Source organism: Mustela nivalis (assembly GCF_964662115.1).
Source record: "Mustela nivalis genome assembly, chromosome: 4".
Classification (NCBI taxonomy): domain Eukaryota; kingdom Metazoa; phylum Chordata; class Mammalia; order Carnivora; family Mustelidae; genus Mustela; species Mustela nivalis.
Genome location: NC_139023.1, coordinates 11,593,078 through 11,665,166, shown reverse-complemented (window position 1 = coordinate 11,665,166; position 72,089 = coordinate 11,593,078). Strand labels below are relative to the sequence as shown.

Below are 72,089 nucleotides of genomic sequence, written 5' to 3'. Positions count from 1 at the left end.
CTGAGATGCAAAAACAGGGAGAATTAAGCCTACTTCTTATAGCAACCTATGTGCTTGGTCCAATTACTTATTTAAATAGATCAATGATAGATTGAGAGAGAGAGAGAGAGAGATTGATAACCAAGCCACCAAGGCATTGAAATTCACTGTTGGCTTTCACTAATTCACTAGTCCACTTTGCTGGACAAATAAAATGTAAGCTCTGTGAAAGCTAGGACCATGTCTGTCTTGTTCCTTGGTATTTCAACATCACGTACAATATGTGCAATAAATGAATGGATCAAATAAATATAAGCTAAATTTAAAAAATAGTATCATAAGGCGGGTGCCTGGCTGGTTCAGTTGGAGGAGCATGTGATTTTTGATCTCAGGGTTATGAGTTCAAGTCCCACATTGGGTGTGAAGATTACTTTAAATAAATATGATTTTAAAAAAGAACAGTATCATAAAGGATACAGTTTTACTAACCCGGCTGATTAATATAATACATGATTTTCTTCCTTAAATTTCCATTTATTTAACATGCTATATTATGCTTTATTAAGATGTAATTCCTCTTATTTCAAGTGAATAATTTAATGTTTAAGAGGATAGGTTCCAGAATATTTCAAACTCCCGTATATTTTACCTATTTAATTTTTTTAATCACAGTCACCTGAGAATTCAGGGGAGTGTGAGGATGCTACTCATTTCTAAGAAGAAGACTCAAGAGATATTAACAAACCAGATGAGAAAAGTATGTGTCCTTGAGTTGTTGAGCTATGATGTTCTTGTATTTGAATGCTTTCTCTTTTCCACTGATAAAAAGAAGTTATTATTGCAAATACAGTCATTATATATCATGGTAGTGTTACCTCTAAGACTGCATATCTATGTCAAATCCTGGCTTTACCACTTTCTATCTTGCCATGGACAAGTTGTTTAACCTCCCTTAGGCTCAGACTCCACATCTATAAACCAGACGTAATTTCATTGGCTGTTATAAAGATTAAAAATTATAATTTATATAAAATACTTGGTACTTTATTCAACAAACATGTATTATTATTCTAATAAACAATCTAATGGGGTTTCTTTAGGCTCATGAAAAAGAGTACAATATAATCATTAAAAACCTTGGAGATTTTCCAAAAAAATTTCCAGTACACACATACACAGACCCAGACACATGACTGATTAATACCAATATAATCTCTGTATTTATAGACCATACAAATATGTCATAATGTGTGTGAATTTATGTCACACATAAATTATATACAGATGATATACTAATATACATATCATATAAATTAACCTAAATTACTTTCATCTAATGCCTAATACTGATATTCTTATGGAGACTTAACAGGGTGTAGTGGTTAGTGTGTAAAATGAAAATCATACCCTCTATAAAGCACACACTCACAACCCAATATCTGTCAGTTTAACCCTGTAGGAACGTAGACCCAGTTTTTTCAAGTTATCTTCTATATCAAGAGAGTCTACAATTACTGAATTACGTATGAATGTTTTTAATGTTGCAAACATTTGAACGTTTCAAGTGAAAGAAAATTCAGCCTTTGGGATACTAGATAGCCATGTCAGATACTGTAAGTGTGCTGAGTAAGCCAGAGGCTCAAAAATTTATCTTCCCCATGTCCTCTCCTTCCGCCTTCCCCCCGTGATTCCCACTCCATATGTTCTGTTCTTCTAAATTCCACATCCTCTCACATATTAAATTCCCTTCTATTTCCATCTCTGATATTTTCCAGTTTGAGCCCAAAGGGATAATAAGCTTATTTAGGGTCATTATGACCATTTAGCCACACACAAAATTGAATACCTGATCTGCAAAGAGGTGGTTCCAAAAGGGTATTTTGAAGATGAAGTCTCAAGGGAACAAGGAAGACTTGGGATCATCAGCTGAGTTGAGGGGATGAAACATAGCACAGATTTCATGTAGTTAGTAAGGGGAAAGAGTAGGTTAGAACCCTGGGGACCAAACAATGAGATCAGAACAAAATAGATTTTTTTTTAAAGATTTTATGTATTTATTTATTTATTTATTTATTTGAGAGAGAGAAAGAGAGTGCATGAGAAGGGGGAGGTCCAGAGGGAGAAGCAGTCTTTTGAAAAAAAGGAAAGGAAGGAATGAGGCTGGTGGAGATCAGTATGGTAAGATGGTCAGGGAAGAAGAAAGCTGTGAAGGTGTCTTGTGAGAATGAGGTGTCAGCCACACAGAAGGCATCTGTTAAATGGCAAATGTAATTCCCTTTGTTACCAATTTATTTATGACTTCAGGTAACACAGTCTTTCTGTAAAATTAGGTCTGTCTGACACCAGGGTAAATAACATTTTATAAAAGAATAGATTTGATCACAGGGACTCATACTTCAAAGGTTATTACTTTTTTATTTTATTTCCAAGTTCTGGGATTAAGTATATGCATGTGAAATAGTATCTCTTTGGTTTTAAATAAATACTAGAGGGTTATTCCTGTTTTTCTACCCCCCTAACAAAGTCTAGAATCTAATTCTGAGTGGCCAATTTTTTGGCCAATTGCACAACTCAAATTTTAATTATGGTATCATCAATTGGGTTCGTCTTTGCAGTTCGATTTTATAACAAAATAGTTAAATTGTCTTCATAGAATGCTGACTAGAACTTGCTAAGATTACAGTGAATTACTTCTCTTATCTAATTATTTTTTGTATCTCCTCTCCCCTTACTTTCCTGCTCTGTCTCTTCATTGGCTAACACATCTACCAAGTTTCAGGTTGTTCATCGTTAAATGACTGAATCATTGAATAATTCTGGTTGAGAAAAGTGACATGCACTAAAAGTGGAAAATATGTGAATAGCTATGTCTGCATAGTATTATCACATTCGCTTTACACCTACAAGCTCAAATCCGTAATTATGGATTGGTAGTTGCTGTCTCTGAGACACAAAAATCATGGTATATCTCATTCCAGGAAATGTAATACTTCCAAGTTTTTACTATATTTATTTCCATACCTGTTTAGAAATATTGCATCTCTATTAGAAGCAACATACTAAGAGGGTGACAAGAATAACTAATAATGTTTAACCCTTCTGGGAAAGAGAGAGAGAGAAGGACCAGGAGTAGGAAGAAGAGGGAGAGGAAGGGAGAAAAGGAGGTAGTCAAGGAGAAAAGGCAAAGTCTGAAGGCAGGTTTCCCAAAACTGATCATTACGAATGTTACAGTTCTTTAACTACCTTAAGAGAAGTTCAATGTGCTCTAACAGTTGAAAGTGAGCATAAATTCCTTCCTACTGAAGCAATCAGGGAGATGAGAACACAGCAGTCTTCAACAGGAAAGGAGTGAGGAATGATGAAATTAAAGTTATTGAGCACCTCCACATTCATGAAAGGTTTCCAGAACTTACATTTTATTTTATTTCCCTTCCTCTGTATAACACTCAGAGTCATCATTACCTCCAATTTTCAGTGGAGATTCATCACCTCTAACTTCCCAAGCTCACACACACAGTGAGTTTTTTCTTTTTCAAAGACTATTATTTTCTCAAAATATCTTAATGAGACACCACAAAATCACATCCCGTATCACTATAGGAAATTGAGACCCCTCCAGAATATTGCTGGTGGCTTTTCTAAGCATTTTAAAATCCTTACTGTGAACTGTTGTTGCTGGCGTCAACCCCTGGTGATTGCATCAAACCTTCTTCATGCTGGATTCTTCTTATCTTACTATTTTCATCCAAGCATGAACACATGCTTCCTCGGCTCCCAGAAATGTAAATTACACAAGGTTGTTGGCTTTGTCAGAATTCCCTTACAACTTAATAATGTCAAAGGGGACTACAGTGCAGAGGAAAGGAAAAAAAGAAAAAGAAAAAACCTCTGACACTAGGTTATCATAAATGACCCTGACATATATTAGGTAAACTCCAACAAAGTCTTTCACAAGACTTCTTTTGTCTTGGCACCAATCAGCTGTCATATGCTGTTGTTTGTCTCTTTTGAAACCAGAGTTACTCACCACCTGTCATACGTCGCTGGACTCAAGGCCCCCGTATCCTTGTCCTAAGGTGCCTCATGGAAACCATAAAATGAACTAGCATCTTTCTATGTTTTCCCCCCTAACAGATACTCTTTTACATCATTTTACAAAACAGTTCAACACCTCTTTAACCTAAACCTGACCAGTCAAGATTTTCCTAAGATTTTACAGAAGTAAACGAAATTAAATACGTTTTGGGGAATGACAAAGGAAAGAAGAAATGTCTGCACTTAATTTTATATGAAAAACAACTATGGCCTCTATGGAGCTTGATGCTGAACTGAGGTCTGTGTTATTTCGGATCTCATTCTTTTTTCATTAAGTTACTTCCTTCACATGAAGGTAAGTATATTTCAATAGTTTGGGAAAGAATCACAAGTGAGGCGGGGACCCAAAGGTACGTTTGAGAAACAAGAGCTGACCAGTTGAATGACGCACAGGTTACATTAAAAACAGTATTGTGAGAATTGGTTGGAAAGATAATTTCAGTTTTACTCCATATGTGAATAATTAAAACTGAAACATTTTGACATAAATTTACCAGGTGCCATGTAATACAGTGGCACCTTAAAAAAAAAAATTAACTCAGTGGTGTAAAACCCAGCAACCTGGTAATCTAGGAACATTAGGTAGATTACAAAATTTTTCCTAAGAAAATAAAAAATCTATAACTATTGATTGTTTGTTTGCTTATTTCTAACAAAACAGCAATGGCAGAGGTTTCTCTGAAGTTTTGGACGGTATTAAGATGAAGACCATGTTGTTGACCTACTCTGGGAAGGGAAAAGTAGAAAAGTTCATCCTGACCTTTTATGTTATTGGGTATATTACGCTGAATTAAAAGAATATAGTTTCATCTCCAAATTTTGATGTTGTATTAAGAGGTCTGAAAGAACTAGAAGATTATTAGCTAAATGCCACATGTAATACCTTTTGTAGCCAACAAAATAGAAACTCGGGAGGATACAAGAAGCTGGATGTGAAAGTTCCACTGCCTAAGTAGAATCCTTATTCTGTATATCGGTTGTTTCCAAACCGCCAACTTGGCACAGTATCCGTTCATCCATGGACTCCTCTGTATCCGTTCATCCATGGACTCCTCTGTATCCGTTCATCCATGGACTCCTATGTATCCGTTCATCCATGGACTCCTCTGTAACTGCACACTTATCCCATTGCCTTTGTTCCCAAGTTTTGAACCAATAGTCTATACACTGTGTAGGCACTAGTGAAATATTCTCTTTTTGGATTTAGTACCTACTCTATCTTTGCCATAGTAGACTAGAGGATTCAGATTGGTCTTCGCGTCCCAAGATTACCCTGGACTACCTAACCGGTAGCCTTGGACAGAAAATTGAATAATGAATGAAACAGTGTGCTTCATTTCAGAAACGTTGTGTTAAATCAGTATGCTTACATGTTCAGTTACATTTTTTTAAAAAAATGACCTCTTCAATTTTTAATCTTTTTTAAACTCTAATTTTTTTCAACTATGGTTTCTAGTTTTCCTCAGAATAGTTCTGTATGTCCTATTGTTTCATTATATTCCTTAACCAGTTTCTTTACCTACTTTAACTATAGAATGAACTGGGCTCAAGCACAAATATCTATAATTTTAAGTCTTAACCTTCTTAGTTCTTTCAGACCTCTTACTATAATATCAAAATTTGGAGATGAAACTGTATTCTTTTAATTCAGCGTAATATACCCAATAACATAAAAGGTCAGGATGAACTTTTCTACTTTTCCCTTCCCAGAGTAGGTCAACAACATGGTCTTCATCTTAATACCATCCAAAACTTCAGTGAAACCTCTGCCATTGCTGCTTTGTTAGAAATAAGCAAACAATCAATAGAATAAAACCTCTGGATTAGATTAGAAACATTTATTCAGGTATTGCTAAATTACCTTTGTAAAAGAGAATGTGTGTGTGTGTGTGTGTGTGTGTGTATGTTTTCTTAGTTTTCTTTGTGAAGAGGGGAGTATTAAGGTCCTACTAGTAAGTCTAGACATTATGCTCTTTGTAAGATTTGTAAGATTTCCCATTTCAAAAGATTGGAAAATTATTAACTAAATGCCACATTTTAAAAAAATTAACTAACTCAATGGTGTAATGGCAATCTAGGAACATTTGGTAGATTACAAAATTTTTTCTAAGAAAAATGATCATTGTCCAATGTTTTTGTATTGTGTGAGTTTATGGGTATTACTTTTACAAAAAAGATCAGCATTATGTCTGCAATATTTGTCAGAAAACTTTGTGGGTTTTTTTTTTTTTAAAGATTTTACTTATTTATTTGAGAGGGAGAGAGAGTGCATGCATGGGCAGGAGGAGGGACAGAGGGAGAAGCAGACACCTCACCCAATAGCGATCCCGAGGCAGGGCTCAATTCCAGGACCCCAAGATCGTGACCCTAGCTGAAGGCAGTTTCTTAACCAAATGAGCCACCCAAACACCCCAGGAAACTTTGTTTTAAAAGTTAAAAGAAGGGCGCCTGGGTGGCTCAGTGGGTTAAGCCGCTGCCTTCGGCTCAGGTCATGATCTCAGAGTCCTGGGATCGAGTCCCGCATCGGGCTCTCTGCTCAGCAGAGAGCATGCTTTCCTCTCTCTCTCTCTGCCTGCCTCTCCATCTACTTGTGATTTCTCTCTGTCAAATAAATAAATAAAATCTTTAAAAAAAAAAAATAAAAAAAAAAATAAAAGTTAAAAGAATATTATATAGAGTGGATTAATAAGTTCTACTCTTTTTGCCTATGCAACATAATTTTATTGTTATATTATGTGAATATAATATAGGATAATTCTATTACTATGATAATATCACATAAAATTCTGTTATTGTTGGAATATTACAGCTGGAATCTTCTTCTGAGTACTAAATTAAGGACCAAATATGAGTACTAGACATTAAATCTTTATAAGCAATTTTATCATATACATTCTTTTGACTTTCTGTTCTCAGGGACTATGATCTCAGTATTTTATAACTTCAATTCATGCATTTATTCATTCATTCAACAGTAACATATTACTTGAATCTACCTGTATAGTAATTGACATCTATTAAACCATTACTGATTTATTACCATCAGAATTGTAATTTCTCTCAGCTATGAGCTAATACAGCCTATAGACCACAACACATCCTGGAAAAGTAAAGTTCTATATCATGTCAAGCAAATTCTCAAAGCTCTTATGCAGTCTGTGGTCTATTCTACATTTGGATTACATGGCCAAAGAATACTCTATATCTTGGAAACCCTCAAATTGCTAACTAAAACTTTTTTTTATCCCACTGGGGGATTCATCATTTTATTTCAGAATAACCAGTGAAAATGATTTGGCAACTTGAGAACGGACAACATAAACCACCGAGGAGCTGGAAAATCACTATCAAAAGAGAAGCCTGTGCCAAATTTGTGGCAGTGGGTGAGAGTGTGTAATAATCAAAGCAAATAATTAATTTTAAAAAACTAAGATGCATCATCAAGGCCTCTTTTTCATTATCTGTACTGGTATTTCCACAAATTTTCAAGGACTTGTAATTGGTAGGTCAAAAAAGAAAAAGTTCCTTTATCAAACATGTTTTAGAAATATTGCACTGTATAACCTTTCTCTTGTAAATTTGTAAGTCAGATTAGTGAATTAAAGGATCTGAGAACTTTTGCAATTAAAAAAAAAGACTATCAAAGTTTCTTGACTTTTTTTTAGATTTTTTTAAGATTGTTTTTTAAGATTGTTTTTAAGATTTTTTTCAAAGATTTTTAAGATTTTATTTTTTTAAGATTTTATTTACGTATTTTGGGGCACCTGGGTGGCTCAGTGGTTAAGCCTCTGCCTTCAGCTCAGGTCATGATCTCAGGGTCCTGGGATCGAGCCCCACATCGGGCTCTCTGCTCAGTAGGGGAGCCTGCTTCCTCCTCTCTCTCTGCCTGCTTCTCTGCCTGCTTGTGATCTGTCAAATAAATAAATAAAATCTTAAAAAAGAAAAGATTTTATTAACGTATTTGAAAGAGGGAGACAGATACTGACAGAGAACTAGTAAGAAAGCACAAGGGGGAGGAGAGAGAGAAGCAGGCTCCCACTGAGCAGAGACCCTAATGAGGGGCTTGATCCTAGGACCCCAAGATCATGATCAGAGCCAAAGGCAGATGCTTAACCAACTGAATCACCCAGGAGCCCCGACTTTGATAGTCTTCAACTAACATTTACCAAGTATATTTGATCACAGATCTTTTTTTTTTCTTTTTCTTTCTTTTTTTTTTTTTTTCTTTTCTTCCCTGGTAACATTTTGCAAAGTGCCACTTAGTTTACAAAATGCAAATTCAGCGTTATCAGCTGAATTCGGCAGAAAAAAATGTGTTAACTTCCCCAAGATTGCTAGAAAACCACTGATTGTTCCACAACTTTATTTATTTTATGCATGATTCTTAAAGTGAGATAACCTGACAATCAAGAAAGATGGTCCTTCTTGTGTCAAACCTTAGGTTTCTCTGGGGCTTTTGATCTTCTTGGAATTTGGAGAAGACCCCATCTTATGGTAATTACTGTCACAGTTATAAGGATAAGAAAAAATTTCTATAATAAATGCAAGCTATAAATACTGTTTTAGTGATTGCTTTTTATAGATTTGAAAAGAAACCACATTTATTCAAATCAAAGAACTTCCTGAGCACTGTTTCTTGTGGGAATAAAAGCCAGAAAGCCAGAAAAGCGTATGTGATTGGGGGAAACTTCCAGTTTCTTTCAAGTTAATTAAAGTAATTAGAGTGAGAGTATTATTGAATAATATCAGAAGAACTCAGCAAATGAAATTCACAGAACTCATTATTTAGTTCTTATCTATTCAGGAGACGAATTACCTCTGAATCTGGCACATACACTTCCAAGCAAGTTGCTAGGTACTAAGATTAAGATGAAAAAAGGTTCCTGGCTACATTCCAACAAAGAATCCAGGAAATAAAAACTGAATAAACATATATCAGGATTAACAGATTATAAATAACATGCAGATGTATGTTATCTATATTAAAATTTCTTTATGTGCTAGTTACTCCCTTTACCGATAAATGCAATTCTAGCTAAAATGGATGCTTCCTGATTTGCTACAAGCATCAAATATAGATGATTATGGAAATATAAAGCTACTGGGGCACCTGGGTGGCTCAGTGGGTTAAAGCCTCTGCCTTTGGCTCAGGTCATGATCCCAGAGTCCTGGGATCCAGCACCACATTGGGCTCTCTGCTCAGCAGGGAGCCTGCTTCCCCCCTCTCTCTCTGCCTGCCTCTCTGCCTACTTGTGATCTCTCTCTGTCAAATGAATAAATAAAATCTTAAAAAAAAAAAGAAATATAAAGCTACTGATTATTTGATTTAGCAGTACAACTGAGATCATTTCCATCCATGTTTGAGTAGGATTTATATTATATAAATCTTCAAATGTCCACTGTTAAATAGCTCTCTGAATTTCATTTGGAAATGTTTCTTTCCTCAATTGTGTGTAGTCTTAGTGTGAGGACATGTGCACATACCCGATTCTCACTACGGAAGCTCAAAGAACGAGATCTTAATTCTTTATGTTTTGTTATAACCACCATGACCCAAGTGGGATAATCAGAACTTCTCACTTGGAATCGTGACTCTTGATTAAATAACCCCAAAGCAGAGACAAGTTTATATGTTTCATCCCAGCTGCTGTGTGGGGCTCAGACTAGCTAGAAGGTCTTGCTGTTCTACTTTCCGCTGTTGATATTAGATTTACTTAATATTAAATTATCCTTCAAATCTAAGTCCTCCCCTTCACTAACACTTTTTCTCAAAGTAGCCTGAGTTGGTTTCAGGGCTTTGCAACCAAGAACCAAATCCTCCTGGTGTTTGAAAAATTCCTGACTCCCTAGTTCTATAACAAATACAGGGAAATTTAGATGCAAAGAGAGAAATGATGAGTAAGGTCCCAGAATTAGACAAAATGATGAAATTTCAAGTTAGACACATTTCCAGTCTTTCTCTGATCACACAGGTGACATTATTTTACCAGTCGCACCAAACACTGAATAACTTCATTATCCTGTACTCCCAGAGCAACACCCTCGACAAACCCACACGATCCAGCCCCTTCCTTCTGCTACTAACCTTTCGAAATCGTTCCTGTCCACCACATTCTAGGTGTCCTAAGGCTCTCATTGGCATAACTCTTAATTTCTTCTAAATTATCTAGTCTAAAAAAATGAAACAAAACAAAGTTTACTGCATATAGAAAATTAATCTATAACTTAATAGGAGTGATTAGCTGAAAGATACTACCTTTACCAAAATTCAGAATTTAAAATAGGTAAAGTTATAAAGAGGGGAGTCCATTCTTACGCCACATTATTATAGCTGTATAGGGCTTAATTATTAATTATATGTCTTTTATTTGTTTAATGAATTTGGTATTTTTCTATGTTTTCAGTACTAATCCTAACATTTCTGTATTTATAGGTCCCTTCATGAAGAATTTTGGATGAAAGAGAGTAAAGTTACAAAATGAAACAAAGTAATTGAAAGTAATACAAAAAAAACAAAGACTGTAGGTTAACCAATGGAATAGGAGGAAAAAAAGAGACACACAACCAAAGAAGGTAAATAGAAGGAAAGCCTTCTCACAACTATAAGTTCATAGCCCATTTAATCCTTTTAAAAATGCTCCTTTGTGTATTTCTATGCCTGTTTTCTTTTATTGCTTCTTTCTAGCCTTCATTTTAAGACTTTTTCCATTCTCATTTCTGTTCATATTAATATAAAAAACAATTAAGTTCATGGGGACCCTAAAACTTAACTCTAACTGACCTAATGTGATATAATTATGAATAAAACTGAAAGTCTTGATTCACAACTCTTTGAAGAGTTCTGATAACTTTTTTGAGTGTTTCCTATTTAAAAACTTTATTAAATTGTCGGGACACCTGGGTGGCTCAGTGGGTTAAAGTCTCTGCCTTCGGCTCAGGTCATGATCCCAGGGTCCTAGGATCAAGCCCCTCATTGGGCTCTCTGCTCAGCAGGGAGCCTGCTTTCTCCTCTCTCTGCCTGCTTCTCTGCATACTTGTGATCTCTGTCTGTCCAATGAATAAATAAAATTTTTTTAAAAAATAAAAATAAAAACTGTATTAAATTGTCACACTTATATTAGTTTCTAGATGTCAAGAGATTGACAATTTCTTGAGTCCTATTGAAAAACCCCTTTACTGGTTTATTGATTTGGTACTGTCATACCAATAATATTCCAAAACACTCAGGGAGCTTATTTACATGACAATTATCATTTTGCAAGGTAATTGCCTTTAGTCAATGACATTCTGGACAGGTAGCACCTTCTCTCTTGGGCTCTCTCTCTCATTATTTTCCTTTTGTTTATTTTTTTTTCCAGAGTCTCCATCAGAGAAAAGCTTGACCTCATTTTTTATGGTCTTTCTGGTATTCGTCTCCTTTCTTAGTTTCTTCTTTCCCAAAATCAAGGGCCCAAAACAAGATGTGCAAACTTAGCTTGCTTAAAAAAATTCCCATGGAGTGGACTCTTAAGTACTTCAAAATGTCTCCGAACTTCAGTTTCAGAAACTTCAAGGGTCTGTGACTTTATCCTTCCTGTAAGATAAAGAGACAGCCTGCCACAGAGGTGCCACAGACCCCTGAACACAAGACAACAAACTTTATTATACACAGCAATCACCGTAGAGTCTCAGTATCTGCACTGGTCCCGCCTCCCCATTTCTAGCATGAGCAGGCCGGTGATCCCTGCATACACAGCAGGTTGTGTGTTGACGGGGAGGAATGCCACACACTTCGCCACACACTTCAGAAACTCAGTTTTTTCAGAAAGAGCATGTAAGCTTACCTGATATTTACTCTGGAGAGAGTCATTGTCTTTATTATAACAGCAAACAAACCTGCCCTTTATTCTGAAGGAAGACTATCTTCCTAGGATGTTTGTTATAAAAACATTCTTGAAAGGATAGCTCACAACAAAAGCAGCCAGTGTCTCCACTTGTAAGACATTCAGAAAAATAAGAGATCCCTGGGGCACTGTCCTCAATCTTCTAGGAAAATAGACTCATTTCTCATTTTTTCCCTCCTTTTTTTTTTAGAGCAGGGGAGGGGCAGAGAGATGCGGGGCTCAATCTGACACTGCCCTGAGATCCGGACCTCAGCTGAAATCAAGAGTCAGACCCTTCCCTAACTGAGCCGCGCAGGCGCTCCATGACTTTTCCTCATTTTTTTCCTTAAATTAATTTTTATTTATTTATTTATTTATTTATTTATTTATTATTTGAGCAAGAGTACGGGAGTGGGCCAAGGGAAGAAGAGCAGAGGGAGAGGGACATAATACAGAAAAAAAGAAACAGCGAACAAGAAAATTTTAATTTTTTTATCTAAATATTGAAAACCCCTCAACATCAGACCCATTATAGCATGGAAGGCAAACTGCATTTGTGAAAACATGTCCACAAAATTAATGACGAAAGAAAAATATATTTATGATTAAATAAAAATATACAAAAATATAAAAGCCTTCCCCAAAAGAAGGACAAAGGATATGAAATAATTCAAATGTGAAGACATGATATAAATGTTACAACCATACTTATGTATAATAGCAGAAAACAAAAACTAAACTCTGAAAATATAAATGCCCCTTTAAGGGTAGCTAAATAAATTGTAACGTGTCGATAAGATGAAATATTGTGGAGCCATTCTAGAAGATTACATAGAACTATTGTTTTTCTACCTGTGGTCCATAGAGTCTTTTTTTTTTTTTTTTTTTTTTTTTGGTCCATAGAGTCTTAAAAGTTCCAGGGAAGGAAAAGGAGAACATTCCAGCAGGTGGGGAACTATTCCAAACAGGTAAAGTCACATTTATCTAATGGAGGTTTTGAACTTTGAAGAACAGGATCAATGTGTTAAGTATTACAATGTAATCTATAAATCTAAGGCAGTGTGAGAAAATGATGCTATAAGAAAAGGTGGAAAAAACAGTTTATAAAATCAATGGAATTTACTATACACGACACTCCTATATATAGCCAAAACATACTTCACATTTTTTTTAACCAATGATTGGTTATTTTGGGGTTGCGGGTTAACAGATTTTCATTTCTTCTTATTGATTTTTTAAAAATTCTGTAAATATTTAAGTAGCCACTAAACTCGAATCTGCAACTGTCCTACAAAAATGAAAGCTGTCACTTAATATATCTCAACTTACAAGTTGAATGTCAAAAACCTTTTGTAAAACTGAACTCAGTGTTTCATTAATCTAGTTGATTGTGAAAATTTAAATAATAAAACACAGAGTACAATAAAGTCATTTGTTGGATTCTTATCTAGAGCACAGAAAGTCTTTTGGGGCAAATTTTTAACAATAAAGCACAGTACTTAAAAGGGGGCACTTTGGAATAAAATAGCCTGGTTCAAGCCAGATTAGCCATTTTGGTCTTAGCGCAAGAAAGTTGTCTAACTATTCTGCACCTTAATTTCTCCATCTCTAAAATTGAAATAAAAATAACATCCATTTCCTTGGATTCTCATGTGAAAAATCTTCATAATGAGCAAACCTTTAAAAATTGCTAACACACTCTGTGTATTAACTAATTGGAGTTTTTAAACCTTTAAAAAAAAAGGGGGGGCTAACACGGTGCCTGAGTGCCCGGCTTATTAACAGTGCTTAACTTTTAACAGGTTTTATTACTGTTGGAAGCATCTGCTTGCATTAGTAGACGGGCTCTATGACCCACAGTACAGGATAGTCAATGTCCTTCTGTGTCATCTTAGCAAAGTGCTTAGAAAAGAGAGAGCCTGAAAGCCAGAAACCTGGCATGTGAATTGTTGGACCAGGGCAGGACTGAACTCTTCTACCCTTCTCAGAGGAAGAGGAAGGCCCTGGAGGTACTCAGGCTGGGACAATCCATGACCATCATGATCTGAAGCAACAAGAGGAAGTTAATGACATCCTGGAAAGAGCTGGTGTGGGAAGGATTGGGCAAAAGTAAAGAACATGGCAGAGCTTCACTGCCAGGCCAGTGAAGACAGGGCCAGCCTTTCAGGCTTCTGCCTTCCTCCTAAGGAGGAGAGATTTCGCTTCTCAATGTCAAGTCCAAAGTCCTGTTGGTACCGCCGTAGTCTTTCGTGTCCTCCTTGTGACGCGCACTATCACCTCCAACCATGGCCATTAACACACTTTTCTGCCTCCCCTTTTCCCTCACCTCCTCAGCTCACAGGCTTCTACCCATCTTCCAAGACTCCTTTCCTGATCTTTTCATGTCAAAAAGAACATATCCTCTTTTGTGCCTTCAAAGATCTTGTATTCTTCAACAACCATAACACTTTTCAATAGATAAAATTTAGTAATTTATAAGTTTGTTTCCCCAGCAGAGTTATTTTAGAGTTTTAACTCCTCCATCCTCATGTCACTGCCCTTATCTGTCAGCCTCATCTGTCAGCCTCTCTCACTTCTCAATTTTCCAAATCTTACCCTGATATTAGTAGTTGTTTTAAATTTTTGACCATCTCATCCCATCATATGCTGTCTGTCTTCTGGATTTCTGTTGTATTTCCCTTATTGTATCAGCTGTCTAGAAATTGAATCTTAAAATAACTTCTACTTGTTAAGTTTTTATGACTTCCCACATGCTTCTGTGAAATCTTTTCCACATTGGTACACCCTTCATGGCTGTAACTTAATCCCCAGCCATGTTCAAAATCTCCCGCCTGCTCTCTGCTCCTCCTTACTTACTCAGAGCTATCCCTCTTCTGAAATAATCCAGCTCTGCAGCCTCCCCATGGTCCTTTGCACTGTGTCTGAAAAAATTCAGTTCTATTCCTAGAAACTCCTTCATCTCCTTGACTTCCAAGACAGAAGTTTGAACCTGAACCTTCCCAGATAAAAATACCCTATAACTCTCTCAGGTCGGAGAAGGTGTCTCCTCCCCGGTGCCACCTCTATCTGGAGGTTGGAAAGAGAAGGAATTGTCATTCTACCACCACTTCCACTTCCTGAGGACCTCCTGCACGGACTGGGTAGGCTTCCTGACCTTGAAGTCTCTGACTCCGCAGGTGGACCTCTTCCTTGTCTCACTGCTGCCATCTACTGTCCATTGGGCTCTCTAGTGCTATCCGTGTTCCGAGTTTCATATTCATTCCATCTTGAAACCTGTTGTGATCCTGGGCTATATGAGGGCCCACACAAATAGTCCAATCCAACTCCTGACTTTAACTTAAAAGACTTTCACCTGGAAATAAGTCAGACAGAGAAAGACAAGACCTTATGAATTCACTTATATGTGGAATCTAAAAAACAAAACAAAAGAACAAGCAAACAAAAACCAAACAGACACTTAGGTACAGAGAACAAACTGGTGGTTGCCAGAGGTGAGGAGAGCGGAGGGGTGGGTGAAAGAGATGAAGGGGGTTAGGAGGTCTCAATTATAAAGTCGAGTGGTGGAGACGAAAAGTACAGCATAGGAGATGTAGTCAAAAATATTGTAATGATGTTGTATACGGTGACAGATGGTGACTATAGTGACCTTGGTGAGCTTGAGAAGGGTATAGACTCGCCAAAACACTATGTTGTCCACCTGAAACTAATATATCAACATATGTCAACTATATTTCAATTATAAAAAAAGACCTTCACCTCACGTGACCAGGTAGCCTCTTATTGCCATTAGCAAGTACTTTACCTTTAAATTTTTTCAATTCTAGTATTTTCTTCTCTGCCGTAATTTTTACTTTGGGGGCACTTCTGTACTTCCACATAAGTGACAAACATTCTTTACTAGCTATTAAATTCTAGCTAATCAATGGGGAAACATTGATACTGATAAAGTCACAGTTACTAAAAGGAAAAAGAATCAGAAGAATGTGATTGGATAATGCTGGAGTTAGGACATTGCATATCTTGGCAGTGGCCACACTTCTCCAGAAGTAGTGTGAAGCTTGTGTTTAGCAACACTGTGACATGTTTTATTCTGCTAGTTCTTCTCACTCTCACACTATCCTCTGATGGCTTTAATCAGTTCATCTTACATGCATGTTAGGCTTTCTTCTCTTGCTAGGATTTTACTTTCTCTATCGCTTATCTACAGATACAATACCTCGTATATATTAAGTGTTCCTGTTGAGTGGTTTATTAGTCAGAACACAGGCTCACTTGTTGGAAGATCTGAGCCACCATTCACTCATTAGTTGATGCATGGCATTGTATGGAAATCACTTAACTTAGGGAAGGTTTGGTATTCTTATCCTGCTATCCCTATATTGCATGGTTCTTGTGAGGGGCAAATAGAATAATAATAGAATAAAATAGAATAATAATAAGACTTCAAACATTGTTAAAAACCATATAAATTAATAAATGAATGTATTCCATTCTATTGGTGGATGGCTTATTATTCTGTCTGGGAAACTACATTTGGTTCTGATAAGTAATACAGTCTGTCAAAGCCATTATATGTTGATAGTAACATTATTAAACAAAGACATTTAATGATGAGTCCCAGGAAAGCATATCAATAATGAAAATTATGTTCTGTCAAGTCAGAGGAAGATATACTTCTTATAGGTAAAACTCCTTTTACATATCAAATTTTATGGTCTTTTAGAAATAACTCACCAGGTAGCATTTAGCTAAAGTTTAGCTCAATTTTCTCTGATATCTTGAGTAAGTAAAAAAATCATTAGTGGCAAAATGAATGAATTCTGGTTAGATGTGGAAGGAAGAAGGTAGTATCGGTATTCCATAGAAAAATTGTTATAATAGAACATCCAACCTCCAAAAAGCTAGGGTTGGTAAGAAAATGTTTTATTCTAAACATTGGTATGAAGGTAAACAACCTCATGGAAATATTATTCAACATTTTTTATTAAAGATTTTATTTATTTATTTGACAGAGATCACAAGTAGACAGAGAGGCAGGCAGAGATCAGGAAGTAGGCTCCCCGTTGAGCAGAGAGCCGGATTCGGGGCTTGGGATCATGACCTGAGCCGAAGGCAGAGGCTTTAACCCACTGAGCCACCCAGGTGTCCCTATTCAACATTTTTTAACATCTGTTTTTGCTATGTATGTTACATGTTTTCATAATTTTTCCATGTTGTTAAGTATTCTTAAAACTTTTTATATGCCAACTTTCACTGTTGTTAAGTTTAAAGAAGAAGGCTATACATTACATTTTCAAATGTCCTAGTTGCTTGGTACTCAAAGTGTGTCCCATAGATCACCAGCAATGACATTACCTGAAAACTTGTTAAGAATGCAAGATCTTGGGACATGCATCAGACCTACTGAGCATGAATCTGAAATTTAACGTGATACTCTAATGATTCATAAGCACATTAAAATTTGAGAAGCAACTTCTAATTCACTGTTCTGTGAAAATATCAAATAAGACAAGATTTTATTAATCAAAATTCTAAGCTCTCCATCAATACATGCCCTCCTTCCATTGAGCACTGGGTGTGGTAAATAAACAGTGAATTTTGGAACACATACAAAAAAAATTAAATTTAACTTAATTTTTAAAAAACTAAAAAAAAAAATTCTAAGCTCTCTTTTCTACTCTCTTCTCTCATATCCCAACCCAAACATTCTTGAGTTGTGGCCACTGTTAGAAATTTTGTCTTTACCTTTTTATACTTTTTCTAATCACATGCAAATAGACAAATGTAAGTCATAAATTCTCAAAAGTTCACAAGTCTATGAGGTAGGAAGATAATTTAGGCACAAAATAATTAGTTGAGGTCTTTAAAAATCATGTTCCAATCATGGATAATCTTAAACGAGCCCCTTGTTTCGGGTATATCACACTTCGAAGTGTGTAACCTCCTTTTTTTTTTCCTTCCTGTAGGAAGCAGATGTTACTGAACAGATGAGAACATTGAGGCACAGTGATTTACCTCAGATGACGGCAAGTTAATGAGAGCCACGATTTAAACTTACAATTCGACCCCAAAGCCTTGACTTGCAACCACCCCTTACACCACTTTACTCAGACTGTGTGTTTTATTTTAGATCTCCAGAGACCTAGTGACGGGCCCCTGAAGAATTAAAAAGGAGATTTTTCTAAATACAAACACAAAAGTAAACATAGGTTCCATATTTCCAGTAATACCATATAGTCATACTAGACAGCGACTTCCTGAAAAGAACTTTATTCAATTTCTGGGTGCCAAGGTTCTATTCATGCTATACCTGAGAACAGTTACTAAGCATCCATTGTGAATCCTCTGGTAGGTTTTCCAGAGAAAAACAAAAGTATCTTTCACATTTCTCAGTCGATTTCCTTGTGGAAGTTTAGCTGTTGGTTACATAGTTAAAGGCACTTTCCCAGAAGACTCACTAGCCATAAAGCCAAATGTTTATAGAGAATCATGACAAACTAATTTTGGAACTTTATGTTCTGAATTACTGACTGTCTCAGGCAAGTGAATCCTCCAAAGAGATATGAGTCTGGAGGAGAAAGTGCCACAGGACACAAAACCTCACATAGCAAAGTTTACCACTTAGTAAGTTTTCAAAATCTATGTCTATTGCTACGATATTTCTTTTCATTTTCCTGCTAATTAGTTTTACCAATAAATATGAATTCAAGAAAGAAATAATTTTTCCAATATCAAAAAACTGGAAAACAAGAAAGCTTTCTATTTTATTGTCCCTTAGAACTTGTTTCCACTTTGACTTGCTTAGGGACTCCTGGAATCTCAAAACCAATTGCGTGATATCATTGGAGTGGCCATGCCACAGTGTGCCTAAAATAGTCCTAGCTTATGTCTGTTTTTCTAATGTAATTACTAAGAGCAGAACATTTTACTATTATGAATGTTCATTGTTGAATGATCAATTATATGTTCACCTTACACGTGACTCTATTATAACAGAAAACTGATATCCAGGTAATAATGTCAATTTTTCTTTACTCATAGGGCAAACGCCCATTGGACTATAAATGGTCCAAATATGTGTTTCAGATCTAAGCTTTGTTTTAATGGTTGGAACTGGTCAAATTTAACTGATAAAGCAAATGAAAAATATCAATAAAAGCAAATGAACTTAGGTTAAAATCTTGTAGGACTTGGCATTGTACAATCTACAGTGAACACACGATACCATGTTTTCTCAAATTATAGTAAATGGTTATATTTTACAATGAGAAGAATGGTTTATTAAAAATTAAAGCCTAACTATCTTTAATACCTAATTCAGACAAAGTAGAGATTAATCCTTATCCACTGGGGATTATAGATAGAAAAATTTGGATTTGGGGTTCATGAGAAGTCCCATGGCTGATATACAAATTCACTGAGAGATGCCTTGTCCTATGAGGCAGATTAGACACTCCTAAAATTTGATTGTTTCTTTTTGACGGCAAGCCTTATTATTATCAAATGCCTCCAAATGTTATGGCCCCCAGGCAGAACTGGTCATACCTACTCTGGATGTCCTATTCAAATCTTTATTTTTGGCCTATCAAAAATAATAAAATTATTTGCTTCTTATGTGTTAATTACTCACCATAGTACTAGGCCAGTGATTTTGTCTTGCTCAACTTTTATATTCCCAGTTCTTTGACCAGTTTCTTCACCTCCGTGAATAAATAAGTGAATAAAAATAAATAAGCAAACGAAGATACAGTAGCTTTGTATAAATTACAGTAGACTTTTTCTATAGTGTGACTCTGAGTAAGGCATAAAATAAGTCAGCCATTCTGGATACATTACTGAAAAAAAGACAAAAAATATGAGGTTACAATGTAGCTAAGGGTGCTTGTCCTTACTCCCTTGAATGAATCAGAGTACAGGCAAGCCTCATTTTATTGCATTTCACCCTCCAGCATTTTGTGGCTATTCCATTTTTTCAGATTGAGGGTTTGTGGCAAACCCGAGCCCAGCAAGTCTATCAGAGTCATTTTTCTAACAGCATTTGTTTACTTCATGTCTCTGTGTTACATTTTGGTAATTCTCACATAATTGAAACTTTTTTTCTTTATTACTCTATTTGAATTGTTGCAATCTCATGATAAGATTTAAACAGATTCAGAGTTGCTTCTAATGGATGAGCAAAGAGAGTGGTTTCTTGAGATGGGATCTGCTCATGGGGAAGACACTGTCAAGATTGTTGAAATGACAACGAAGGATTTAGAATATTAAGAAACTTAGGTGTCAAAGCAACAGGGTTTGAGAAGATTGACACCAGTTTTGACAGAAGTTCTACTGTGGGTAAAATGCTATCAAACAGCGTTTCACAAGACAGAAAAATCATGTGTGAAAGGAAGAGTCAACCAATGTGGCAAGACTACCGCCCCTTGAGCGGCTGGCAACCACCACCTTGATCTGTCAGCGGCCATCAACATCAAGGCAAGACCTTCCACTGGACAAAGGATGATGACTCACTGAAAGGTCTGATGATGGTTAGTACTTTTTAGCAATTAAGTATTTTTTTAATTAAGGTATATACATTGATTTTTAGACATACTGCTATTATACTTAACAGACACAGCATCGTGTAAACATAACTGCTATACGTATTGGAAAACCAGAAGTTTATTTGACTTGCTTTATTACAATATTCACTTTATTGCAGTGGTCTGGAACCCAACCTGTAATATCTCCAAGGTTGGCCTGTAAATAGAAAACACTAGTAAGTTGTTAAAATTAATATGATGTAGTCAACAAGAAAAGATACTATGCAAAGAGAGCTTCAGTATGGAAAACCACTGTCTCCTCTGATTCCTGGTGTAGAAAGACTGAACCACTTCGGTATTTCTTTTAACTCTGAATAATGTCCCTGTCTTACAATTGTAACTAGGCTGTAAATATCACTATAGCTTATTTTTTTTAATTCAAAAATATATAGTATGCTTCCTTTCCAGAAGAAAAACTCACTGATAATCAAAAGTAGTAACTTTAAAAAAAAAACGTAATATTTTTTCTAAAATGTATGATGCCAGCTCATTCTAGGAGTAGAATTAAGGATTAGAGAGAGGGACTTTCATTTTTTTCCTTTTTATTTACTTTAAGTGATGAAAAAATCACAGATATGGTTTATTTTACAACACTTAAAAATTTAATTCTTGAATAATTATTACTTTTAATTAAACAATCTAATAACTAAATTAATGAATGCTATCACTACTAGTACTCCCAAAACAAACAAACAAAAAATTATGTGATGTACTTAAAATGCTACCAAAATTTATAGGATAATTTTATCTTTCTTTGTTTTGGGAAAAAAAAAAAAAAGATCTGAGCACATGCAATGTAAGTTACACCAAAAAGTGAATAATTAAAATAAATAATATGTGACAAATTGAGTTTTAAAAGAGGAAATGAATAATGACTTCTCCTCATGCTCTAGTATGTTGGTAAAAACTGAAAAATTTTGAAGATCCTAATTTGTCCCAAGAATTTTCTTTATAGATAATGGATTTTTCAAAAGATAAAAAAGAGAATTTTATTGCTATATTAGTCTTTCCAATTATCCATTTAACATAAAATCATGAAAAAATCATGTTCCTACCATAACCATAAATCTAGAAATTTTTGTATTTTAATTTTGAATACTGTTACTCCCTTTCCTCTATAATCTGTTATCATAGTATGAATCACTCCTTTGTTGAAACTCTCCTCAGAATTTCTAGGGAAAGAAATTAGACTGAAAATTAATTTCCTGCTTGAGAAAATTCTTAGAATTTAAATAAACCTATTGGTTGAACTGAAACCACAAAATTAGCATTTTACTAATCACTAGGTTTAAATAGCTGTGGAGCAAAGATATCTGCCATCACCTTAATCATCAACCAAGTTTGCTTCTTCTTCCCAGTCTTGGGTTTAAGGTATTGTCTTTACATTTAACAAAATGTATGATTTTGACATTTGACAAAAATCTATGATTTCACCTTGCCTATCTTTCTTTCACTCTTCATTAAGATGCATTTGTTAATTTTCTATGTGCTTGCAAACGTTGATACCTTCTTGATACATTGGTACTGGTAGTTTAAAGGTGCACTTGCAAATTTTGTCACCATCCATCTCAGATCTTTAGGTGACAAATTAATATAGTGTTATAAAGACCAAATCATTTTTTGATGACTTAGTAACTAAAAACTTATATATTGAAAAAGTAAATACATAATTTCAGCAGAGACTTGTGGGGAGGTAGTTTGAATTATTTTACCCATTCCGTGGAAATTCATTATGCAAAATAATTTCTGGTCTTTTTAACTACTGTAACAAGGACCATTTCTGGTAGTATTTCAAGGCAAGTTTTATCTCATGTCATTTGGCTAAAAAAATTAATTCTATAAAGAGTATATCAATGATAGATATAAAAGACTACTTTTTGTAAAGATGGTTTAATTTGGATATTTGGAAGGATGCAAATGCATAAAAATAGTAAATTCATTTTGGGCTTATAAATATGCTTTCTTTACTAATGTGTTTAGATTGTACAGTTTGTAAACTGAAGCAGTATATATAAAAATGTCAGTATTAATTTGTTGATGGGGGCATCAACAAATTGCATATATAACATGATTTATTAAAAACATCCTTTGTAAACCACTTTCCTATCACATTTAAATATCAGTAGTTGTAGATTATTGCAATTTGACGGGATTCTGGAAATCAACCTAACAAGATATCTGAATCTTATGATTCTGTCTAATCATCTTCATAGAGTCATGTCATGGATATATCAGTGCAGCAAAATATGAAGTGATAGCTAGATTCTTTTGAAAAATTACTGACGGAGATTAATAGTTTCTACATAATGCACTGGTATACTTTCTCATGAAGATTCTGAAAGGGCAGGATGCTCTGAAAAAGATTTAAATGAGGAAGATATTTTCCAAAAATTTTCAGATAAAATTAAATGCTAGCTCTTACTGGATTTCAGTTTAGTACCCCCTCCCCCCAGCCAATCTGATGACCTAGAAGGAAAAGTTTGGATTTTTTTAAAAATTGTGCTTAAATACTGATTATTCCCTATTCCTCTGACAAAACCATACTATCCTATTCAAGAATCAAATGTTTTGTTATACAATGTTAGTAGATAAAAATAGTGGTAAGAAATTTATATTTCTTAAAATAAGCACTGATCAAGATAACTGGAATCAGAAACTAAATTTATATTGAATAGCAAAATTTTAAAAATCATGTTAATTAAAATATCCCTTCCCAAATTGACATATCTTAACATAAATTTTCCTTTGTTGGAAAATCAAGGATTTCTTTTTCATCTTATTAGAAGATTTAACTCTTTTTATTTCTCTTACAGAGGCCTAGACAACATGAAGTTTCTCATACTTTCCTGCCTGGTGGCTGCAGCCCTTGCCAGGCCTGTGAGTATAGTAGAGAATTTAGAAGGTTGTAGATTCTTGTTTTAAATGACCTGATATCTTACCAAAAGTGAAATATGGAGAATAATGAGCTTAAAGCATGGGATGATCTCTAATTAAAGTCTTAATATTAAAACCGTGGTAATGTTTCACAAGTCTTAACAAAATGTCTGACTTGAAATATAAGCACTGGTCAATAAAAAAAACCTAAAAGAAAAAATTTTTTTAAAAAGAAGGTATTGCATAACATAATAAATAAGATCAAAGGATAGAATTAGGCTATTTCCTTGGGTCCCTCATAGAATTAGGATATTTATAGACATATAATAGGTCTCAGTATTCCCTTACAAAATATAACATAAAGACACATGTTCTGGTGCATTTTACTTTTGGAACCAACGTCAACCCTCATTTGAGCCAGACTGTGTCAACCAATTTTTTCCCAGTGCATAAAAAAATGAGGCTGATTCTGCTGATTCAGAGATCAAGTTATTATGGACACCATAGATAGTGAAACTAGATTAGGTAAATGAAAAGAAGCTTTCTTCTCAAAAACAATTTTTTTAAAAAAGCTATTCCATTAGTTACATGAAGCAGCATGTTATTCTGTTCCCTTGTGATATGGAACTAATGAAGGGGGAAGGAATACACAAAGACCACCTGATGAGAAAAGAACTCATTAAATAATGATCTGTGGTATTTGGACATTGCAGCTATCAAATATAGAAGAAAACATTTCTGAAGTGCTGACACATGATTCTGTTGATGAGACTCTGCCTCTCTAAACCTCTATTAGGGTAATGAAGAATCACCAGTAACTCGTCTTCTTACCCAATAGAATTTTGCTGGTGGTACACTCTAAGCACCAACAGAAAGAAATCTCTGACTTAAAACTGGGAAAAAAGACCCAAGTCCCCAGAAACGTGTCATTGGAGTAGTTCTCTTGTCCTTTTACAAATGAAATGAATAAAGGTTCCTCAGAAAACAGATTCTACACTCCTATTCCAAAGAAAATATCACATTTTTTATGCTATCATTTAATCAATCTAAGCCTCGTCTCCTGGTCAGAATGCAGAGTGAGAAAAATTTTTATATAATGAAATTGATGATAAAAACAATATCCAGAAAATAACATTTAATTAGAAAAACATATAGTTCCACAAATTTATAATGGTTTAAAATCAGCTTTAGAGCTATCATGCAATATAAGTAGTCCAGGAAACTAAATCACTTATTTATCACTCTGGATTAATTTTAAGAATTTTTTTAGTCTTTTTATAGAGTTTTCTCAATTTTCTGCCATTTCCTAAAGAGAGAAAAAATTAACCTATCTTGCTTTGATTTTTGTTAATAAAATAGTTATGGTCCTTTTTTTTTTCTTTTTACTGTTAAAATATGAAGCTTTCTTAAATAACAATGTTTAAATTCAGAGTATATGTGTATTGTGCTATTGTTATTGTGTATTTTGATTGCTTTGTTTTACAATTCTCTATTTTTTTTTCACAGAAACTTCCTCTTAGACACTTAGAACTCATTCAAGTGAGTATTCTGTGTTCCAAGAACTCCCTCTAACTATGGAATTTAAGTGATGTTGTATTGATAACATATTGACTCTAAACCTATTCCTCTCTTCTCCATAAAACAGTTTCACATTTACTGAGATACAGTCTCTCCTTTCGATGTGCTGACAAATTTTGTTTTCACAAACTTTGTTAGAGAAGAGGGAACATAGACTTCCATAAAAATTTATTATTAATAAAAACCTTAGTATTCAAGAGAAATAATTAAACAGAATGTATTAACCTGATTTATTTTAATGTATTCTTGCTTCTTTTTCTTCTGCTTGCACTCTAACATGCGATTTATAATTTGATTTCATTTTACACACTGGATCTCGAATTAGACACTTCTACCACACATTTCTACAAGAGCCATTGATCCTCCACTGATTGAACTAATATTTTTTTATTGATTTTTTTATTCTTTGCAGAATGAACCAGACAGCAGAGAGGTAAAGTTCTTATTCTACCCCCTTCCAGCCTCCAGCCTTTTTTGTTAGCTGTGAGAAATGGCGAATGTCTTCACTCCAGTTTTATTTCTCTGAGTATCCAAGTACTCAGCTACCTGGATAACTCTCTCAAATCTCTGTTTTGATTAAGTCCTTATTCAATTCCTCCTTTAACATTTTACTAAGCATAGACTTACTAAATCTCTAGGCCTGGTTAAAAGAAAAAAAGAAAGAAAGAAAGAAACCAAACAGGGTGTCTCTTTAGTTTCAAAAATTAGGTCATAAGACTAAAACTATCTTCTCTTCTACCTAAGAAATGTGCTGGTTTACCTGATTAAAATTGATAACCTGCTGTCAAATGGACAAACATGCTCCTTTTTGGGTATATTCTTCACTTTTTTATCATTCACAATTTAATTCTACAGGAAGTTCTCAAAGAAAGACAGGTTCCCAGGTCTCCTCTGGTGAGTATTTTCCTTTTATTCTTCTTAAAAGATAAACATGTTTTTCTGGGAAATTTACTTTAATTTTAGTTTATAAACGTTTTTTCACTTGGCTTGATCAAATCTTCCCTTCAGTCACCCAGTCACCCACAAAGAATACTGAAACCAGACATTCAAATACTCCAAAGCTCTCTTAAATTGAATTTGTGCCTGCACATTTGCCTCTTTGCAAACACTCGTGCTTTCCTTTACATAACCTAGTTAGAACACATAATTTCCATACACATTCTGATGGAACATTCTCTATCTCTAAATAACACCTTCTCTAACACTAAATTATCAATAAATAATATGTATTGTGTTTTCTATAGTTTTGTAACATGTCAAATAAAACCCAAATATAAATTTTACTTCAAGACTGCTACTTTAGGGGCGCCTGGGTGGCTCAGTGGGTTAAGCCACTGCCTTCGGCTCAGGTCATGATCTCAGGGTCCTGGGATCGAGTCCTGCATTGGGCTCTCTGCTCAGCAGGGAGCCTGCTTCCTCCTCTCTCTCTCTGCTTGCCTCTCTGCCTACTTGTGATCTCTCTCTCTGTCAAATAAATAAATAATCTTTAGGGTGCCTGGGTGGCTCAGTGGTTAAGCCACTGCCTTCGGCTCAGGTCATGATCTCAGGGTCCTGGGATCGAGTTCCGCATTGGGCTCTCTGCTCAGCAGGGAGCCTGCTTCCTCCTCTCTCTCTCTGCCTGCCTCTCTGCTTACTTGTGATTTCTCTCTGTCAAATAAATAAATAAAATCTTTAAAAAAAAAAATAAAAATTTAAAAAAAAAAAATAAATAAATAATCTTTAAAAAAAAAAGACTGCTACTTTAAAAGCTTGATAGGCAACCCAACTTTCACTGATTTTTAACCTTTTCTCCTCCCTTCCTTCCTTTCTCTTTCTCTTCCTTCCTTCTTTCTCTTTCTTTTTTCTTTCTTTTTTTTTCGTAGCCTACCCCAAAAGAGCTAAGAGAGGTAAGGAAGTCTCCACAAGATTCACTGTCAAGTTAACCAAGAGAAGCAAGTGTTTTGCTGTCCATTTCTTTATGGCTTTTTTTTTTTTAATGGAAATAGATATTTCTTATTGAACCAGACAGAGAAGATCAAGAGAACTCAGAATTATGATTTAAACCAGATGAAAGATTACAATAAAGTGTAGTGAAACAAAATTTTTTATTAAGTGTGTATTTATGTACAGCTTAAGCAAAGATTGATTAGCAAAGAGAAATTAGTGTTAGAAGTGATAAAGTAAGAAATATTAGTGCATTCATAAAAACATTTATATTTTGACAAACCATAAGTGACTCTTAATCTTACAAAACAAACTGAGGGCTGCTGGGGGGAGGGGGTTTGGGAGAAGGGGGTGGGATTATGGACATTGGGGAGGGTATGTGCTTTGGTGAGTGCTGTGAAGTGTGTAAACCTGGCGATTCACAGACCTGTACCCCTGGGGATAAAAATACATGTTTATAAAAAAATAAAAAATTAAAAAAAAACACATTTATATTTTAATTTGCAGAAGCACAATGCAAAGTACATTTTTTTACAGATGCTCATTCATTTATGTCTCTGTTCATGAATGTTATTTCTCTTTCTTTTGTATCCCTCAGGAATACCTCAGTGAACTGAGAAGGGTAAGGAACACCAATGAGATTAAATTATTTTAAAAGTTTGTCCTTTCAAAATTAGATTTTATAAGCTATGCTTTTATTGGTTTCAGCAGGAAGAACTTCTCAGAGAAAAACAGAATAAAGTAATTAAGGTAACAAGAATTTTCTTTAAATAGTGTGGCCAAAAAAGTGTAGTCTTGCAACAGAAAAACTGTTTTAATTTAGAAAAAAAATTAGTTTTTCTATGGCATTTATAGTTTCCTTGAACTTTTCAGTCAAACATTCAAAGTATGTAATGAGTTCTGCTGAGAATTCTAAAGAATACTGATCTTATTGCTGTTATTTTATAGCTCTAAGGAGACAAAACATTAGTATGAGTGAATGAGTGGAAGAATGAAGGGAGGAAGGAAGGAATGTGTGCATATATGGATGCACTTATAGACAGCCAACTGTTTGTACCTGTTGCAAAGCTACAGAAATGCTTCATTCTGGGTATTACGTGAAGCAGTGTATCTGCTCCAGGAATGTTTTACATAATCACGATTGATGATTCACATAATTGAAATATGACTTTTAAAATCTGGATTGTCTACTAGATTTTTAATCGATTTAGTATTAAGAGACCACACAGGTGCTCAAAATTTATAAAATAAATATATCCCTATCCTTCATACTTGAGTGATTATCTTTTCTTGGCAGAATACTAAAAATGTATCAACTGAAGAATGATCCTTTATTTTAAAATTATTTGGTAATTATTATTTTGCATTTGAATATTTATCATGAAACATAACATTAATTATTTTTTCTTTTTCTAAGGGACAGACTATGGAAGACACTGAGGTAAGACACCTTTATTTTTATAAACACCACTTATACATCATATGTAGTATAAGCTGTATGCTTTATTTTGGCAAAAATATCTTATCAAAGTGAACAAGATTAAACTTCTCAAACAGTCCTATTATATCCAAGAATATACAATTAAACTTCATTTTTATCACAAAAATCCATATACACTTTGCCTGCTACTCCATCATATATCTGTGTTTATTTTAATAAAAATATTTTAAGTTATTGGGGGCGCCTGGGTGGCTCAGTTGGTTAAGCTGCTGCCTTCGGCTCAGGTCATGATCTCAGAGTCCTGGGATCGAGTCCCGCATCGGGCTCTCTGCTCAGCAGGGAGCCTGCTTCCTCCTCTCTCTCTGCCTGCCTCTCTGCCTACTCGTGATCTCTCTCTGTCAACTAAATAAATAAAATCTAAAAAAAAAAAAAAATTTAAGTTATTGTATAAGTTATTGTTCTCTTCCCTCCATATTATATTGGCCCTGAGTTTTTTCAATTGTTTTTTTTTTCAAACCGGAAGCCAAGAGTTAGCAACCCAGGATGAAAGTGTAACTCGTTTCCTTCCCATTGTAAAAGTCGCAGAGTCAGTAACACTGGTTTTCTTTTTCTTAGCAAAAGCCATCTAGCAGCAGTTCATCAAGTGAGGTAAATGATTTTTATGTTAATTCAATATCCAAATTAGTTAGGAAACACTTATGAAAGCTTGTTGTACAATGAAGGGTACATATTTTATAAGGTCTCATTGTACAAGGTGCCAGGCATATCGCTTGATTAACATGTGACTATCAGTCCGACAGACTTAAGAAAACAACTATTTGTCAAAGACAAAATTACAGAATTGCTTTTGGGCAAACAATCATATCTGGCCATCTGTAGTGTCCAAACATTTCTTTTTCTTATTTATTTTGCCCTTACCAGATTTTGGTAGAACTCAATCTTATCATTAAAAATTATAGTAATGATTATGCTTCTAGATCAAATATGCAAACATGTTATACCCTGTGTAGAAATCAACCAATTCTAGGTTAATTAATCATAAATTCGTTGCCTCTTGTTAACCTATAGGAAAAAAAATTACAGGCATAGAAGGTGTTGAGGTCCTGCCATTAACTTTGGGATCACAGAATAAAACTAACCCAATTATGTGGAGTTTCTGTGAATTCAGTAAAAGTGAATATTTTGTATCCACCTTCAACATTCTGAATAACCTCCCTGGTAAAAGCAAGGAGAAGAGAAAAGGAATTCTTGACATAACACGTCCCTCAAATTATTCATCCTGTCTCAGTTATGCAGGAATTTTTGATTTTGATAAAATCAATTAACCACAGTTATTTAGTAAGAGTGGCTGGGTAATTAGTATTCTTACCTTAAACATAAATTAATAAGTCATAAAATTAAAAGTGTGCCTGTTTCTATTTTTTTTTTTTTGAAGGAAGTTGTTCCCAATAACACTGAGGTAAGATCTATTTGTTAAATTTAAAATATACTATTATCCAAGATAAGTTACAATTTACTTAATATATTTATTTGTTTGTTTGTTTAGCAGAAACAAATTCCAAGAGAAGACATACTCTCCCAAAGCCATCTGGTAAAATATCATTAAAAGCTTATCAAAGACAAATGTACCAAGGAATAAGAATGTTAGATTGATAAATTATTTCTCCTTCTCATTATCTGCTAAAATTTAACCCATAACAAGTAGTCTGATGGACTGCAGATATTGGCTGGTTCCTCTCTGAAAATAACACTAACAACTTTTTTATCTCAGGTATTTAATTCACACTTTCAGTTGAATACTTTTATTGTATAGTCTGCTTTGGATCTGAATACCTTAGTATTTAAATGATTATCTATAGATTTGCCATACTTGAATTTGCCCCTAAGTTTTAGCTTTTCCCAGAATGTGATGTTAGACAGTTTACTAACCTGCTGTAAGTCTGTGATCTAAATTCTAAAATGACAATAACAATAAATATTGAATGATGTGAAAGAAGTTAATGCAATCCATGAAGTAAAGTAAATGATAAATGAATGTGGCTAATATCAGAAACATCACTTTTTCCCTAGTTCATCTAATATTTTTTATTTCATTTGACCAAGGTTAAATCTTTGGTCAGAAAGCAAAAATCATTTTTAATTTTCTTAGTAATTCTGACACAAGATACTTTATAAGTAAAATTGCCTGGATGCTCACTTATATCTGACTGTTCTTTAACTTATTTTAAGCTTTAAAATAAGTTAAGAAAGCAGTTTTTCTGTTGTTTTGTAAGGAAATAATTGATTTAGTCCAAATTATTTGTGGTAGAAATAACACTGAAGTATAATTAATATTTCCTCATTCTTTACTTTTGGGAAATCATTGTAGAATTCTAGGTTCCATTACTTGAAAATGATAGGGTTGTACTAAATGGTATCCAAGCAACTAAGAATGTTTTTTTCTTTTGAATAGGAACAGCTTCGTAAACTGAGCAAACATAACCAACAGCAGATGGTAATATTTTATTTATTATAATGTAAAATCATCTTCTGCAGAATTAAAATACATTAAATTTTAAGTTAGGTTCACTTCAAAAGATTTATTCATTTTTCTCAAAAAATTATTCTAGTCTTGGTAGTTAATAATAATTGAAAAACTATTCATGTGATTGCCTATATATTTTCTGTCAAAGCCATTTCTTTCAATTTGTGCATAGACTAATGCTGTCTATCGTATCCGTAATGACTAACCAAGGAGAAATTTACTTTGACTAAATTCCATTTCAAATCCTTTTTCTTTTTTTAAAGATTTTATTCATTTATTTGACAGAGAGACACAGCGCACACCGAGAGAGGGAACACAAGCAGGGGCAGTGGGAGCAGGAGAAGCAGGTTCCTGCTGAGCAAGGAGCCAGATGCGGGGCTTGATCCCAATGCCCTGGGATCATGACCTGAGCCAAGGGCAGCCGCTTAAGGGCTGAGCCATCCAGGCGCTCCTTTCTCAAATCCTTTTATAGTCCCTCTGACGATGCCTTATATTAGGACTTTATCATGTGCTTATTTTCCCAAGTCCAGCCCTGATGGGGAACTCCATAAACATTCCTGCTTATGAGAACACAGATGTGCCAATTAAACATTTCATTTAAGGAAACAGTATAGACTCTGTAGGAGGAATTGCTAAGTCCTAAACCTTCAAATTGTTTTTGTCAAAGCTCTCAAAGAAAGGTCAAGTTGAACTTAATTGTCTCTGGACCTGTTTCCTTATGTGTGTGAAATTGAAATATAGTTATTCTCACTTCCTGATGTTATTCTGAATATTGAATTAGCAATCTCCTATTCAGCTAGCCCTGAGTCTGGCTTGTAGCAAGTCCAATAAAATGTTCATTCCTTCTCCTCCTGCCTCAACTTATCAGTCTCTGTAAAATTTGCTGTCCTCATGAACTTCTTGACAGCATTATGGAGGTCTTTTATCAAGATACACATTTGAACTATAATGCCTTAAACTCTTTTTGCTGAGTATATGAATAGATCAAAAACATATCAATCAGCACAACTATTTAGTTTTGATCCTTTTAATTATTATAAAGTCACTCACTTGGGAGGGGAAAAAAAAAAACCTTCACTTTTAGTTACAACAAATCAACTTAATTAAGACTTTAGGGAAAAAGCCCCGTCCTAGTTTAGCAAAATTACATTTTTCATTTCCTTCTTTATCAATGTAGGAAGAGTAAAGCCAATAATGAATTTAATTTGGATCCCAATTGTTACTCTTATATCAGTGTCCAAGTTGCTTGTGTTTAAAACAAAGCCCAAATAAATTTAAATATATCAGTACCCTCACTGGAATTCCCCATTACTGATCTAAGAAATTACTGGAATGATATATTTTATTATTTTAGTTATGATGTGACTGAACCGTAACCTTCACAACTATTGGTCTTGCCGACAGTATTCATCATGTTTCATATGATTGTTGGTTGTGTCCTCAGTGCTTAGCATAGTCATTCCTGAATGAATGAAAGTACCTACTAAATATTTGTTATTCATAAATGAATAAAATCAATATACTAAATTAAATGTTTTCTCTTCCTTAGGAAGCTATCCATGCCCAGGTAAGATTATTTATTAAATCTAGAATATTTTAATATGTCCTTCATGTGTTGTGTTTTTATAATATGTGGTTCTCTTTTTTTTAACAGAAATCTATCTCAAGAGAGAAATTGTTCTACTAACCACACCTGATAATATTTAAAAATTTACCAAAGATCAAATTTAAAAAGATGATTAATAAATAGCCATGAGCAGAAAATATGTAGTCTTAGAAAATTAGTAGGTCATTTCCCCCAGTATTTGAAACTTTAAAATTCTTTGTTTTTCTAAACTAAAGTAAACCTAGCCTTACCTGAACATTTTTTTCTAAAGTTGCAAAATAAAAAGGGTTTTGATACTTCTTCATGATTCTGGCATAGAGTACAGTTTATCCTAAATATCACAGATGGTGTTATATTCTTGGTACATTGTAAAATGAATGTGTTGTACCAAATGTCTAAGTAATTCAGAATGTACTTTATTTCCTTTTATACAGCAACAACTTCTCAGAGTGAATGAAAACAACCTCCTCCAATTGGTAATATTTTGCTTAATAAATTACACAGTAATAATACAATACTGTCAAGTTTAAATATGTTTGTTTTTAAATAATCTCACACTTTGGAAGTGATTGTTTTCTTCCCCAGCAGTTATTTCTCGCTCCCAACTTCCGTGATAATTTATATTAATTGGTATGAGAGATTAGAACTACTTGTTTCTATTCTTTGAAAGGGAAGTTGTGCCAGTCTGTGTCTCAGCGGATGGGAACATTGTATTTAGAGTTACAAGCACTATGAAGTGTTAATCTCCATAGTTACATTAATTTCTCTTTTAACATATTTCTTAATTTTATATTTTTATGCCCATGATCTGATTCTAAAATTCAGCTTATATTTAGGAATCTCAAACTATCAAGCTGGTTGACACACTTTTCTTCTGAAGAAACCATATGGAGAGAGACCAAATGTCTCTGCCCAAATACACTCTCATCTTGTTTTCTCACCTGTGAAATGAGACTGTCAGTAATACGTAACAGATGCCAGTTTCTCCCCTGCCCTAAATTCCATTGATTTCTCAGTGTTCCTAGGGATTCTGATCTCATTTTTATGGCAATAAACAAGTATCATGAACTATGTGCTGCCATAACAGTTCAACCCTTTTGAACTGGCCAATTCCATATCAGCCATGGAGCCCTCCAACCAATACTTGCCATTTTGTGAATCTTATAAAGATTGTTGAGGATGTTCCATATGTCCAAAAGAAATTGACGCTAGGTAGTATGATTGGCAAAATCAATGTCACTGCCCAAATCTCTAACACAAAAAGAATTTCAAATAGGTTACTTCTTCCAACTTTGAAGCTTTATTCAGCCTTCGAAAGTAACTCTGGTTCTTGTTCTTTCCAGAGATCTCACGGAGTCATCATTCTTTTTTTGCTAATAGCGATGTCAGAAATGAACTGATTCATTTGCAGAGATTCAGAACAGCTGTTGTTTAGACATGGTTGTTTTTCAATGAATGGTCTTTCCTTCTAGCCTTTCCAACAATTCTACCAACTTGATGCTTTTCCTTTTGCCGCTTGGTATTCTCTTCCACAAATCATGCAGTATGCGGCTTTTCCACCATCCTTCGATATCACTAAACTCACTGCCTCTGAGAGTACTGAAAACGTTGATGTTGTGCCAGAGTGGTGGTAAGTTCATTTAAATTACTGCATATTAGTGTTCTACCGAAAGACATAAAAGAGAATCCTTTACAGAAACATGTCATAGAAACAGATGTAGAATCAACATAACAAGTCAGTGCTTAGTGCCTCATAAAGTGAAATGGAAAATTGATATCTTCTGTGGTACCTATGGCTAATGTTAAACCAATGAATCATGTGGAGAAGTGCTATCTATTCTATAAGTGAAATTCATTCTTTAGGATGGTAGGAAAAGAAAGCTTTTTCTCCAAATTAAAAATAAAATGAATGCTGATATAAAGCTCAATTTTATTCTCCTTGCACTTTTATTAATATTAAATTTTTAAGAATGCCTTTCTTTTGGCTATACCCATGATATACTTAAGAATAGAGCATAGATTTTGCTTTCCAATAGTCCTAAATTCAAATCCTGACATTTTTCCTTACTTAAAATAATGTTACAATACTTAGTTTTCATAATTCTGAAGATGATTAAATATGATCATCTTTGCAAAGTGTAGGGATTGGAAAATAAACACAGAAGATAAGTAGCAGTCATTTTTTTACCTAATAAAATTTGATTGCTGACTACCTTGATCACATAATTTTAATGATTTTTGTTCTTTCAGAAAAATTAATACATTCTCAGGAACTTCACAATTATGGCTATGGGTAAGTGTGGAAATTAACTAACAACTAATCCCATTTCTATTTGAAGACAAAGTACAAAAATATGATTGTAGGCTATAATTTTTTTTCTTTTTGCTGAAGTCTAGCTACTCTGAACACATTACCACTTAAATAGTTACACTGCTTAGAAAGTTGTGAATTTTTTGTCCTACTCATACTATATTTAAACATCAACTTAAAAATTACCTAATTTTAACTAATATAATTTATCATATTGAAACTCCTATACAAGTATGAGTATGGTTTTTACTAATTTTCCATGAAAATGGTGAACCCAACAGTTGTATCCTGTTCTTTGTGGTCACTGCAGTAGAAATTCTTAGTAAGTCACATAGTGAAATGATTATCTCTCATCAGGCAAACAGACTGAAAAGGATTATGTCTTATCAGGCAAACAGACTGAAATGTCAACAAATTTTTTTAAATTGCCTTCATCCATTACTTTGGAGCTTTTAGTTGTGTGTGCATGTGTGTGTTTCCCTTCACAATGGCAGAAACTTCCTTTTCAACAAATCAAACTAAAGAAAATGATAAAACTCTGACCCATGTGAAAGCTTTTTCTTCTAATTGCCTTGTTGTATTTTTTATATTACTGCAAAGGAAAATTCTATCTGGTAATAATATATTTTCAAAACTTAAAAATCAGGAGCAATGGTTATATTTGTTAGCAACAGGAAAGCAGAAATAACATTGTGAGCTTTATCTTAAAATGAAGAGAAAATGACAATTAAAATTTGCATATCATAAAAGTCTCTCTTCAACTAACATGTAGCATAGCTAACCATATATTTCTTTTTCTATTTACAGATGTGACTGAAACTCCCATTCTCTAAATTTCTCCGATCTACCATGTAAAACCATCCTATCCAAAGGCTTTGACTGTTATGTTAGAATAGAACAATCCCAAATTGAGGGCAATCTTTCTTTTTCAGTTCTCTACTCTGTATTAGATAGAATTATCATTATTTTCCTTCATCTAAATTTTCATAACAGTTCCTTGTCTAAATTCCGGTTGTATCATGCCAGTCTGAAGGCCACTGAATCAGAGGGTATTGAAGTCTTTACTAAGTTTCTAGTACAGAAATTTTGTGTAAAAAGCCTTTGAATCACTTCTTTTGTAAGTGCCATCATTCCATATAATTGTGAGCAGTGACTGAGATTTTTTCCTTTTCTTTCCAATAAATTAAAATTTTAAAGCACAGTCCATATTTTCTGTCATTATTCCATTCACCAGTATTTACACAATCCTTTTAAGAGTACATATATAACATTTTGTTTTCACTAATTTTTTTATGATACTTTCAATTACATTTTAATGAAAAAAATTGAAATGTCACTTCTGATGTTGGCGAATCATAAACATGGATAAAGATCGTTCATTCGAAGTCAGTTGTTTACAGAATATTTCCCATGAGAACATAGGTGTGGCTGCAGAAAGGACAGCTATGTGGCACTTGTGGGTGCACTGGGAATTTGAATAGCCCAGTTGTACAATTTATTTATGCCAACAGGACCTATTTGGGCCCAACTCACCTAATCACAGCTAAGTTTATATGTAGGTAGATTAGGTCATAACCATTTAGAGTCACCTCAGCACACACAGTCACTTAGTGGCTAGGGTGGGCTGAATAGTATCCTCCAGAGCCCAAGGAAGAGCTCTTTCTCAAGACAACAATCCTCACTTGTTCTGATATCCTAAAAGCCCCAGGTGAGATGTACTTTTGAGGGTATATTCCAGATTCCCAACCAATCCAACATGCTATGACCCTTTAAGAACTATTGTATTTACCAGGCAATAACATACATGTGAGAAGGCCTCCTGTAGCATGGCCTAAGCCATCAATGGCTCTTCATCTTACCTATAATATATATTATATATGCATAACACCCAAACATGAATTTTTTGCCTGAAAGCCATTTAGCATTGGGTCTTCCACCTTCTCTCAGTGTTAAGAAGTACATGGTGAAACAACTTGTTGTTTTTTTGTTTTTTTGTCTAGAGAAAGTTTATCAGATACTCAAACTACTGGACCAGCGAGACATTAATGGGGAGTGTAGACCCTCGTGTCTTCATAAAATGTATCTACCAGCTTCTGTCATCATATCACTTCCCGAGCCCTCAAGGATACTTTATATTTCTTGTGTCATGAATCCTATAGAACTAAGGTCATTAAGGGGCACCTGGGTGGCTTAGTTGGTGGAGTCTGACTCTTGGTTTCCACTCAGATCTCATGGGTTGTAAGATTGGGTCCCATGTCAGACTCCACATTCAGTGGGGGTCTGCTTGAAGATTTTTCCCTCTACCCCTCCTCCCCACTCTTGCTCTCTCTCTTTCCTCTCTCAAATAAATAAATAAATATTTTTTTATTTAATAAAAAATAATGAATGATATGCACAAAAATAATTAATGAATGCACAATGAGCCATGAAATAAGATAGTCATATTTCCTTCAGGCTAAAGTACAGTGCAAGCCTAAAGTAGACTTGCCCTTAAAACTGTCTCATGAGGTGTAAGCCTCTGAAGATGAAAGCAAGCTGTTTCTGGTATTGTTTTCTCCTTTTTCTTTAGTTTGAAAGGCAGGATGGAGAAAAAATTGTGAGTATCAGAGATTTATGTGACACCATATTTAAAAATACCACCTGTAAGTTGGGTGGGTAGGATGGGCAAAATGGGTGGAAGGGAATGGGAGATATAGGCTTCCAGTTATGGAATGAATAAATCAAGAGGGCAAAAGGTGCAGCATAGAGAATACAGTCAGTGGTATTTTGAGAGTGTTGTATGGTGGTAGCTATACTTGTGGTGAGGATAGCATAATGTATAAAGTCGTCCAATCACTATGTTGTGCACCTGAAACTAATGTAACGTTAGTTACATTAATAATAAAAATTTAAAACTGAGTTGTCACTTCATTAAATTTGTAATAATCCATTGTTACATTAGTTACATTAATAATAAAAATTTAAAAATGAGTTGTCACCACTACATTAAATTTGTAATAACCCACTGTTACTTTCCAAGAAGGCATTGAAAAGGCCAAATGGAGCGATGTCTGGGTGGCTGAATCCGTTAAGTGTCTGCCTTTGGCTCAGGTCATGATCCCAGGGTCCTGGGATGGAGCTCCACATCGGGCTCCTTGCTCAGCAGGGAGTCTCCTTCTCCCTTTGCCTGCTGCTCCCTCTGCTTGTGTTCTCTCTCTCTCTCTCTCTATCTCTCTGACAAATAAATAAATAAATAAATAAAATATTTCCAAAAAAGGTCAAATGGGAAAAGGAATAATGATACAATTCACTTTCTTTACATCTTTTAGTCTTTCACAGTTGCTGCAATTTCCCCAGAGATGCAAAATTATTATTTTATTATAGAAAGAGACATAAAAATGGTTTATGTTCAGTAATTTTTTTACCTTTTACTCCATCCATCAGGGAGGTAATACGGGAATTAGACCAGTCTCTAAGTATACCAATTCCCACTCTGAGCAGAAGACTTACTGTTAATGATTTAGACTAGGCTTGGAAGGAGGTAAACTGTGGGGACAACATCAATTATTACTTGACTCAAAGAAATCCCAATATGAACCACAAATCATCAGAATATTCTCCAAAGAATGAGTGGTAAGATAGAGAATGTATCCCAGAGTCTGTCGGAAGATCAGTTAGTTCATTTCTTTATGTAAATGCTCCAAAACTCATAGGTCGAAGACAAGGATCAGGATTGGAAATATGACATTATAGAAAGATGCCTCCTACAGAATATTGATTTTTCTAAATTCAAAGGTTATAGATCCATAAATTAATTCTTATTCAGCAATTGGGGTGAATCATCACTCTCTGTTGGTAGCTTGAGCCAGAAGTCTTTTTATTAGACAGATTCTGTTCACCAAAGTATTTTTATAGTTATATATACATAAAATAACCCTGATAAAATTGCCATAAAATTTTTCCTAGGGTTATAATGATTAACTTCCACAGATGTCACCTCTTTTTTGACCATTTTTCATACAATTATTACCACCACGACCTCTCCTCCACTAAATCTTTAAAAATTTTAATTTTATACCTTACTTCAGGAGTTTATTTGCAATCACTTTGGTGAATGGGCTTATTCATCTTTCCTGGGGTCAGAAATACAATTTAATTACTATGTGCCTCCTAATATAGTTTTCAGTCAAATATAGTTAGGGAAAAAAGACTTTTACAAAAATCCATTTTTTTATGGAAATGATTAAGTCATCTATGCTTCCCCATAGACATGGGGAAGTAGTGGGTCATTAAAATTAAGTATATCTATCTACAGATAGTTTTTTTTTTTAAGATTTTATTTATTTATTTGACAGAGATCACAAGTAGGCAGAGAGGCAGACAGAGAGAGAGAGGAGGAAGCAGGCTCCCTTCCGAGCAGAGAGCCCGATGCGGGACTCAATCCCAGGACCCCGAGATCATGACCTGAGCCGAAGGCAGAGGCTTAACCCACTGAGCCACCCAGGCGCCCCTACAGATAGTTTTTAAATGTTTCCTTTTTTATTATGGTTACAAACCTTCTAGAACCCAGCAGATAACATGAATGAGTGAGAAAATTATGGGGCAGAGGGCGATGATGCTGATCATAAACTGAAGAGTATATACCTTCTCTTTCTGCTACTGCTTGCAATCTGTTGTTGTCATGCATACATTAAGTGTGACCACGTATTGGGACTCACAGGAGAAAGTAGAAATGTGAATTGGCAGGTAAAATTACCTCTTTTTTAATATGGTCTAATTTTTTTTAACACAAAATGGATAGTCCCCTTCTCTTTGTTGCCCACTTCCAGTCCCTAAAACACTACTCTACTGTACGTTAAGGGAAGGGCTTTCTAATATTTTTTATTCTACCTGCTGAGCCATGTCAAGGTTGAAGTAAAAGTGAGAAGGGGCAATTAAGAGTTAAGGCAATCATTAGCTACGTTAAACAAAGGCACAATGAAAGTTTCAGAAGCATTTGGGAGTTGGGGTGCTCTAAACTTTCATATCTCCCAATATGTTTCATCTTTTCCTAATAACTGGTATCTCACTTTCCTAAATTTCACAAGAGACCTACAACATTGTAAATTCTTATTATTTTAATTACTATAGATTGAGTGTTGGTGTTTCCCCTATGTGCATATGTTGAATCCCCTATTCCTAATGGGAAGGTAGTTGTATGTGGGGTGTTTGGAGGCAACTGGACATTGAGTGTGGAAACTTAAGGAGTGAGATTAATGTCATCATTAGAAAAAATCTGAGAGAGATGCTCTCTTTCTCTATCTTTCTCTGTCTTTCTCTCTACTGTGTGAAGATACAGCAAGAAGATGGCAGTCTGCAAGCTTTCACCAGACACAGGATCCGCTGGGGCCTTGAACTTGAACCCCCATCCCCCCAGAGTTGTAAGAAATGAATGTTATTTAAGCCATTCAGCTCATGGTATTTTTTATATGGTTACTTGAACTAAGGCATCCATTGTGTAATTTAAAAAACAAAAACAAAAACAAAAAACCAGAAAACTCAACCTTGGATTTGTTTTTCCTTCAAAAATTTAAGCTCTACGGCCATAAGCAGTAGAACATCCACTGTCACAGAACCATAACATACAGGAATTCTATTCTATTTGGTCAGGAATATTGTGATGCCAACTGACATAATTAAACCTTACCTCAAATTAATGGAGAAAAAAAAAAAAAAGAAGGGAATTTATTAGCTCATGTAACTAAAAATCCCAAGAGTCAAGTACAGTTGGATTTAGGCACTTGAAGGCGGTTATTAACACTTTTGTTTATCCTTTGCTACCACTCTTTTTTGGACTGACTTAATTTGCAGGAGATAAGAAAGATGGCTTGCCTCCACCTCCGGGTTTCATGGTTATTCAGCTCCTAAATTCCACAGGAAATGATTACCCCACAGTTTCTGTGAGTATTAACGGATCAGTAGAAGAAAGTTAATTGACTCTGCCTGGAGCAAGGACCTCTCCCTTTGGGTATTATGACATTCCTGGCTTAGAATATATGCTCACTTTTTTATCTGAGAGTCATTAAAATCTTCTACGATTACATGCTAAGATATACCAAATTGGAATTGTAGTTCAGAATTAAGTCTTACGATATTCGAGTTTTCACCATTAAATTTTTTTTCTCCCTTTGGGGACTAAATTTCAACATCTTTCCATTTGTCAGCTTTTTAATTTTTTCAATAATTTCAGTAAGGCAGGAATTTTTTGGTTCTCCATTTTTAAGATAATTTTGTCCAAGGTTTTCAAATGATTTGTGAACAAAATGTAACCCAAATCTGTATGCTTCGTTTTACTAGTTTCCTAGGGCTTCTATAACCAAGTACCAAAAACTGGGTGGCTTAAAAATAACAGAAACTTATTCTCTCATAGTCTGGAGGTTAGAGATCTGAAATCTATGTGTTGGTAGGGCCATGCATACTCTGAAAGATCTAGAGATCCCTCCTGGGCTCTTTCTAGCTTTTGGTGGTTGTTAGCAATCCTCAGCATCTCTTAAATTGTGGCTGCATCTTATAACTTTAAAACTCCAATTTCTGCTTCCATATTCACATGGCTATCTTTTCTCTGTGTATGTCCATGACCAAATTTTCCTTTCTTATAAGGACAATAATTGTTGGATTAAGAAGCCATCTAACCTAGATTACCTTATCTTAACTACATCTATAAACGTCCTATATTCAAGTAAGGTTTTATTCATAGGTACCTGGGTTAGGACTTAAATGTAACTTTTGAGGGGACACAAGTGTATCCACTTATGCTCACTTATCCATAAAATTTAATATTTTTGGAGTACTTAGATTGGGTTTCAGATTGGTTCTCTCTAAACATTTCTTAAGTCCAATTGATAATTCTGAAAGAGAGAAATATGTTCTGTCCTATTGACATATTTCATTAAAGTCAATATCAACTTTGTTGCAATATTTTATAGCTCATCGACTTTGTATATATGCAAATATTTGTAATTTTCTATAACTTCAGCTTCTATTTATTGAAGTTCACTTGGAAGTACTTATGAATTATATAAATGGTTGCACCCTAAGAAACTGGAGATAAGGAAAGATACAAAGCAAGGCGAGAACCACTTCACTACAGTCGAAGGGTATCAGCAGGTACACTTTCTCAGCACACAAGTTTTCTCCAGAAAGGCTATGTGTAACAGAGCATCAATCTCAGTCGTTCTGGATGACTGCATGCTTATCTCTAGAGTCACTTACTCTTGGCCAACAATGGTATTTAATAGCTAAAGGCAAATGATATTATAACCATACACCTGTGCTTTGCTTTGGGAAGGATAGATCAGTTTGTCGGGATTGCGTATGGTCTGTACCAGGCTTCAATGGGATCTAGGCATGGGAGAGTGAAGCAGGGATGGTTTTCAACAGTTAAGACTGGTCATGGAGCTAAAATATCCCTGCATGACAAGGTTTTTAAGAGACCCTTCCAATAAGTAGGGGTTTTGTTTTGTTTTGTTTTTTTATTACTGTATAATGAAATATTTGTTTCCAGGGCACAGGTCTGTGAATCGTCAGTCTCACCCGCTTCACAGCGCTCACCACAACACATTCCCTCCCCGATGTCCATCCCCAGTTACCCCATCCCTCCCAGTCCCCTCCCCTCCAGCAACCCTCAGCTTGTCTCCTGAGATTAAGAGTCTCTTAGGGTTTGTCTCCCTCCCTGGTTTCATCCCGTAGTTTTGAGCTTCCTGGGATGGAAGCATTTTGTGCAGCCTCTATGGGTGGTTCGAGAGCTGGAAATGAAGCATATTCTGGGCTACCAGCAGTGGGAGGACAAACAAGTTGCTCCTGAGATCTTAGCCCCTGTCTTGCTGTGTATCCTTCTCTTGCTGTTGCTGTCTTCCATTTTTTGCCTGTAATAAAGCTGTCTTTATTACAGTATAAGCTGCTTGAGTCCTCTCAGTCTTTTCGGCAATAAAAAAAACTGAAGGTGATTATTATGGAATGAACACAGGTTGCATAGAACTGCATGTACCTCTGATTGGTAACAGAGGAAAAAATGAAGCAGCAATTAATCTGCAACCTCTCCCATCTCTTGCTTCCCATTTTTTTCAAATATCACCCCAGCAGGGGTTAAAAGCATACACCTTTCAGTAGATTGAGGCAACCATTCCCTGATTTCTGAGGAAACTGGATTCACTGGCCTAGTGTGGAATTATATTTAAGTCTAGAGCCGGAGAGTTGACTGCACACTGGGGAAGCCCCCCCACCCTTTAGAGAAAAAAAAAGGTAGGCAAGACACTAATAAAGAAATACATGATTTTACATGTACTATACATTTTTTAAAGATTTTATTCATTTATTTGACAGACAGAGATCACAAGTAGGCAGAGAGGCAGGCAGAGAGAGGGGTGGGGAGCAGCCTCCCTGCTGAACAGAGAGCCTGATGTGGGACTTGATCCCAAGACCCTGAGACCATGACCTGAGCTGAAGGTAGATGCTTACCCCACTGAGCCACCCAGGTGCTCCTACATTTACGTTTTTAAAGCAAAAACAGGCAAATAGAAAAGCGCACACACCAAAAGATTATCACAAAGTACACATCCTCTAGTTTAAGGGAATGACTATCACTAGCCTCTGAAAGCAACACTTCATGTTCGCTCTCAAGTTCTACCTCCCCTCTGATAACCAATGTCTAACTTAGTGCACTAGAAATTAATTTTCATAAATTCTAATATGTAATATTAATGGTGTAAAATCTTGTGTATTTTGTGTTTGGTTACCTATCATTCAGTCTCCTGCTGAGTAGGGAGCCCAGCCCAGAGCCTGATCCCAGTTCATGCCCTGAGCTGAAGGCATACATTTAACCAACTGAGCCACCCAAGTACACCTGTTGGTTATATTCTTAAGAGTAAAACCTCTAGTCACAAGATATGCAGATGTTGATCTTTGACAAAGACTGACACAGGTTTCCAAGGGGCTCCTGCTTGTTTACATTTACATCATCATTGCTTGGCATTGTCATTGTTTGTTTTTGCTAACAATTAGTGAGGACAGGGGCGCCTGGGTGGCTCAGTGGGTTAAGCCGCTGCCTTCGGCTCAAGTCATAATCTCGGGGTCCTGGGATCAAGTCCCGCATCGGGCTCTCTGCTCAGCAGGGAGCCTGCTTCCCTCTCTCTCTCTCTCTGCCTGCCTCTCCATCTACTTGTGATTTCTCTCTGTCAATAAAGAAATAAAATCTTAAAAAAAAAAAAAACAATCAGTAAGGACATTTTTTTTTTCATTTTGATCACTCTGGTGATTATGTCATAATATCTTGTGGGAGCTTTAAGTAGCATTTTCCTGAGGACTGGTGATGTTGAGTAGCTTTTCTTATGTTTATTGGCCATTAAGAAACTCTTTGGGGAAAGTTCTTATTCAAGTAAGTCTATTGTCTCTATATTAGTATATCACTTTTTTCTCTTTCTGGAATTCCCAATTCAATTTGAGCAATTCAGAGCCTGGATCCAGACGAAGAGCTATGCTTGGCTGTGACAGATTTACGATGTTAATGTGGAAGCCAAGAAGGCGAGTTGAGTGTGTGAGTTTGGACTTCAGGAAAGAATGAGTTCAGAGATACACATTTAGAAGCTTTGAACTCATGAATGGACTTCAAGCCATGGAACTATCCAGAGTAAGGCTAAACCTTTAGGGGACTCCAACATTTAAAGGTTGGAAAAAGAAACGCCAGAAAAGAGACCGCAAAGAAATGGCTAATGCATTAAGAGAGAAGCCAAGGTTTAAAATTTCAAATGAAGAAAAGTATGATATTTCCAAAAAAAAGGATGATCAACTCTAACAAATAGCTCTGAGAGGTTGGGTAAAATGAATACAGATTAGCAAGACAAAAGTTGTTGGTAACCTTGGAAAAAAGTGATTTCTATAGGAACAAAACTTTGACAGAAGCAGATTAATGAAAGCATAATATATTCCGTACGGATAGTTCTTCTCTAACAGTTGCCACAGAGTAGCCTGAAAGACTGGGAGGAGTTTGAACGTGTCCGGTCCTGAAATGGAATTTTCTTTAAAAAGGGAAGATGTTATAGCATGAGTTGTCTCACACTTGATCCTTAGGTGAGGAGATCACTGAGGATGGCAGGGAAGATGGAATAATTGGTAAGGACGAGTCACTGTGTAAATTCAAGGGATGAGGTTGAGTGTACGGGCGTGGTAGTTGGTGGGGGGATTATTCATTACAACGAGACAATCACTCAGCAATCAAAGAAAAATAGATACTAGAGACTCATGTTAACTCTTATTTCTTGGGCATTATTGGCGAAAATCACATAACCTCATTCATTCTGATTGTGATACTGGCTCTTCCTGCTCTGGTGTAAGTGGAGTCAGTAATACGGAGCTATAGGGAGCAATTGTCTTATATCTGAGCAGGACACTAATCATATTAAAACTTCAATAAAAACCTTTGAATCGCCTGTTTTATAGATGTGGAAATTGAAGTTCTGAAGGACTGAGTAAGTGTCATAGCACTACTTCCCTACATGTGGCTGAGCTGTGAATCAGCTTTTACATTTGAAGCTTTTTTTTTTTTTTTTTCCCCACAGTGACCATAAAATGTAACATCCAATCCTGGGTATGATTGAGAGTGAAAGGCGCAAGTTACATGGTTTAACTAGGTAATGGGTGTAAACCGAGACTTTCTAGAGCAAACATGATATGTGACCACCCTCTTTTCCTCCACTTTTTGATATTCTTTACCATTCAATTCAAAACATCCTATTCAATTTCAGTTCCTCCATGGCTATATTTAATACCAATAATCTGAAATTGACAATAATCTTAAGGCCAACTCAGGTTTAAAAAATTATAATAAAGACAGAGAAACTTAAATATGCCTCAAGGATTAATTTATTGAAATGACTGGCTAGGAAATAGATACTTAAATAGTAACAAACACAATTCCAGAAATATACATATTTTTCCCAAGTTTAGGGTATTTCCAACTCAAAATTAAATTCTGATGTATTATTGAATTACAATTTGGAAAATGTAGAGTTTATAAGTCAAATTCAGATCAAGATGAATGCCATATAGTACATAAAATAAATAAAAGACAAATTTTTCATTTTTTTCCATGGAGATTCATACAAAAATGATCAATTTTGCTTTCAGGATGCCAAGTGAAAAGATGCCACATTTCCAGTCACAGTCAGTTCTGTAGAATATAAAGAACATATAGAGTTTGTTATGTTATATACTGTAACTATCCCTCCTCATCTGTAATTTTGGTGTGATTAATTTGCAAGGCAAAATTTTGTTATAAATGCAAAATGTTGAGCCCTACCTTGGAGGCATATAAAAATTCCTGTATGACTAAATATCAGCTGATATTGGTTTAGTGAAGTGTCTAGTCTATCATGATCACATACAGAGTTGTATTTTATAAATCCCAAAGCTATATTCTCTCTTTTTAAACCTCGTACCTGAAATAATTAATTTTAGTTTGGCTAATGAATTAAAAGATAATGTGTACATTTTAAATGAGATTAAAAACAATTGAAGTTATGAAGCCTAAGTTAGAATGAGAATGAAAGTAATCTTTTAAAAAATCTCAAATACATTCACATAAAAGTAGGAAATACTATTTTCAGTTTTTCCTAAAAAAAGATGACAATCAAGTATCAGAACATAGGCATTTGAATGCAAGCCAGTCAAATCTGTCAATAACACATAATTAAAATCTGATACATACTCTCAGGTCAGTAGATGTTAGTCAACCGTAAAGACATCCATGATACTTGGATCATTAATAAATAAGTTGGTATATTGATAAAGTTTGTTCCTGTCTTGGACTTATCCAATAGGATGAAATGTAAAAAGATATCATCTATAAAAAGGTTCAGTCTAATCTCCAAATTCCCAAAACTTACCAAAAGTGAGAAGGGGACATTAATGTTGAAATTCTCTTAAACCTTAAAAGTAAAAAAAAAAAAAAAAATTAAAAAAGCAAAATAAATAAATATACAATTTGCATTCGACAAAGACACATTCCTTAAGAATTCTCTGAGAATGAAATAGTCATCGAAACATGATATGAAATAAGGCATTTGCAGAATAGACACATACAAGGAAAACTTCAAAATTGTAGAAAATAATAAGCCTTCCTTATTCCAAGGCCAGACTATCAAGTTTAATTCCAGCTTTAACAAGCCTTAATCCTCTTTATCCAAATTCTCAAGAGACCAATTAAATCAGAACCTTCTGAAATAATTTGTTCCCAATAGTATCTTCTACATAGAAGATCAGAATAATTATATCAGAATCTCTGCAGGTAGTCCCAGACATTGGGATTTTGGAGAGAAAAAGTTTTACTACTACGTATTATGGATTATGTATTATCTGTTATGTTGCTAGTATTGAGAATCACCAATCCAAACAAAGCGCTTGTAGATCCATTCATTATTCATTTATTCTTTCATTCTCACATTTCCTCTCTCACCGTATTCACGTGGTAAGTGAGAAAGCAGAATTAGGAAGTTTGGACTTACAAGAGCAGAGTTGTAAACTGGGGCAAGTGGTTGAGTCACTGGATGGGCCTCAGGAGAAGGCTGCTGGTACAGCAGAAAGGCTTGTAGGGGCATGTTTCTCTGGGGGATGGGCAGCACTTGCTGGGGAAGAGCCTGGACTTTGGACTGTGGGATGGCCAGCAGGGGCTGAGGAGCAAGCATGGGAGTCTGAGGAAGAGGCTGGGGGGTCTGCTGCATCAGGGGCTGGAGCAGAGGCAGAGGCAGAGGCAGAGGCTGAGGCAGGGGCAGGGGCAGAGGCAGAGGCAGAGGCAGAGGCTGAGGCTGGAGCTGAGCCAAGTGCAGATTTTCAGGCTCGGCAAGATTCTGGATTTGGCTGTTCAAAAGGGGCGCTCCTGGAGATTTCAGAAAGGGCATCATTTTGCGCGTCGCAAGGATGTTCTCCTTAATTTGGGGGACCTGCACTATTTCGGGCTGAGGGAGAGGCAGCACCACAGCGGGCTGAGCAAGAGGCAGGACATTCTGTGGAAGGATAGCAAAGGGGGTGGGGTCGGCATTAGGAAAGACCAGAGGCTGTTGCTGGGCAAGGAGGTGGATTTTATTCTGGCGTTCATCCTGGAAGGAAAGAAAAGAGTGTTTGGGTCCATGATTCAGTCGTCACAGTCATGTGTGATGATCTAAGCTACTGCCTTTTGAACAATCGTAATTGAGTGAAAAGAGGGAAGAAAAATCTTTTACTGATTTGATTAAGAAATTATTTTCAGTCAGATGAAGAAGACTAATGAGTAAAATGTTCACTGAGGGAGGTCCCCTTGCCTCACTCCCTTCCTAGGTGAACCTACAGAACAAGCTGAAATCAGTGTCTGCAGATTCCAAGGCATTTCACCTTGTTCTAAATCGCCTAGATAGCTCTAGCTGTCCACTTCGGTCTTCATGGGCACGGACTTTCAACATAATGCTTTGATAATAGAGCAAATCGTGTTCATATAATGAAGATCTATTTCAAGAGGCTGAGAGGGATTACTACAAGGTTTATTTGTTGTTGTTGCTGTTGTTTGAATGAAAATTAAATCTTATTTTACAGCTTCATTCAAGGAGCTACTTAACACCAGCCATCTTCTAGCACTACTTCCCTCGGGAGAAGGTAGTTATTTTGAGTTTTTCAAGAGGCATCAATTTGTAAGTTCATTTTGATTTAGGAAATATTGGCACAAGTCCCAAACCGTACAACTTCATTGATAAATAGGGAAGTTGAAATACTACAATTAGACACATGTTACCACAAGTGTAATTTAATTAAATGAAGAATGTTATGTTTTCAAAGAAAATCTTTAATTTTAAGCAAGCTCTACTGCTTAATAACTGTGTGATACTGTCAGACAATTATGTACTCAGTTGTTCTGTACCTCATTTCTTTCATCGGTATAATAGAAATTGTTTTAAGAACTTCATGTACTTGTAAATGTTAATATAAAACCTATAAAATGTTATATAAAATCATTAAATATTCACTGTCTGTCAGCTTATCAAACTTGGGATTAGGAATATTCTCAGTTTATAGAAAAGAAAATTAAGTATAGAGTAACTTGGGGCCAAAATTATACAGCTAACGAATGTGCCGGATTGCCTTCTCATTCTCTTTCATTGGAGTATCCGTCTTGAGACCAAAGGGAACCTAGTTCCCCAGCTAGAAATGTAAGTAAATCAAGAATTATTCTTAATTTTTTTATACTCTGCAAATTGATTGTGAATTTGAAAAATGCATTTATGTCTTAAAAATATCTTGCCTTTGTCAAATATTAATCTCTTTTTTTTTCTGATTCTGTTTTCTTTCTTTTTTTATTTAATTTTTTTTATAAACATATAATATATTTTTATCCTCAGGGGTACAGGTCTTAATCTCTTCACTGGCATTTATCTTATTATCAATTCTATAGCATGAATATGTACGTATTTTATATATATTATATTTCATAATAATTTTAGAAATATTCTTATCATAAATGAGTTACCTGTCTTTGCTGCTGTTCCTCACGCTTAATATTCTCAAGTTTCTGCTAAAAACCAAATCACATATAAAGAAATGTTATTGCCTATAAAAATTAAATGTAGGAAATTGTGAAAATAAGTACATTCAAATATGAAGGCGTTACCTTGTTGATGTGCGTGATAGATTCCTTCAGAAAATAAAAATAAAATTAGTTTTAGTTTTATGAATGTTCTTTATTTGTCAGTACAAATCAGAAAATGAAGGCACATGATAGGTTAAAATGGACACCTTGTTTGATAATATTAAAAACTCAGGATAACTGCTGAAATTTAGATGTTGCAGTGTTCTGCACAAGCTTGATGTATAAAAGAAAAATGAATTCAGTTACAGAAGAAAAGAAAATCAGTGAACATAGTACAAAAAGAGGTGTTTAATAGATGCTAATTTTTCTCTATCACTATGCTCCTCTCCCAGGACAAAAAAATGATTGCTAATATTCTATCTGATTCTAGGAGAAAAATATTCATTGAGAATATGAATTTTACCTTTTAATTCTTCTGATCATTCTTAGGTTGCTTATTATATTTATACTTCAAATTAATTATAAGAAGTAGATGCCTCCCTTAATGGTCTGATAGCTTTGTACGGAGGCAAAGTATACTGGTGTACAATTTAACCAGCAGATAATGACGTATCCGAAAAGAGTGGTACCAGGAGAAATGCCTACTTGATTTTCCCCAGCAGATTTAGGACTACACTATCTCTTGCCATCTCTCATTTTCTAAAGTTATAAAATGTGTCCATTTGCATGTCTGCTCTCATAGTCTGTTGCAAGCTCTTCACTGTGGACATCCCTCTTTTCCTTGGTACCACAGCTCTTAGTAAATGTCTGATCCACAGACAGCACTCAATAAAAATCAGAATAGGGAATGAGAACAGGGTAAAGAGAGCTCAAGACAGAAAAGAAGACTGTACAGTTCTTTAAAAAGGGAAGGGGGGGGTTATGATGATGTAATTTCAAGTAGTACACCAACTTAGAAAGTGCTAGAATACTGAATTCTCCAGATATTTATTCTGTCCTTACATATATGCAATGGAAAAAAAAATAATAGAAGTTTACATCAAAACGTATGTCAGTGGGTGCCTGGGTGGCTCAGTGGGTTAAACTTTAGCCTTCAGCTCAGGTCATGATCTCAGGGTCCTGGGATCCAGCCCTACACTGGGCTTTCTGCTCAGCAGGGAGCCTGCTTCTTCCTCTCTCTCTGCCTGCCTCTCTGCCTACTTGTGATCCCTCCCTCTCTGTCAAATAAAAAAATAAAATCTTAAAAAAATAAACTTGTGTTTTTTGAGCTGCTTTGATCTAACTGTCCTAATGTAACATCATAGAAAGATAGCACAAGATTTTACTGTTCCAAAACTGGGAAATTGCCTCTGAAAACATTGTCTTACCTCACTGCTAGAAAGGCTTTCCACAGTCTATAAAGGAAAAAACAAAAAAATAAAACATCAACAACTGGCTTTTCCTAGATCACTACAGAAGGTTAATATTTTATGATTGGAAAATTTTTTGTGAATAAAAACATCTTACCTCAGTGGATACAGTGAGTTCTTCCTTCTGTAACAGAAAAAAACAAAAAACACCATTTTGGTTTCCACAGGTAATTCATTATTAAACATTTTTCCTATTTAATTTGTATCTTCTTTATGCAGAGCTATCTATTTCACAAGTTTGAGAAATAAAAAATTCTTATTGAGAGTCTTGAAAGGTAGTTGTTTTTATATCTTTTATATTTAGTAAATTTATTGATATATTTTTATCTTATGTGAATAAACAGTTTTTGATGGGTAACAAGGTTATTTTACTTTGTTTTAAACAGTTTATTATGATTTCAAATATATTTGTGATTATAATTATTGCCTGATACTCCATCCTCTCAATGTCTTTGGGTTGACACAGGTAGAATTGGTCCCAGTGCCATAAAGTAAGAGATACATAAATTTATTACTGGAATAAGGTACATTTATTTAGGTTACACATGCCTTCAATCATATCTGTGGAATATTATTATTGCCATTTTTATATCTGTTTCTCTCTCTCTCTCTCTTTTTTTATTTTTTGGTCTGTTTACTTGTCTGTCCATTTGCTTTTCCTTTAGGAGCTGGTGGCACGGTAGTTTAGAAAGCATTTGACCCAGATTTATGCACCTACTGCACACTATTGAAATAGTGGATGAATGTAAATGATTTTTTTTAAGAAATGCAATGAATCTGTTGAAATTCTGCTTTATTTGTACTTTAACAATGTTGCTGGTGTTCTTCTCTAACATAGATATTCCATTATATCTTAATTATTTAGATATTTGCTTACCTCTCTTGCAAGAGCAAGAGCCACCAGGCAGGCAAGGATGAAGACCTTCATGGCTATCAAGTCCTGTCAATGGGAAAATGAAGGAACGGTAACATATTGGTCAATCTATTTTCTTATTTAGCTAGGATTACTTTCCTTGTAAAGAAACTAAGGATAATACATAATAAAAGTAACTGCATTTTAGAAAAAATACTGATAGAAACTTTATTAAATAGGCAGGGTCAAAGCCTACTACGGTTACATACTCTTACATACCATTTTCATACTTCATGGCCAACCACTCAGATTTTTCAGCCATCACCTCTACCCTACCTCACTCTTTTTTATCTTATTCATAGCACTATGGTTGTTTATTCATTTTGTTTTGTTTTGAAAGACAGTACTTTTCTTTCAAATAGTCTTTTTCCTTTGCTTTTGTTTCCAAGTCATCTCTGTCTCATCTAAAATTTTCTTACAAAGTAAAACATTTTTTCTTAACTTAATTCTGTATTTGATATGCCTATTTTGATATTTTGAAGTATTATAAACCAAATAATAAAGCGGGATGTTGGGGACAATAAATAAGTTTGATGAATACATATTTCTGAAAAAAATTTATAAACATTTCAAGTAATACACATCCCCAACACATCTTGCAGTTTCTTGACTCAATATGCTCCCTCTAAAACTACTGTGGGATAAAGGTTTTCCATTAATTATTCATACCCTCAAACGATAATTTAAATATATCCTTTTTTATTGTTGCTCTATATTTAACAAAATTGGAAGACTTATTAATTCAAAAAATATATTTTTAATATAGCCTAACTGGCCTTGTACTAAAAGAATAGTAATCATTGTTAATACATTTTTTTAGACTCATAAACCTCATAGAGTCATAACTTTTACCAAATCTCTATAGACATTTCTATTTTTTTAATCTAAGTGCTGAAAATAGTGTCAGTACTACTTTAAATAATTTCAAAGACTATATTTTAAGTGGTTATTTTCTTCACATAACTCAGCCTCATTTGAAATAAAGGTGAAGAAAGAATACATCAAATTTCAATCTGAAATTCTTACCTGTTTTCCAAGGTGGAGGACAGGAAGTGAAGGAGAAGCTAAGTAGATGATGGTCTGTCTGCTTTTGTGGTGGTTTATATACTGTATTTGGTGGTATGCTAATTTTGCAGTTTGAGATAAAATCAATAGTGAGCTTCAATTCCAAGAAGTTCACATGATTAGAATATGGTTTCTGCCTATTATCTGTCCCCAGAAATTCTAGGGATTATTCAACAAGGGAGCAATTCACAAGCTAGTAAAGGAAATCTGTCGAGGAAATGTAATTGTCTAATAATTAAAACAATGACTGGAAGACATTGAGACTGGCCCAATCCCCAACTTATTAAATATCTTTAGCACTTGGTGGGTCCTCAAGATCTTACTTGTGGGGAAATTCTATATGAGCATCAGATACACAAAGGCTCCACAAAGGCCACAATTTCATGCTAACCTGAGCAGTTTCTAGAGTTTTAAGCTGAAGCAGAGAAAATGACAAGAGAACAGGTCTATGATGGTAGTTTAGTCATGTAAGGCAAACTGCTTAGCTCCCAGGACGACCCGATTTTGCAAAAATAAATTGTTCACTTCTAACCAATACTCTGTACACAAGAAGAATAAACCTTCCTCTGTAATGAAACATCTCAGAAAAAGAATCTATCTGGATAGCTGATATAGTTAAAATTCTTGGTAAATCTGTTATAAAAATTTTCAAAATGTCATGGAGACTTATTTACTTGATAAATATTGATTATCTTTTTCTATTTCAAGCATAATAATAATCTTTATTTTTTATACTTATGATCACCCCTATTCCAGGCACTGTGCATTTAACAGACATTATCTTGTATAATCTTTACAAAATCATCATGGGCTCACTGTCCTTTCCAAATTTTTGTTGAAGAAATTAGGACAAGAGATTGAGTAACTTGTTCAAAATCATAGTTTGTGGATGGCAAAGATACCGTTTAAAACTAGATCTATCTGGTTACATGTATTTCTGTTTGATCATATGCAGTATTCATGGTTTAATTCCCTTTATAAATTCTGTTATAAAATTTACCTTTCAATGTAGCATTTGTGCTTAAATGTATAGAATTTAATTATGCCTGAATTGGAGGAATAGAGCATTGGTGCTGAGTGTGAGCATGGAACTGGTCATTAAAGAGCTGCTATTTTGTTAGACCTCAAAAGAATAAGTAGAATTTTTTTTAAAGGTTTTATTTATTTATTTTTCACAGAGAGATATCACAAGCAGGCAGAGGAGCAGGCAGAGAGAGAGGAGGAAGCAGGCTCCCTGCAGGGCAGAGGGCCCTATGCAGGGCTCAGTCCCAGGACCTTGAGATGATGATCTAAGCCAAAGGCAGAGCCTTAACTCACTGAGTCACTTAGATGCCCCAAGAATAAGTAGAATTTTAAGAGATGGTTAAATGTGAATAAAATATTTTGACTAAAGGACAGACAGGAGTTTGAAGAGACAAATACCAGGTTTGATGGGTTCTGTACTTCAAGTTAAACAGATGGTATAGAATATAAGTTACTATTGCTAGGGTTTGATGGAGTTAGATCATAAGGCCTTTGAATTTCAATTATGCAGGGTGACATAATTCACTGGAAATGAGGGAAGACATTAGAGATTTGAAAGAAGGAAAGATTGTGAAATTTCTTGAATTTTATGACTTTATGAGAATACCTCAGGGTAACCTAGTAAAGGAAGTTATTATAGTAACATGTTATTAACATGTTATTACAATAGTCAAATATAGATATCATGACAGCTACTAGAAAGATGGTCCTGGACATCTTAGGCAATGAGAAGACAAATCTGTCATTAAAAATGAGAAATGTGAGAAATCAGGGAAATGAATACATAACATGTGCCTATGTGATTGAAAAGTTAGTTATATTGTAAACCAAGATAACAAACCAGCCTGAAATTAGAAAAGGTTAAACCTTGAACATTGTGAGTTTGAAGGTGTCCAGAAGGTAGCGTCAGTTAAACGTGATGCTCAGAGTAGTCATAAGTACAATTGGAGAGATTTTTTTTTATTGTTCCAGACAAAGGAATAAATTAATTCAAGTGTTTCCTGTTATTCAGGGGCTGGTAGAGCAAAAGGAAATGGGAAAAATACAAAGTATCAAGGAAAAGAAAATAAAAGGTCATGGAAGTCATGGGAGGGAACAGCCAGAAGAAATAAGTGGAGTTAAGAGTGAAAAGGCTACACAGATGGGGACCATGGTAGAAACAAGCGGAAGGGTTTTGGACACAGACAGTCATTATCACTGAAACAATTAGGACGAACTGCAAGTGGTCAGGAAGCAAGTACTGTGGGGAGAATTAAAAGCAACATGTTTCTTTTGAGATTTTAGAAGAGGAAGTAAGGACACCCAGGAAGGGTATCTTAACAACAGGGATAACCAGAATCACAGGAAGGTAATTTTTGGATAGAGATTTGCGGCTCAGAATAAAGAGGCCAATAGTGAGAAAGCTGAAAACCCCCAAAGGTGTGGGAATAAACGTGATGAAGAAAATTCCAGTAGGATTGGGGTCATGGCCAAAAGAATGAGGCCTATACAAAATGTACCAGTTTTCCTGAGACAGGAGAAGAGGAGGAGGAGATGAGTCAATAAAATACATACTTTGAAATACAGGACAGAGAACGTGAAATAATGATCTTAATTTTCCAGTGAGGTGGTGGATGGGTTCTCAACTGTCAGGGAGGTAAACAGTGATGGGTTTAGGATATTTAAAAATGAAGAAAATTCTGGTTAATGTGAAAATTAAAAATGAAAAAAATATATCCATAGCAGTAATATGCTGTTGAGATTAGCTACCATACTGTTGCATGTGTAGCAAGATTGTTGCAATATAATGTCAACAGGTCAAGAAAATTGTCAGGGTGGGAAGAGGGGGTTGACTGTGTTTGGGCCGAAATGACTCACCATGAAGTATTTTTGAGCTAGGAAGGCAGAGAGGCCAGTAGTTGAGTGATAAACCAGAACACTAAAAAGTGTTCACATGACTAGAAGTAGGGAAAAAGGCAAAAACCTAATGGCCTAATGAGAATAAGCAATGTCTAGAAGTACAGGCAAGAGGTTTTGACCAGAAGAGAATGCCAGCATTTCTAGAGAGGAACTTATGAGTGATGGCTACTTCCAGAAGATAGTCATGCATGCAGGATTCTGAAGATAGGTAGGCATGAAGGAAAAGAATGAAGTGTATTCCATATTAAATGTCTGTTTTGCCAGGCATTTTGCTAGTTTCCAAAAATGCAACAGCAAATAAAAAGCTGTAATTTTTGTCTTGAAGGAGATAAGAGCCTTCATGGGAAAACAAATATGGAAACCCACTTATTATGAAATGTAATATTTTTTTAAAGATTTTATTTATTATTTTTGACAGAGAGAGATCACAAGCAGGCAGCAGAGAGGCAGGCAGGGCGGGGGGAGGGAAGCAGGCTCCCTGCTGAGCAGAGAGCCTGATGTGGGGCTCCATCCCAGAATCCTGGGATCATGACCTGAGCCGAAGGCAGCGGCTTAACCCACTGAGCCACCCAGGCGCCCTGTAATAAATATTTTAATAAAGCTATCATAAGGTATAAGAGACACAAAGGAAATACCTAGTTCATTTTAGCCAATGGATGGGAGAATAGGTTGGAGCTGTGAGTCCTGAGCAGAATCTTGAAGCCAGATGAAGAGAAGTTTGACCTGAGGACAGAAGAAAGCGTTAGGCTAAAAGGAAAGGAAGAATGGAGCCTTGCGTGTGAGAAATGAGTAACTACAACTTAATCAAGTAGTGAATCTGGGAAATGACGTGCGAGGAAAGCAGCCGATGGAGATGAGAACCGAGAAAGAGGAAGGGGTGAGGTACCGAAGGGCAAAGCATCCCGGACTCCCAAGGAAAATGAACTCTATTTTGTAGACAATGGGGATTTTTTTGAAGGGTTTTAGGATGGAGGGTGACAATTAGAGAGAACTACTTCTAGAGAGCGAATGCTAACAGTACACATGTATGAAGATGGGTCGCTCAGGTGTGCGCCCTTTTCTTTTGCAGTTCGTCGGTGTTTACCCACTAACACTTGTGGAAGAACGGAAGATGGAAGGGAGAAAGGAAACTGAAGCACAGAGAGGAGCAGGATTGCTGGAAGTACCACAGAAGAGTCTGAGGCAGGCCTTGAAAATGCTTAATATGGGGGCACCTGGGGGCTCAGTGGGTTAAAGCCTCTGCCTTCGGCTCAGGTCATGATCTCAGGGTCCTGGGATCCAGCCCCACATCGGGCTCTCTGCTCAGTGGGGAGCCTGCTTCCTCCTCTCTCTCTGCCTGCCTCTCTGCCTGCTTGTGATCTCTGTCAAATAAATAAATAAAGTCTTAAAAAATAAATACTTAATATGTACCTACTTACAAAAGAAGTCTTCAAATTTCTTTGCTTCTTTAGTGGTTGCTGTTCATAATGTACCTGTCTAATTGTGTAGAACAGTACTTACTTTTTTTAAAGATTTTGTTTATTTATTTCTCAGAGAGAGAGCACAAGCAGGCAGAGTGGCAGGCAGAGAAGCAGGCTCCCTGCTGGACAAGGAGCCCAATGCGAGACTCCATCCCAGGAGCCTGGGATCATGACCCAAGCCGAAGGCAGCGGCTTAACGCACTGAGCCACCCAGGCATCCCAACAGTACTTATTTCTACAATATTCTTTTTTATCATTAATAGATAGCAGATTTATTCAGGACTTAAGCACAGATAGATGCCCTTTACAAGTAAATGGGAGGGTATTAACCCAACGGTAATGTAACTTGGATTCATATCATACTACATGTGTGAGGGATGGGAACACTCCTGGTTGGTGTAAATGTTTGATATTGCTTAGAAAACTCAAGTCAATATCTACTATTTATTTGAATTATTGAGCTAATATCCATTCTAAGGTTATATTCATATTGAACCAGGAGGAAGCTGCAAAAAGAAATGATGAAATGACCCCGGTGTCATAGGTCCAAGTAGAAAAGACCTTGGCTGGCCAGAGTGCTCTCCCATATTAGCCCTCGGCTGCCAAGGCCACTGGCAAAAAAGTGTAATTTCTAAGAAAAGGAATAAAAAAGCAAGCAGTCCATACTCCCTCAACATTTCCTTTTTATTTTCTGAGCAATATGCTGGACATATTGTGCAATAAATGCAGCTTTTCCCTGTAACTCTCCCTCACCAATTTTGAATTATAGCAGTCAGTATAGTTATGGACTCAACTGGGCCAGAAAAAAAGGCAAGTAATCAAGGAAATCACTAAAAATAAGCCAGAGAAAGAGTCTTGCCCAAGAAAAAAGGGAAAAGCCAGAGATTTAAGATAAGCATCACGTGGTAAGCATCAGAACTCAATGAGAAGTAAGGAACAAAGGATCGGATGGACACCCCAAGCTTTCCCTATGCATAACTTAACAGTTGCCAGTTATATAAAGTAAAACGAGAATTTCACCCACTGAAATGTTATGTGATAGCCTTGGCCGAAGAACGAGATACAATCAAAGCCAGATGTAGGCACCTGGCTAGCTTAGTCCATAGACTCTGCAATTCTGGATCTCAGGGTTGTGAGTTCAAGCCCAATGACCGGAGTGCAACGTGCTTAAACACAACACGAGCAAAACAAAAGCAGGATATAAAATGTCCTAGGACTATTTGTCATAAACAGAATTTGTTCAACTAAAGTTCTTTCCTGTACTGGGTGTGAATCTGAACTATGCAAGCATGAGATTTGGGTGAGGCATAAAGACCTGAAACCTTGTGAATAGCATCCTGAAGGAAGAAAATAGATTTTTTAAAATGGGATCAAGAGTATCATACAGGGACCAAAAATGTTCAGAAAATAAGGACTGGAAGAAACTGTAGATATCATTTATATGAGGTTTTAGGTATAATTACAGGTGAGGAATCTTAGGACCTGAGAATTTGCATTATTTGTTCAGGATGCTACAGCTATTTAAAGAGAAACTTGATCCTAAAAATCTTTTTCCTTAGTAATATTTGAGAAACTGTTTAATAACTTCCAAAACACAGTCAGGGATGGGGGAAGGAAAATAAAATAGCAAATAGTGTGGATTTGTATGATGATCTAGGTGTATGAACAATATAGCATATAATTGGTTAACTCTAACAACTTATTAGGTAAAAATTGATATCTTAGCATTATTTATTTAGATGGAATATTTTAATTCTTTCCAAAAGATTATTTGAATATAATAAAAAATTGTCTGTTGGGCTGCCTGGGTGACTCAGTGGGTTAAGCTTCTGCCTTTGGCTCAGGCCATGATCTCAGGGTCCTGGGATCGAGTTCCTCATCGGGCTCTCTGCTAGGCGGGGAGCCTGCTTCCTCCTCCCTTTCTCTCTCTCTGCTTGCCTCTCTGCCTACTTGTGATCTCTCTCTGTCAAATAAATAAAATCTTTAAAACAAACAAACAAAAATTGTCTGTCATTTCTCCGGCCAAAAACTACTAGTCATCTTTAACTCCTTTTCCTTTTTTTTTTTTCCACACCCAGGTTTGATCCACTAGCAGATTCCTTTGGATTTATTTTCTTTTTCTTTTTTGTTTTTTAAAGACTTACTTATTTATTTGGGGGGGGGGGGTAGAAAGAGAGGGAGAGAAACTAAAGCAGACTCCTTGCTGAGCTCAGAGCCTGACATGGAGTTGGATCTCCTGACCCTGAGATCATGATATGAGCTGAAACCAAGACTTGGGCCCTTAACTTATTGAGTACCCCCTTTGGCTCTATTTTCAAATGGTATCCAGAATCTGACACTTTCACTACCTCCACTGCTACCACTATGATCAAGCCACCATTATATCTTGCCTGAATTATAGAAATAGACTTTCAGATTGTCTCGCTGATTCTTCCTTTCAGGTTATTTTTATAGGACAAGTCAGGGTGAAGCTCTTAAATGCAATTCATAGTATTTCACTCTATTACCATACACTTTTCCATTGATTTCCTGTCACTCTCAGATGAAAATCCAAAATCATTAAAATTACCTAAAATAACTTACTTCATCAGGCCCCCCGATTCTTCTCTGACCTCATTGTGCTCCATTTCCCATATACTTTCTGCTCTTACCCTGCTGGCTTCTTTGCTATTCCGTAGGATCTCTAGGTGAACTGTTACCCAAGACCTTTCTGCTAGCTGTTTTCTCAATCTAGAATTCTTAATCCCTAAGAGTCTCTTATGGTTTGTTTCTTTCTCTCTCTCTCTCTTTTTTTTCTTTTCTTTTTTCCCCTTTCCCATATGTTCATCTGTTTTGTTTCTTAAATTCCAAACATGAGTGAAATCATAAGATGATTGTCTCTGATTGACTTTCTCCATTTAGTATAATACTCTCTAGCCCCATCCACATCATTGCAAATGACAAGATTTCACTCTTTTGGGCTGAGCAGTATTCCACTGTGCATATACCACTTCTTTATCCATTCTTCAGTCCATGGACATTGGGCTCTCTCTGTAGTTTGACTGTTGTTGATAATGCTGCTGTAAACATCAGGGTGCAAGTACTCCTTCAAATCAGTGATTTTTTTTTTTTTTTTTAATCTTCTGGATAAATAACTAGTAGTGCAATTGCTGGGTTGTAGGGTAGTTCTATTTTTAACATTTTAAGGAAACTCCATGCTGTTTTCCATAGTGGCTGCACCAGTTTGCATTCCCACCAACAGTGCCAGAGGGTTCTCCTTTCTCTGCCTCTTTGCCAACATCTGTTGTTTCTTGTGTAGTTAATTTTAGCCATTCTGACAGGTGTGAGATGGCATCTCAGCGTGGTTTTGATTTGTATTCAAAATTTGATTTGATGAATAATATGGACCATCTGTGCTTTTGTCTATTAGCCATCTGGATGTTTTCTTCAGAAAAGTGTCCATTCATGTCTTCTGCCCCTTTCTGAACTGGATTGTTTTTTGGGTGTTGAGTTTGATGCGTTCTTTAGATTTTGAATATGTAATTCTATTTTATTAATTTAAATCACTCATTTGACCTCTACAATTCCTTGAATTTGTATTTTCTGACTTAACATCTTTAATCTCCATAGTAATATTTTCTATTATAAACATTATTGCTAAATTCTGCAATAACATGTACACAGACTATGTTTCTATGGCCATAATCTTATAGACATAAAAATTGAAGACCAACATTATTTTTTCATTCTATAGTGCTAATAAGTAGTGGATATGAGTCCTATTATATTATGTGGTTTGTCATTCAGGCAGATAAGTGTTTATAATTGGTAGATGGTTACCGGGCTTCAGTTCATTTATGCAAATACTGAAGCACATTTATTTTTATAAGGATGCAATTTTATTACATATCTAAATGTTTTTCAGACACATGTTCAGAGAAAATTAGAAAATACATCTCGAAATTCTTTTTGCCTATAGCCAGCTAAATCTATACACATAAGAAAGTGAGCCCAAGAGAGAATAAAAACTTCCCTGAAACACTGAACTAGACAAAAGCAGAAGTGAGTCTGCATAAAAATATAATGTTAAGGTCAATATACATACTAACATTTTCACTTCCTGTTATCATGTTCTGAGTCATCCTGTATAAAACACTCTTTAGAATATGTGAGTACAAAAAACGGGCAGAAAAGTAATAGGTGATCATAGTAATTTCTTAGAATCCGAATGGGTAACTGATATTTTAAACCACAAAGCAACCATATTATGGAGAAACAAGGTTTAAACAATGTTGAGATTTTCCACTGCCTGGAGTTTTTGTCTTCCTTTTGGAATACAAGATATATTTTCATACATTTTTCTCTCATACTTTTTACCTATAAATAATGTCTATACAGCCAAATATTACTTGGCAGAAAATACAAACAATATTTTTAAAGATACTATAATATTTTTAAGAATTCTTTTTCTAATTAGTTTAATACTCTTATGTATCTTTTTTTTTTAATTTTTTATAAACATATATTTTTATCCCCAGGGGTACAGGTCTGTGAATAACCAGGTTTACACACTTCACAGCACTCACCAAAGCACATACCCTCCCCAATGTCCATAATCCCACCCCCTTCTCCCAAATCCCCTCCCCCCAGCAACCCTCAGTTTGTTTTGTGAGATTAAGAGTCACTTATGGTTTGTCTCCCTCCCAATCCCATCTTGTTTCATTGATTCTTCTCCTACCCACTTAAGCCCCCATGTTGCATCACCACTTCCTCATATCAGGGAGATCATATGATAGTTGTCTTTCTCTGCTTGACTTATTTCTCTAAGCATGATACGCTCTAGTTCCATCCATATTGTCGCAAATGGCAAGATTTCATTTCTTTTGATGGCTGCATAGTATTCCATTGTGTATATATACCACATCTTCTTGATCCATTCATCTGTTGATGGACATCTAGGTTCTTTCCATAGTTTGGCTATTGTGGACATTGCTGCTATAAACATTCGGGTGCATGTGCCCCTTTGGATCACTACATTTGTATCTTTAGGGTAAATACCCAATAGTGCAATTGCTGGGTCATAGGGCAGTTCTATTTTCAACATTTTGAGGAACCTCCATGCTGTTTTCCAGAGTGGCTGCACCAGCTTGCATTCCCACCAACAGTGTAGGAGGGTTCCCCTTTCTCCGCATCCTCGCCAGCATCTGTCATTTCCTGACTTGTTTATTTTAGCCATTCTAACTGGTGTGAGGTGATACCTCATTGTTGTATTGATTTGTATTTCCCTGATGCCGAGTGATATGGAGCACTTTTTCATGTGTCTGTTGGCCATCTGGATGTCTTCTTTGCAGAAATGTCTGTTCATGTCCTCTGCCCATTTCTTGATTGGATTATTTGTTCTCTGGGTGTTGAGTTTGCTAAGTTCTTTATAGATTCTGGACACTAGTCCTTTATCTGATATGTCGTTTGCAAATATCTTCTCCCATTCTGACAGTTGATTTTGTTAACTGTTTCCTTTGCTGTGCAAAAGCTTTTGATCTTGATGAAATCCCAATAGTTCATTTTTGCCCTTGCTTCCCTTGCCTTTGGCGTTGTTCCTAGGAAGATGTTGCTGCGGCTGAGGTCGAAGAGGTTGCTGCCTGTGTTCTCCTCAAGGATTTTGATGGATTCCTTTCGCACATTGAGGTCCTTCATCCATTTTGAGTCTATTTTTGTGTGTGGTGTAAGGAAATGGTCCAATTTTATTTTTCTGCATGTGGCTGTCCAATTTTCCCAGCACCATTTATTGAAGAGGCTGTCTTTTTTCCATTGGACATTCTTTCCTGCTTTGTCGAAGATTAGTTGACTGTAGAGTTGAGGGTCTATTTCTGGGTTCTCTATTCTGTTCCATTGATCTATGTGTCTGTTTTTGTGCCAGTACCATGCTGTCTTGATGATGACAGCTTTGCTTGAAGTCCGGAATTGCGATGCCACCAACGTTGGCTTTCTTTTTCAATATCCCTTTGGCTATTCGAGGTCTTTTCTGGTTCCATATAAATTTTAGAATTATTTGTTCCATTTCTTTGAAAAAGATGGATGGTACTTTGATAGGAATTGCATTAAATGTGTAGATTGCTTTAGGTAGCATAGACATTTTCACAATATTTATTCTTCCAATCCAGGAACATGGAACATTTTTCCATTTCTTTGTGTCTTCCTCAATTTCTTTCATGAGTACTTTATAGTTTTCTGAGTATAGATTCTGTGTCTCTTTGGTTAGGTTTATTCCTAGGTATCTTATGGTTTTGGATGCAATTGTAAATGGGATTGACTCCTTAATTTCTCTTTCTTCTGTCTTGCTGTTGGTGTAGAGAAATGCAACTGATTTCTGTGCATTGATTTTATATCCTGACACTTTACTGAATTCCTGTATAAGTTCTAGCAGTTTTGGAGTGGAGTCTTTTGGGTTTTCCACATATAGTATCATATCATCTGCGAAGAGTGATAATTTGACTTCTTCTTTGCCGATTTGGATGCCTTTAACTTCCTTTTGTTGTCTGATTGCTGAGGCTAGGACCTCTAGTACTATGTTGAATAGCAGTGGTGATAATGGACATCCCTGCCGTGTTCCTGACCTTAGCGGAAAAGCTTTCAGTTTTTCTCCATTGAGAATGATATTTGCGGTGGGTTTTTCATAGATGGCTTTGATGATATTGAGGTATGTGCCCTCTATCCCTACACTTTGAAGAGTTTTGATCAGGAAGGGATGCTGTACTTTGTCAAATGCTTTTTCGGCATCTATTGAGAGTATCATATGGTTCTTGTTCTTTCTTTTATTGATGTGTTGTATCACATTGACTGATTTGCGGATGTTGAACCAACCTTGCAGCCCTGGAATAAATCCCACTTGGTCGTGGTGAATAATCCTTTTAATGTACTGTTGAATCCTATTGGCTAGTATTTTGTTGAGTATTTTCGCATCTGTGTTCATCAAGTATATTGGTCTATAGCTCTCTTTTTTGATGGGATCCTTGTCTGGTTTTGGGATCAAGGTGATGCTGGCCTCATAAAATGAGTTTGGAAGTTTTCCTTCCATTTCTATTTTTTGGAACAGTTTCAGGAGAATAGGAATTAGTTTTTTTTTAAATGTTTGGTGGAATTCCCCTGGGAAGCCGTCTGGCCCTGGGCTTTTGTTTGTTTGGAGATTTTTTTTTTAAGATTTTATTTATTTATTTGACAGAGAGAGATCACAGGTAGGCAGAGAGGCAGGCAGAAAGAGAGAGAGAGGAGGAAGCAGGCTCCCCGCTGAGCAGTGAGCCCGATGCGGGCCTCGATCCTAGGACCCTGAGATCATGACCTGAGCCGAAGGCAGTGGCTTACCCCACTGAGCCACCCAGGCGCCCTGTTTGGAGATTTTTAATGACTCTTTCAATCTCCTTACTGGTTATGGGTCTGTTCAGGCTTTCTACTTCTTCCTGGTTCAGTTGTGGTAGTTTATATGTTTCTAGGAATACATCCATTTCTTCCAGATTGTCAAATTTTTTGGCGTAGAGTTGCTCATAGTATGTTCTTATAATAGTTTGTATTTCTTTGGTGTTAGTTGTGATCTCTCCTCTTTCATTCATGATTTTATTTATTTGGGTCCTTTCTCTTTTCTTTTTGATAAGTCGGGCCAGGGGTTTATCAATTTGATTAATTCTTTCAAAGAACCAGCTCCTAGTTTCGTTGATTTGCTCTATTGTCTTTTTGGTTTCTATTTCATTGATTTCTGCTCTGATCTTTATGATTTCTCTTCTCCTGCTTGGATTAGGGTTTCTTTCTTGTTCTTTCTCCAGCTCCTTTAGGTGTAGGGTTAGGTTGTGTACCTGAGACCTTTCTTGTTTCTTGAGAAAGGCTTGTACCGCTATATATTTTCCTCTCAGGACTGCCTTTGTTGTGTCCCACAGATTTTGAACCGTTGTATTTTCATTATCATTTGTTTCCATGATTTTTTTCAATTCTTCTTTAATTTCCAGGTTGACCCATTCATTCTTTAGAAGGATGCTGTTTAGTCTCCAGGTATTTGGGTTCTTTCCAAACTTCCTTTTGTGGTTGAGTTCTAGCTTTAGAGCATTGTGGTCTGAAAATATGCAGGGAATGATCCCAATCTTTTGATACCAGTTGAGTCCTGATTTAGGACCGAGGATGTGATCTATTCTGGAGAATGTTCCATGTGCACTAGAGAAGAAGGTGTATTCTGTTCTGTTACTTTGGCATGAAATATTCTGAATATATCTGTGATGTCCATCTCGTCCAGTGTGTCGTTGAAGGCCTTTATTTCCTTGCTGATCTTTTGCTTGAATGATCTGTCCATTTCAGTGAGGGGAGTGTTAATGTCCCCTACTATTATTGTATTATTGTTGATGTGTTTCTTTGATTTTGTTATTAATTGGTTTATATAGTTGGCTGCTCCCACGTTGGGGGCATAGATATTTAAAATTGTTAAATCTTCTTGTTGGACAGACCCTTTGAGTATGATATAGTGTCCTTCCTCATCTCTTATTATAGTCTTTGGCTTAAAATCTAATTGATCTGATGTAAGGATTGCCACTCCTGCTTTCTTCTGATGTCCATTAGCATGGTAAATTCTTTTCCACCCCCTCACTTTAAATCTGGAAGTGTCTTCGGGCTTAAAATGAGTTTCTTGGAGGCAACATATAGATGGGTTTTGTTTTTTTATCCATTCTGATACCCTGTGTCTTTTGACAGGGGCATTTAGCCTATTTACATTCAGGGTAACTATTGAGAGATATGAATTTAGTGCCATTTTATTGCCTGTAAGGTGACTGTTACTGTATATGGTCTCTGTTCCTTTCTGATCAATCACTTGTAGGCTCTCTCTTTGCTTAGAGGACCCCTTTCAAGATTTCCTGTAGAGCTGGTTTGGTGTTTGCAAATTCTTTCAGTTTTTGTTTGTCCTGGAAGCTTTTAATCTCTCCTTCTATTTTCAATGATAGCCTAGCTGGATATAGTATTCTTGGCTGCATATTTTTCTTGTTTAGTGCTCTGAAAATATCATGCCAGCTCTTTCTGGCCTGCCAGGTCTCTGTGGATAAGTCAGCTGCCAATCTAATATTTTTACCATTGTATGTTACAGACTTCTTTTCCCGGGCTGCTTTCAGGATTTTCTCTTTGTCACTGAGACTTGTAAATTTTACTATTAGGTGACGGGGTGTGGGCCTATTCTTATTGATTTTGAGGGGCGTTCTCTGAACCTCCTGAATTTTGATGCTCGTTCCCTTTGCCATATTCGGGAAATTCTCCCCAATAATTCTCTCCAGTATACCTTCTGCTCCCCTCTCTCTTTCTTCTTCTTCTGGAATCCCAATTATTCTAATGTTGTTTCGTCTTATGGTGTCATTTATCTCTCGAATTCTCCCCTCGTGGTCCAGTAGCTGTTTGTCCCTCTTTTGCTCAGCTTCTTTATTCTCTGTCATTTGGTCTTCTATATCACTAATTCTTTCTTCTGCCTCATTTATCCTAGCAGTGAGAGCCTCCATTTTTGATTGCACCTCATTAATAGCTTTTTTTATTTCAACTTGGTTAGATTTTAGTTCTTTTATTTCTCCAGAAAGGGCTTTTATATCTCTCGAGAGGGTTTTTCTAATATCTTCCATGCCTTTTTCGAGCCCGGCTAGAACCTTGAGAATTGTCATTCTGAACTCTAAATCTGACATATTACCAATGTCTGTATTGATTAGGTCCCTCACCTTCGGTAGTGCCTCTTGCTCTTTTTTGTGTGTTGAATTTTTCAGTCTTGTCATTTTGTCCAGATAAGAGTATATGAAGGAGCAAGTAAAATACTAAAAGGGTGGCAACAGCCCCAGGAAAATATGCTTTAACCAAATTAGAAGGGATCCCAAATCGTGAGGGGGTAGAAAGGGGATAAAAAGAGGTTCAAAAAGGAAGAAAGAAAAAAAAAAAAAAAGAAAAGAAAAGAATTAAAAAAAAGAAAACTAATAAGAAAAATATAAAAAGGAAAAATATATATATTGGATAAACTTTCAGAAAGTGGTTGTTTTTCTGTTTCCAGAATTGCTGTTCTTCTCTTCAATCTGCCGATGGATTTTCAGGTGTTTGCAAGCTTAGCTAAGCTATCTAGCTGATCTCCAGCCAGCTGAAGTAATCTCAGCCTGCTACTTCTCCGCCATCTTGACTCCACCCCCCTTATTTATCATTTTTATGAGGTGTTTTTTTTTTCCCAACAGAATTGACAAATATAAATTAGAAGCAATATTGTGATAGTTTTATTTTTATTATTATATTCCAAGATCTTCCTTTTTGATGGTAGGGCTTTCAAAATGAAGATTTTAGAAAATCAGGAACCTCTTCATCTATAAAGCAGTGAAAAAAATCAACTTTACAATAGTCTTGTGCAGATAATACACATAATACACATTCAGAATGGCAGATGCTCAAGGATTAGTAGATCTTTTGTTTTATTTTTTAAACCAACATTTTAAGAATATTTCTTTGTCACTTTTTTCTTTTTATTATTTATTTATTTAGTTTTTTTTTTAATTTAAATCCCAATTAGTTAACAAACAATGTAATACCAATTTCAGGTATACAATTTAGTGATTCAACACATCCATAAAATAACCAGTGCTCATCACGACAATGTCACTTAATTTTTTATAACACGGTCTATTTCATTAATATAAAGGAAATCCCTAACTATAGGCATATCTTGGAGCTAATGCGGGTTCAGTTCCAGATCAACACAATAGAGCAAATATTGAAATAATAAAAGTCAAAAGAGTCAAAGAGAATTTATTTGGTTTCCCAGTGCATATAAAAGTTATGTTTATACCTTGTTGAAGACTACTACATGCACAGTAGCATTATGTCTAAAAACCAAGGTACATATCTGTATTAAAAAATACATTATTTCTAAAGATTGAAAACCATCATCTGAGCTTTCAGTAAGTTCTCATCTTTTTTCCAGTGGAGGGTTTTACCTTGATGCTGATGGCTGCTGACTGATCTGGGTGATGGCTGCTGAAGGCTGTGGTTGATGTAGCATTTCTTAGAAGAGGATAATGAAGTTTGCTACATTGATTGACTTTGTCTTTCATGAATGATTTCTCTGTAACATGTGATGCCGTTTGATAGCATTTTACCCAGAGTAGAACTTCTTTCAAAATTTGCATCAAACCTCTTAAAACCTGCTGCTACTCTATCAATTAAGTTTATATAATATTCTGAGTTCTCTGTTGTCATCTCAACAATCTTCACAGCATCTTCACCAGGAGTAGATTCCATCTCAAGAAACAAGAAGCCACTTTCTTTGCTCATTCATAAGAAGCATCTCCTTCTTTAAAGTTTTATCACAAGACTGCAACAATTCAGTCACATGTTTAGGATCATTTTTAATTTTAGTTCTCTTGTTATTTCATATACATCTGTAGTTACTTCCTCCACTGAAGTTTTGGACCCTCAAAGTCATCCATTAAGGTTGAAATCAACTTCTTCCAAACTCCTGTTCATGTTGATAATTTTAGCTCATGAATCACAAATGTTCTTAATGACATTTAAAATGATGAACCCTTTCCGGAAGTTTTTCAATTTACTTTGCCCAGATCCATCAGACAAATTACTATGTATGGCAGTGATAAACTTACAAAACGTATTTCTTAAATTATAAGACTTGAAAGTCAAAATAGAGCCTTGATACCCCTTGATCCATGAACTACAGAATGGATTTTGCATTAGCAGGCAAGGAAACAACATTAACCTTATTGCATCTCCATCAGAACCCTCGGTGACCAGGTGCAATGCCAATGAGACCCACAGAGAGGGAGAAAGGTGTTGGAGCTGGTTGGTGGAGCAATCAGAATGCACGCACCATTTATTAAGTTCACCTCTCATATAGATATGGTTCATGGTGCCCCAAAGCAATAACAATAGTAACATCAAAGATCACTGATCACAAGTCATCATAACAAGTAATATATAGTGGAAAAGTTCAAAATATTTCAAGAATTGCCAAAATGTGACACAGAGACATGAAGAGAGTGAATACTGTTGAAAAAATGGCACCAATTGACACTTGATGCAGGGTTGCCATAAACTCTCAATTTGTAAAAAAAAAGACAAAATATTGTGAAGTTCAGTAAAGCAAAGTTCAATAAAATGAGGTATGCCTGTAGAAGATTTTGAGAATCACTATAGTGAATAAACTTCTTGCCCATCCTTAAGTGTCAGATAATACTGAAGATGCTCCTATGAGAGTGTTCTTTGTTATGTGAATATAAACCGAATGCATATGGCTAGGGAAAATACAATTTCCATTTGCATACTTAAATTTACATTTATAGAGGCACCTGAGTGCTCAGTCACTTAAGCATCTGACTCTTGATTTTGGCTCAGGTCACAATCTCATCGTTGTAGGATCAAGCCCCACATCAGACTCAGGGGGGAGTCTGCCTAAGAGCTCTCTCCTCTTCCTCTGCCCCTTCCCCTGCTCTCTCTCTCTCTCTCTCTAAAATAAATTAATCTTTGGGGAAAAAGCATACATATATATATATAATCGTATCAAAATAATCCAAATAATACACTATTTAGGAAAGAGAAATTATGTAGCTTACTGCTTAGAAACTATTTTGCAGTGCAACTCTTAATTTAGACAATTGAGTGCCTGTACTTTCACAGCTTTTAGTTTGTCTTAAGTATGGATAACAAATATTTTAATTTTTTTAGGGGGAAAGATATAGCAGGTATAAGATAAAGGGGAGTAAAAACTACTTTTGCCATCATTTTCTAAGAACTTAATTTTGGATTTGTATATCAAGTATTAATATCAAGAAAATTATTTCAGAGGTGCCTGAGTGGCTCAGTTGGTTAATGGGTTGCCTTCAGCTCAGGTCATGATCCCGGGGTCCTGAGATCAAGCCTCCCTCTCCCTCTGCCTGCAGCTCTGCCTCTTTGTCCTCACCTCTCTCTCTCTCTCTCTCTCTCTCTGTCAAATAAATAAATAAATATTTTTTTAAAAAGAAAATAAAATTATTTCAGCTTTCAACTTTGACTTTTGTTGAGAGGAGATAGTTGCTAAATATTATTAACTGGAACATAAATGATAATACTAAGAGAAACATGTTTTTCCCAGGAATAGTTTTTACTAAAATAGTTTTTTACTAAAAATAGTTTTTACTATTGTATCTAAAGTAGTTTAGTGTCTTAAGAGATGTTTACACACATACCATTCTCTATTTAAAACATGTGACAAGTTAATTAACTTCATTAAAATTCCAAAGACCCAAACAATTGCAAAAAGTAAGAAATGTATTAAAGAGAATAGGATTTACTCCAGATATAGAATTTTGAATATTTATATAGTAGATGACTTTGTAAATGAACATGCATCAGTTAATGTTTCCCGGTAAAATATTGTGAAGGTCTTTCCCAGTAAATAAAAACAAAACAAAACCCAGAAAGATTCAGGTTGGCTTTATGAATAAACCGAAAAATTAAATCCTTTCGTTTTTATTTCTATCTAGAAGAACATCCTCTACTGAGATAAAGACGTTCATTAGCAATACAATTTTCAGCACCAAGTAACAGATACTCAGTTGTGAAATTCAATACTCAGTTGTCAGAATGTATAGTAAATTTGGGGAGGATATGCCAACAACGCATGCTTCTAAATGTACCAGATCAGTTTGTCCATTGTCAGAATCCTTAAAATTTTCCCCTCTAATTTTCTGGAGGTCATTTGATAGTAGTGATGTAACTGGGTGATGGACATTAAGGGAGGCATGTGATGTAGTGAGCACTTGGTTGTATAAGACTGATGAATCACAGACCTGTACCTCTGAAACCAATAACACTTTTTATGTTAATTACTTGAATTAAAATTGAAATTTAAAAAAAAGAATAACATGACCTGATGTCTCAAAATCAAAGTCTCTTTGAAGCTATTTTCTTACCACAGGCATGCTTAGAACCAGTTTTCTGCCTGGAGACACGTGTATCTCAGTGAAAGGACACAGGCTTTGGAACCAGCAAATTTATCTTCCAAAAATAGCTCCATGACTTTTTTTGTGTGTAATATTCATTAAGTACTTAATCCCAGGCAGCAAGTGCACCATCAACTGACATACAAACATGGAAATAAAATGTTGACTAAGGGCTTATGTGAGGATATTTCAAATAATATATGCAAACTATATAACACAATGCCAAGAATGCAATAGATGTACCAAGAGTATTAGGTGTTATTCTAATCATTATCCTATACAATGTAAAAATGTCCTCTAACGATTTTATAACGGAAACTGTATTTTACTGTATGCTTTCAAACCATAATCCTCGCACTGAAAACCCCTCTGATTTTAGTAAGTTCTCACTGCTATTTAGAATTTAACATTCTTCCACCATATGAATCATTATTATAGCCATATATCCACTAAATACTTGGTCCCCAGCAATTAGGAAAATAGGTTGGCATTCATAAGAACTATAAATTATTCTCTAGGACATTGTTATTTTAATTCTATCTTTATCCCATATAATAATCCAAATAAAGCTTATGAAACAGACTTAAAGGAAGAATTTGGAAGGAAAGAACATTCTATGAATAGAAAATATGTGCCTGGCACTATGCAGAATGTTCTTTTCATATTAATTTGGATAGTCCGGCAGTGTAAGTGATGCTCAGAGAGATTAGGCAACTGGCTCAGAATCCCAAATTCCAGTGAATCAAACTAGGAGCAATTATAGTGAGCTTCTTTGACTCTGAAGACCAGAAATGGAAAAAGAAATGATACACTTAGATACCTTGGTTCTTCTTTAAAATTCTTCTTTTACTTTAGTACAGATAAATTTTCCTTTTTCTTTCAGGTATTTTCCCCAGGGTGAATGAATTGATCAGAAGATTTCTTCAATTTTTTACTTCACTCTATAATGTGATATTATTTCCAGTGATTTCTATATAATTTCACTCTGCTTTTGCCAGGTCTACTTAGAATAACTTAGAAATTATCTAAA

The 72,089-nt window shown here is 35.5% G+C and overlaps 2 protein-coding genes across 2 annotated transcripts; one reads left to right on the top strand and one right to left on the bottom strand.

The window, feature by feature from the left end:
• Positions 1-28,316: 28,316 nt before the first annotated feature.
• Positions 28,317-35,973, top strand: CSN1S1 (casein alpha s1; the record flags this gene model as incomplete). Its single annotated transcript, XM_082729159.1, has 10 exons — positions 28,317-28,331; positions 28,947-28,979; positions 29,767-29,790; positions 29,878-29,922; positions 30,784-30,825; positions 32,405-32,422; positions 32,896-32,937; positions 33,934-34,091; positions 34,712-34,754; positions 35,580-35,973. Coding segments are annotated over 9 exons (378 nt in total). The 3' UTR covers positions 34,713-34,754; positions 35,580-35,973.
• A 9,656-nt stretch (positions 35,974-45,629) lies between these two features.
• Positions 45,630-52,728, bottom strand: CSN2 (casein beta). The gene is made up of 9 exons (XM_082726956.1): positions 52,684-52,728; positions 51,622-51,684; positions 50,842-50,868; positions 50,703-50,729; positions 49,417-49,440; positions 49,276-49,320; positions 47,288-47,878; positions 46,670-46,711; positions 45,630-45,954 (listed from the first exon to the last, which is right to left on the bottom strand). The coding sequence occupies exons 2-8, from the start codon at positions 51,670-51,672 to the stop codon at positions 46,706-46,708; spliced, it is 771 nt and encodes a 256-aa protein (XP_082583082.1). The 5' UTR covers positions 51,673-51,684; positions 52,684-52,728; the 3' UTR covers positions 45,630-45,954; positions 46,670-46,705.
• Between the last annotated feature and the right edge of the window lie 19,361 nt (positions 52,729-72,089).

Coding starts and splice junctions, on each gene's coding strand:
- CSN2 (XM_082726956.1), bottom strand. CDS start 51,672: ATGAAGGTCTTCATCCTTGCCTGCCTGGTGGCTCTTGCTCTTGCAAGA. Junction 50,730..50,841: donor AACTCACTGTATCCACTGAG/GTAAGATGTTTT, acceptor TTTCCTTTATAG/ACTGTGGAAAGCCTTTCTAG. Junction 49,321..49,416: donor CTATCACGCACATCAACAAG/GTAACGCCTTCA, acceptor TTTGGTTTTTAG/CAGAAACTTGAGAATATTAA.